The sequence below is a fragment of the Balaenoptera physalus genome (assembly GCF_965194825.1).
Source record: "Balaenoptera physalus genome assembly, chromosome: 12".
Taxonomy (NCBI): domain Eukaryota; kingdom Metazoa; phylum Chordata; class Mammalia; order Artiodactyla; family Balaenopteridae; genus Balaenoptera; species Balaenoptera physalus.
The window spans coordinates 83,712,606-83,784,694 of NC_138897.1; the positions used below are offsets into that span (position 1 = coordinate 83,712,606).

General features: G+C 46.2%; 1 long non-coding RNA gene across 3 annotated transcripts; it reads left to right on the forward strand.

The window, feature by feature from the left end:
• Window positions 1–36,487: 36,487 nt before the first annotated feature.
• On the forward strand, window positions 36,488–49,442 carry LOC309640138. Of its 3 annotated transcripts, none has more exons than XR_014252061.1 (4): window positions 36,488–36,769; window positions 37,439–37,565; window positions 38,247–38,373; window positions 38,862–49,442. It is a non-coding gene; the product is annotated as an uncharacterized lncRNA (long non-coding RNA). The 3 variants fall into 3 exon arrangements; XR_014252062.1 differs by having other exon boundaries at window positions 37,477–37,565; XR_014252063.1 differs by lacking the exon at window positions 36,488–36,769 and having other exon boundaries at window positions 37,201–37,565.
• The last annotated feature ends 22,647 nt before the right edge of the window (window positions 49,443–72,089 follow it).

Consider the following 72,089-nt stretch of genomic DNA (forward strand, 5'->3'; position numbering starts at 1 on the left):
GTAACCCTTTTCTAAAGGGGTATCATCAAGGAACAACGCCAGACAAATGGAAAGCAAAACAGCATTGTGTTATTAACTGGGGCTTTGGTGCCAAATCCCCAGGCAGGGCATGAGAGTCACCTGGGCTGGGTCACACCACATAAAACGCTTCTTTTCTAAGGCTGCTGCAGTCTAAATAGCCTCTGGCCAAAGTCAACCTCAACACTAGCTCTCCTTCACCCCATATTGCCTCCCCTGCAAACTGACACCAGACATTTAGGGGTGGGGAGCAGTCTTTAAGAGAAGAAGCTGTAGGTCTGTGTTAAACAATCAGAAAGCCAGAAAAGAGAGGAGAGAAAAAGACAGACAGACACAGAACCACTATGTCCTGCCGTGGAAACTCCAGCCCTAGAAAATGGAACTTAATCAATATCCCCAAATATCATTGATCAGATCCCAAATTACTCCTGGTGATGTGGGTAGCTTTTCTGGCCGTGGATTTCGATTAGGAGCATGATGGTAAGGAGAAGCCCTGACCTGTACTTAGAAGACTCTAACTGGATAATCCTCCTGGCATGGAGATAACCTAAAGATTCATCTTGTAATGATTCCAGGCTGGCTTTACAAAGTCTCTGGGGAGGGAGGTGGTGAAAGTACAGATTCCTGGGTCCAGGCCTGGAGACCGTGATCAGCCGGTCCAGAGCAGACCCTGAGAAGAATCTATATTGTGCAGGTTGATGTATCATCAGGTGGGAAAGACTCTTGTGACTGTTGGTTTTTTCATCTAGTGTTGGATCGATCTCCTGGTGACTGGTCTACTTCTCAGGCTGTTTCCATTTTCATTTCCCTCCTTCTTTAGTGAATTCAGCTTCTTCCTTGGATCCAAAGCCCCAGCCTCCTCTGAAGAAATCTTTCCCCTCCAACCCACTTGACCTTCAAAGCCACCATTGTGGTCAAAGTGGATTTTAGTTAGGAATGTGTTTTTCCAAGTGACTTTTATTTCTGCCTACATGTCTTTGAGAAGGACTTGCAAAAGTCTGGTAAGAATTTGTCATGGAAAAATCTGCATCTTCCGAGCTCAAAAGTAAGTTGAAGGATCAAAGAATCACAGGTCAAATATGTAGATTCACACACACACACACACACACAGACAAAAATACAACCAAATGTGGAATATTCTGGGCACACATACAAGACCCATAGGAACCATGGAAAAGTCAATACATACATTGACCTACATTCCTCTGGACAAGCTACCCACCCTCCCCCCCGCCCAATGCATCTAGTTCCCTTCCTCGGGGACAGGATAAAACAACAGTCAATCGACATGCAAAGGCCACCCACATAATTTGTCTTAATCCCCATACCTTACTCTCACCCAGTCTTGATCCATCAGCCAATCCTGGCCTTTCATTCTAAATTCCATCTTCAACTACTCTATCTCTGACCACTTCCTCATTCTACTCCCCACCTCCTCAGCCACCTTGATCCTCCTCCAGAGGTGGAGGCCGATTATTAAGTGAATCTCAGGGATGGCATGAGAACATCTACACATCATTCAACTGAAGTCATCTTCAAGGATAGATCTAGGTATAGAAACAGATCATAGGAAACACACACACACACACACCACAGGGACTTCGACCCCCAGTGGGGAACACCATTAGTTCCAGCCACCAACAGAGACTCACTAAAGTCTCTTTGTCATGTGAGAAGGAATCTGATTGGCCCAACTTTTTTCCTGAGCTTATGCCTGATCCAATCAGCTGCAGCCACGGAGGGTCACGTGACATCAACATGGCTGCTAAGGATCATCCAGTGGGTGAGAGGGGTTTTCTCAGAAATAAAGATTTTGGGGATGGGCGGTCACTCCTAAAGATAGCTGTTACTGCACTTTGGCTATTTTCATTTTTAAAACGCTTCTATAGCACTTTTTATGTGCCAGGCGCTGTTCTAAGTGTTTCCTTCACTCATATCAACCCTTTGAGACAGACTCTATTATCAGCCCATTCTAATGATAAGGAAACTGGGGGACAAAAATATTAAGCAATTTTTCCAAGGTCATACAGCTGATAAATGGCAAAGTTGGGATTGGAAGCTGCAATTGGACTCCAGGATTCATGCTTTTAACCACTATGTCTACTATCTCTCAAGTTTAAGTAGAAGGAAACAATGGTCTCCATCTCTCAGCTCCTTAAACCCTTCAGAGATCAAAGTGAAGGAGTTCTCCACAGCCTTAAAAAGTTGTGTGTTGAGCCCAGAGTAAACCACAGGCCTGAAATGGCAAAGGAATCTGTCCCCCCAAACCCATCCCATCTCTTCCCATTCCCCTGTCTTCTAGCAACAGGTTTGGAGAACAGAAATGGAAGTGAGAGATCAAGAAAAATAGAATTCTCGGGCTTCACCTGCAAATTATCAGTAATGGCATCATTCAGAAAACAAAGCACCACAACAAACTACAAATGTAAGAAAATGCCCGAGAGCCATGGAGTTTAATGCTTGACTTCTAACAAGCAGCCAGTCTATAGAGCAACTTGGCATCATGTCCCACTTGCTCCTATTCCAGGGCCCCGAGCCTACACAGGGTACCTCAGGCCTGTCCTCTTCGAGGCAAACCAGCCTTCTCCTTGGGAGACCTCATCCTGTCCTGTGGGTTCAGTTACTTACCAGATGTTGGTGACTCTCCAATCTATCCAGCCCAGATCTCTCTCCTGCCCTGAAGACCAATGAGCCAACTGCCCACTGGCCATCTCCCCTTGGACATGACATAGGCCCTTCAAATACAGCATGCCCAAAACCAACTCTGACTTCTCCTTGCCCAGATCCACCCCTTCTCAATTGGTCCCCACCTCAGGGGGATGGGTACCACCATGTATCCAACAACACAAGTCAGAATCCTAGGAATCATCCTTGACCCCTTCTTCTCCCTCATTGATTCTTCTCACATCCATTCATCAAGTCCTACTTATTTGGCTTCCTAAATATCCCTGGAATCCTTCTACTTCTCTCTATCCTCTTCACTACTTCCCCACTTCAGGCCACCATCTTGCTTGCTTGGATGACCGCTGTGGTCTTCTAGCAACAACAAATGCCTCCCTCCAATCTATATCCCAAGCTGCATTCTTTTAAAATTAAAATCAGATCGTATTTCATCTTTCCTTAAATCTCTTCAAATTTTCCCCATTACTCTTGGAAAAGAAATCTCAAATCCTTAACATGGCCAATAAAGCCTATAAGGTGCCCACCTGCCTCTCCAGACTTATCTTACACTACCCTTCCTTTCACAAGCTATGCTCCATGTGGACTGAATTCTCAATCCTTGAATATGCTCCTGGTAGGCAGCCTCTAAAATGACCCCAATGACCCTTCCTCCAGTGTTCAAGCACATGTATAATCCCTCTCCCTTGAGTATAAGCTGGACCCAGTGACTCCCTTCTAATGAAAAGAATATGACAAAAGTGATAGGACATCACTTCCAAGATTAGGTTACAAAAAGATTCTGACATCCATTATATCCTTTCTCTCTCTCTCTCTTTCTGTGTCTCTCTCTTTCTCTCTCTCTCTCCAAGCTATTGTAAGTAGCTCTACGGAAAGCCTCAAGTGGCAAGAAATTGATACCTCCACTCAACAGTCAGTGGGAACCTCAGGCAAAGCCATACCAGATTCCTAAGCCAGAGATACTGACATAATAAATGCTTGTTGTTTTGAGCCATTATATTTTGGAGTAATCTGTTATGCAGCAATGGATGACTAATAAACCTCTAGAGACTCTCTTATTTCTGAACAACCGCACATGCTGTTCCCAACTGCTGGGTGGCTCCTCCCAGTGCAGACCCATTTCACCTAAATCCAATGCATTCTCAGGTCTCAGGTGAGATGACGCTTCCTCCAGGAAGCCTTCTCTGACTTCCCTCATTATAGCATTGATCACACCAGACAGAAAGCTCTAGGAGGACAGGCACCATGGCTGTCACATGATTCACTTTGGATCCCCTGTATCCAAAAAAGGACTGGCCATAGAAGATGGGTTGTAAATATCTCCTGAATGAATGAAGGGCCTAGAAAGGCCTCCCCTCTCCATGCTGAGCTGAGTCTTCTCCTTGTGCCCAGCATATGACTCTAAATCACATAGACATTGACTACGTCCTGGGTTTCTAGAAGCCATGCTTTTAATTTACACGGTTATAATATTGAACTCAAATCTGATATTTCCGCTGAGTTTTAACATTTCCTCTTCTCATTCTTTCTCTTTTTTCACCTTCACAATAACCATCAGGGGCATCACTATCCTCATTCTACACATAGGAAAAATGAGACAGAAGGACCTGAGTAAGTTTCCTGGACAACCAAGTGCAAAACTTAAGCCTCGAAACTGGTCTCCAAAGTCTCAGCCTAGGACTTCTCTCGGAAGGAAGGTATCAGATGAACATACACTCTAATTACTAAATAATTTTGCTTTAAAAATGCAAATTGCCTTTCACATATGACTGATGCTTTCACTTCGTCACCCAGGCATCTCGGTAAGCAAATAAACTACAATATGAAATGCTCGGTCTCAAAGGGAAAAAGACTGCAGAATCAAGGAAATAAAGCAAAATCTAATGAAATCAGATCTGGAAAAAAGGAAGTTATAAAAAAAAATCCATAACAAGCAGAACATTTGGAAAGAAATCCACTTCGATGCTTTCAGACACACATTGGTAAGCTTATCAATTGTTAGAAAAAAAATAATAAAGTAGGCATAAGCAAAATAGGCTAATGAAAAAAGGAACCATTCACAACAGGCTACTTTACAGACCAGTACATCAAATATGAGATTCCAGGCTGGGCTTTATGTCTCTAAGTAGTCACAAGGCACTCATTTTGTGTTTTGGGTTGTTTTTTTTTTTAACTCCATAAGGATCCTATTTACCATGTGTGAGTAACATTTCTAAAACTACAAAGTTCTGAATTAAAAACAATTCAATGGAAAAAATCACAATAAAACCAGTTGCAGTCTGTACAGTGGAGAAAATGCTTTATAATCGATGACTTTTTCTTCTTCAGTAATTAAACGCCTATGGGTAGCTCACAGACACACCCACCATATGCTGAACTGCACTTTACTGTAGAGAAGATTCTAGAAAAGTTTGCAAAGAGTGAGCTATGACTGTACGTGTGCTTGGTTGGCCCTCACCATAGCTTTTAATTAGTTATCAATTTTTAATTATTAGAGAGTTGACATAAATTCCAGATTTCCAGCATCTGGCCTCACATCCTCACATGGCAAATATCGGCTGGAACTCAGTAAGGGTTTGCCTCTTATCCAGGGCATGTGGTCTTCATATCTTTAGTCTTCATCACCCCCTGTTTCTTCTATGACCAGCCCATTTCTGGCATTTACAGTATTTTCCTGGCCCCTAGAAGCATGATGTTGAGATCCCTATGCTTAAAAAAAAAATGATGGTTGCCATTTTTCTTAAAATTCCGCTGGTTAAAACAGAGATTTAGGCAAGTGACCTCTAGAAAAAGGGAATTTTTTGAAGAAAAAAAAAATGCGTTACCAGGAACCCATCAGGCAGCTTTTCTTCTTTCCCTCTCTTCCTAGCCTCTCAATCATGGCACCTCTGCTTCTCTCTGTGTCTCTTTGCCATTTTTCTCCTGTCCTGAGGTCACTTTCTTCATAACATCAGTTGTAAATGATCTAAAAGAGCCAGCCTGGTCTGGCATCTATTTCGTGGTCTTTCAACTCAGCTTTCCCAGCTCCCCTGGCCCAGTGTCTCATTTTCTCAAATCCAATTTGCCCGAACAGGAATCAAATTGGTGGAGTTATCTATTCAAGTCAGACCAATCAATTACCGGTCACAGTTGTCAGTCACTCTATGAATCAGGGTGCCCGGGACCCTGCCCTGGTAGCAAGCACAAAATATGGCTTCCCAGAGCATCGGGGATTCTAGGCAAGACACCTTCCCTTCAAGGGCAGGCAGGCTGTGACCCCCACCATCACTAGAGCCACCACTTCCCCAAACACAATCCGAAGTCTGAAGCAATCTGCCTCTCCGTTCCCATGAGCTGTGGCCCGGCCAGGGCCTGGCGTCCAGAGGGCAGAGCTTTGCACAAAGGGATAACGCGCTTCCCTGGGCGGCCGAGCCCTCATCCACATGCACAAGTGGAAGCAGTTAGTTGCTGTAATGAATTTGTAACGCTGCTTCGCTTGTTTCCTCTCGGTGCCGGTTGGCCCTTCGCAGCGGTGTGAATCCACCGGCGGACAGTAATTGGGCTGCTTCTAGCCAATGTGGGCGGTCATGCCCGCTGCATGCCACACCCAGACAAACCGCTGCACCTCCTCTGAAGCGGCCGTAACAAATTCGCCCGTACCGGCCCGACACTGGGAACTCCACGTTACTTGCCTCTGAGACGGAACAAAGAGAGTCTCTGTTTTCTCTGACTCCTCCCAGCCCCGAGATAGCCAAGAACAGAGTATGATTCTCAGGCTGCAGTTCAGCCTGCAGAAACAAGGAAATCCTCGCAGCATGAGAGGCAGAGGGCTGAGTGGCTAAGTACAGAGGACCTGGCTCTCATCCCAGCTCTGCCAGGAAAGTGCTATGTGATCTCCCGCAAGTTGCTTCACCTCTCTGAGCCTCATGTTCTCCATTTGTTACAGATAATAACACCTCCCTGGTTTGTGGAGAAGACAAAGTGAAAAATGTAAGCAACCCCCAGGGCTTGGGTCAACATACAATAAATAGCATTTCACTTTCTCTCCTCTCAAATCCCCTCTTCTGGTATTTGAAAGTGACCATCAGGAGTTGAACTCACACTTGGGCGTCTTCTCCTGCAAATGTGTGCCATGAGAGATTCAATCCCTGCCCTCTCGCTGGCCCATTAGGCTGTGTCCAGTTTCTGCTCTAACACACAATGCTTCATGCACGTCTCATACGTGTCACTTTTCCTCCACGTGTATTTTTGTTGGATAAATTTCCAGTAGTGCCATCGCTGGGTCCAAGGATTTTCGCTCCTATCTGCCAGATGTCACCAGGCTCATTTTAACCCTTTTGGCAGCTGGAGGCCTCCCCTTGGCTCCACCAGTCACCCCGTCATGCTCAGCCTCCCCATCCTCAGAGGGAGGCAGAGGGAAGCCCTGGCTGGCTTCAGGCAGCTGTCACACTTCCTGTCTTTCTGCAGCTGGCAGAAGGCACTTGATGTTTCCACCAGAGACTGCGCCCAAGTGGAGTTCCCATTTTCAGAAGAGAAGAAGACGTAAAGTTGGACAACTTCAGTTCAAATACTTGTTGTGCCTCTTGCTGGCTGTGTGACTCTGGGTGAGTTGCTCAACATCTCTGAGTTTTTGTTTCCCCGTTATATAAACAGAGCATCAAAATATGTACATGCAGTCTTGTTGAAAGGCTTGGAAATAATGAATATAAAGCCCTGAATGCAGTGCCTGACACCCAGGCTATTATCATTTTATCTCTGGTGCCCAGTACTTACTTGAGAATGCTATATTTCTCCCCGCAGGCTTCTCTGCTCCTTTCTTTGACATTTGACCAAGAATGCTGAAACAGAGCACTGAGACATGCAAGGCCTGGTCCTGCCTTCCAGCTGCAGGCCTCAGGGTCCATTCAAAACCCTTTCAAATAAGACCTTCCACTTGAAGATTCAATAGCTGAGAAGGTTAACTCACTGAGAATCAGAGACAAAGGGGACATTTGTTTGGTTTGGCCTCAGCACAGCTGTCAGGGAGTTTGAGGGCTCTTTTTCTAAAAGCAGGCCTATTATTGTTATTGTTATTGTTGTTGTTGTTTTGATAGTTGTGATGGCATGGGGGAACCATCCTCACTCACACAGATAAGGGCACAGGGGACCCAGTCTCAACTCAGAAGACCAGTGTCCCCTCTGAGACACTACCATCGGATTGGAACCTGCAGTAGAAATCTGCATCTGACAGTTAGTCCACAACATCAGCAGCTATTTAGTGAGCACCTACTATGGGCCAGGTCTTGTACAAGGTTCTAAGCATGCAGTGAGCATAACAGGCAAGACCCTCCCCTGGTGGAGCTTAGAGTCTGGTGTGGGAGCCAGATACTACATCAGGGGTGGGTTTGGTTTTGATATGAAGCACATAATGGCAAATTGTGATTCCTACTATGAAGAGAACAGACTGTAGTGCTTGAGACCAATAAGAGATGGAGATAGAAAGATTTGGGGGTGCCCAAGGGACTGAAGGAGGTCTTAGAAAGCTGTGTGGCACTGGGCTAAGCCCTCACCTCTCTGAGCCCGTTCCCAGCAATTTAAACAAGGAGGTACATTACCTGTCCCTGCGTTGCTGGGGCATGAAATGTGATCTCCCATGGGAGGGGCCCAGCACAGGTCCCGCCCCACAGTAGCCTCTAAGTGGGGCTAGTTCCTCTGCATTCGTTGATCCCAGGCATAAGCCTCCAGACTATTTAGCCCTTGGAACATTCCAGCCCATGCTGGACACCTGGGAATAGCAAAAAGAGCCCCAGTTGCCGGCAAGCTCAGGAAGAGGCCTTAGGAATTTAGGAACTTCCCAAGTAGCCTTTCCAGGGCACACCCTGATTTTGGGAAGAGATGCTATCTGCCTCTTCTTCCTAAAATGTTACATCCTAGTGACACGAACATAGCAGCTCTGTCTTCATTATTGTATTGTCATTGTCGAGTTTATTGTTGCTATTACTACTACTAATGATAATAATGATGGTGGTGTTTATATTGCAGCCTGTCTGCCCAGTCAGTCTGTTAAGGGCTTCCATGATTTTCTCTACATGCCCAATATCCACCCAATTATCTACCAGAAAGAAAGGGGTTGTCTAAAATCTAATGCAAGAGTCAGCAAGCACTTTATGGAAAGGGCCAGAGTGTAAATATTTTTAGGGTCTGTGGGTCTCTGTCGTGACTGTGTGAAAGCAGCCATTAGGAAATATGTAAACAAGTAGATAGGGCCGTGTTCCAATAAAACTTTATTTATAAAAATCGGCAGTGGGGGCTGGAGTGAGTTGATGTGCAGGCCATCGTTTGTACCCTCCAGGCCTTAAAAAGTTTCTCATATTACATGCAGGATGTGTAGAGGGTGATGCACTCACAATTACCTTATTTTGAACAACATATTAGTCTGAAATGACTTAGTGTTGTTGTAGAAACTTTCATGTCGCTTGTTGGAATCATTTAACAATCTTTGTAGTTGGTGGGTTTCATTCTTTGTTACTATGTATTTTCCAAGTTACCTTAAGATGTTTATAGATTTAGCTTCTTAACTAAAGATATGTCTGTCTTTCTGAAGGGGTGGTTGTAGAACCGTAGCAAACCATACGGGTATTATGGTGCAACCCATAATGAAAATGAATATTTATTCAATACTAAACCTGCATAGATTTAGTAGATATTCACAAAAATATGACCTCCCAATTACAAGTGTTAGAAATTCTTAATAAACCTTTGTAGATCAGACATAGTAAAGGTAAATCTATAGGACAAATGAAAATCGATTGTCATGGGAAGTAAATGAGTGGGTGGGTACATATGACTTAGAATAAAATTTCCAGTGATGACATAAGATCAGCATTTGGAAAAAGGCTGTGTCTCAAACAACATAGATGAAAATGAAGGTGATCTGCTCTGAGCCTCCCTTGTGATGCCTGAAAAAGTTATGTCGAGTGAATAGAAAGACACAGGTGGGGTTTGAAGAAAACAGTTTTTTAAATGGGAAGGTTGGGGAGGGAAAGCATCAATTTCTAAATCAATGTATTATTTTAACACAGGAAGTGATTTAAAATGTTGTTTCTATAACTAAATTAATACAGCAAACGGTAGGAGACATTTGATTATTTCATCTCCATGTCCTTAAAGGCCAGTACATCTGAGCTGTTTAAAAAATGGTAATTTCTCCTTGGGAAAATAGGAGTACACATTATGGGCAGGCAGAACTGGTACCATCTGCTTTGTTTCCAGAGCCTCTGCAGGGCTGGGCTTGGCGCACAGTGGGTAGTAATGAATAAAATGAATGAATGAGAGAGTGAGTGAGAGAATGAATGAATGAACAAATCATTTGAGCACTTCCTGTTAAGCACACCACCTCAAACTCTAGCCACTGAGGAGGTCCACAGCCATTTGGCCAGAAATGGGAAATTCACTTAATCCCCGCCTATGACTCTTCCCTCTCCCAGAATTTAGCATCTTCATCTCTTTCTCAAACAGGAAAGGCCAGGAGAAAGCCAGAGGGTTCCCTCAGCCTTAGAGCTCCTGGATCTCAACTCCCCCAAAGCAGGACAAACCAAGCCAGACACAACCCTGCCCCAAAAGAGGGGGGCAGGGCTCGGGCTAGGCAGGAGCAAAAATGGTAGGGGTGGGATTCTGGAAACACTTTCTCCCTGGGAGAAAGAAATCAATGCAACTCAAGGCTTGGACTGTCCTTTCTGCTGCCCGTGGTAACTCTGCATGGAGGCCTGAGAGTCTTGTAGGGAAAGAATGATGGGGCGAAGAGAGAGATGGGAGGGGAGGACAAAGGGAGATCTTTGATGGGAAGGCAGCTGGTCCTGGTCAAAGCTACCGCTATTGATTGAAGGCCCGCCTGTGCCAGGCACAGTGCCTGGGCTTTACCTGCCTCACCTCACCTGCATCATTAGCCCCATCTGATGGCAGAGGCAAGCTACTGGGCAGCACTGCTCAAGACCACAGGGTCAGTAACTCAGGGGGGAGCAGGAGTGCACCTTCTCTGTCCATCTGCAAAGACTGAGCTTTTAACAACAGAGTTCAAACTGCCTCTACATTCTTGAACTGGTAACCATGACAATGATAAGAAAATCAATAAAAATAACTAACACATAGACTTCCTATAGTCCAGGTTTTACGCACAGAACGAGTCACCATGATTATCCCCATTTTATAGATGAGGAGACTGAGGTACAGAGAGGTTAAGTAACTTGCCCAAGTTAGCTACGGAGTGGCAGAGTCAAGAGCTGGGTGACTAGCTGTCCTGGTTTGCTCGGGACTTATTCCCATTTTAGTACTGAAAGCTGTGTGTCCTAGAAAATCCCTCTGACCAGGGCAAACCAGGTCAGTTGGTCACCCTAACCAGGGACAGGCAGCAAAGGACATGTGCCTAACCAGCTCCTGACCCTGCTCTGGGGAGCAGCATGGTATAACTGTTACAGGCGTGGGCTTAGAAGTCAGGACTAAGATTCAGGTTCAAGTCCAGCCTTTGCTTAGTATAAGCCACAGGGTCTGTACACCTTAGTTTTCCTTATCTGTAAAATGGGAATCGTAGAATCTACTTCATTTTCTGGTTTCAAAGCCCGGGGCTGCACACAGGATGAATGCCCAGCCGTGGATAGATTGTATGGTCACCCCCATCACTGTAAGACAGTAATAGGTTAGTCCAGAGGGAGTGAGGAGGGAACTGCTCAGGCAGGAAGGTGTGTTAAGAAAGGATTAAACCAAGCATCTGCTGAGGCCGGGTGAGGGGAGCCTGCGTCACCCTCGGGTCACACCAGCTGCTGTCATCTCCCGTCCCAGGCGCCCAGATATCCTGGTGGGGTGAGGAGGCATCTGTGCCGCCCACCCAATCCTGTCTCGGCTTCAGGGTCCAGAGAGAGCTCCTCTGGCTTCCTCCCTCCTCCCTCGGCTATTTGTGGCCCTTGTACTGTGACAGGGGACGGGGAGGTGATGCTGGTCTCTTCCGTCCCACGTTCTATTCCTGAACAGTGGGAATCAGGATGTTCAGCCCATCAAGCCCCCTAATTTTCTCACCACCCTCTCTGAATCGCAGACTGAAAGCCCTGCCTGGCCTTGGCGCTGCATGAATAACGAGGCCAGGGCTGAACAATGAATGATGTGTTTCTCCACCTCCCATGCTAATTCGGATTCCAGCCCCAGTGAAGGTCATCATTCAGTCATTCAACAAACACTGAGGGAGGCCCAGTACCCTAGTGACCCTGTGCTCTGGAGCCAGACTGCTCAAGGTTTGACTGCAGCTCACCAGCTGCCTGACCTGGTTGTCAAGTTCGTTAGCCTCTCTGTAACCCAGTGTCCCCAACTGGAAATGGGTTCATAATAATCCTCACCACATAGTGTTTTGTCACACCCTTAGAACAACGTCTGGCAAATGGTAGGTGGTCAATAAGTGTTACTTACCATTATTCACAGTATTATTAATGTTAATATTAATATGTCTTACACTTTCATTATATCCTTATTTCTGGGCCATTTTGAAAGTACAGTTGACCCTTGAACAACACAGGGGTTAGGGGCACCAAAGCCCGGGGCAGTCGAAAATTCACGTATAACTTTGATTCCCCCCGAACTTAACTACTAACAGCCGACTACTGAACAGAAGCCTTACTGATGACATAAACAATGGATTAACACATATTTTGTATGTTATATGTATTATATACTGTATTCTTACAATAAAGTAAGCTAGAGAAAAGAAACTGTTATTAAGAAAATCATAAGGAAGAGAAAATATATTTACAGTACTGTACTGTATTAATACTCTAAGTTTACATCATCTATTTACAAGATGACTCATTTGTCCATACCTACATCAATATTGTCTTATAGGATGCAAAACACTGTAGGTACTGTATGTATTACTAACACTAGACATCAAAAAATGAAAAGATAATGTGAAAAATAAATTTATATTTACTTACAGCTATAACGATTCATGCATTGATAACAAAGCAGCAGCAGTATGATTGCTTTGCGGTCACCTAGTGTAAGTCTGTGTTTGTGTGCCTAAGTTTTGATAAATTTTAACTTCATAATAGATTTATATTTTATGGTAGTAAATGATAAAATAGACTGGTATCTGCATATATTTTATGCATTCATGACATACCTAATATTTTCTGAATTTTTCGTTATTTTTAGGCTATGCAGTTCGCCTGCGAGTTTTTTCAAATTGTCGCAAATCTCCAAAGTTTTATCCAATATATTTATGGAAAAAAATGTATGTATAAGTGGACGCGCACAGCTCAAACCTGTGTTGTTCAAGGGTCAGCTCTACAGAGCAGCAACTGAAGAGAAAAGTCTTACAAGGGGCTGAACACTAAGAAACACAACTTTTTCTTGTTAAGGGCCAGCTTCATGGGCGTGTGGGCAATGCAGCCACACAGGGCCCCACACTGAGAAGGACCCCTTGCTTGAGTTTCACTGTCCTGTGGTCTATGTTGAATTGAGTGGTGTACGTGAACTTCAGGAGACAGTGGCGCATGTGCTGAGTTGAATCCTGGGCTCCTGGGTCCCCCACCTGCCGCCATCTCCTGCTACAGATAATGCAGCTGGTACCACGTGCCCACCTCCAACTGAGTCACTTTGACGTGCAATTTTGCTAACAGAACCTCTGTCTCTTTTCTCTGTCTTCACAAATACTCCCTTCCATGTAGGAGCAAAGTGGGAAGAGAAAAGAAAAATAAGAGAAGGCAATGAGGAAGGAAGGAAGGAAATCTCACCCTGCCACCCACCTCATCCCACAGCAGCCAAGGTTGGGAAACTGACTCCAAGATGGGGGCACCTCACTTCGCTACTCTGAGGCTCGGTTTCCACATCTGTAAAGTGGGTATAATGAGAAAGTCTCCCTTCTGGGCTCCTCAAAGGATTAAGTGAGACAGTGCTGGACTTGATTCTGTGCCTGGCATTGAGGGAGTACTCAGTAAATGGTGTTTCTATAGTAGTAGTAGTAGCAGTAGTAGTGGTAGTAGTTAGCAGTAGTAATAAGGAGGAGGAGGAGGAGAATGGTAGTTAGGTGGTAACTAGACTTATCGTGGTGATCATTTTGAAATGTACAGACATACCGAATCACTGTGCTGTGCACCAGAAACTAACCTAATGTTGTACATCAATTACACTGCAAAAACAAACAAACAAAAGAACTCATAGAAAAAGAGATGGGATCAGTGGTTACCAGAGGCAGGGGTAGGGGGGGCAGGAATTGGATGAAGGCCGTCAAAACGTACGAACTTCCTAGTGTAAGATAAGTACTAGGGATGTCATGGACAACATGATTACTATAAGTGACACTTCTGTATGGTACACGTGAAAGCTGTTAAAGAGAGTCAGTCCTAAGAGTTTTCATCACAATGAAAAAGAATTTTTTCTAATTTCTTTTATATTGTATCTATATGAGATGATGGAGGTTTACTAAACTTATTGTGGTCATCACTTTGTGGTACATGTAAGTCAAATCATTATGCTGTATACCTTAAACTTACACAGTGCTGTATGTCAGTTATATCTCAATAAAACCAGACAGAAAGAAGGAGGAGGAGGGGGAGAAGGCGGAAGAAGGGGGAAAGGAGAAGAGTCAGCAGCAGCAAATCTGGTCTCACCAACTGCATAGACAAGTCCTAGGACCAGATCAAAATTGTCTTCTCTCCAGGCTCCACTTGCAAATTGGTTCTTCTGCCCATGAAGACAAAAAACAACCTTTTTTTGTTGTTATTCTCTAGGTCACTTCCTCTCCTGGGCAGCAGGTCCTGACCCAGAACTTCCTGCCCCAGTTAGTCTGGGTACTTCCATCCCAAGCTATGCCAATCAAATCCTGGCTTATTATAACACAGACATTCACCAAACCTACATTTGCATCAAATGTCCAGATTGGCTGGTGGCTGTGTTTTACAGTATTGTTTTAATTACTATAAGCAAAAAAGAGATAATGAAAATATACCTGAACGTATGAATTAAGGAAGGAGATACCCACCCGAGTCAGGCACTGATCTTTTGTTTACGTAAGAGATTCACTCAGCAAATCCTTTTTTATGGCTGTAGTAAAAGAGGGAAGCTGTACCTCAGCTTCAATGACAGTAAATTCTCAACTAGGAATAAATTTTCATGATCAGTTGACATCTGTCTGGTCAGAGGACCAGAGATCTTTCTCCCGCTCTGATTCTTCTTCTTCCCTCCACAACTCAGAATGAGCTACACTCATATAACCAATTAAAAAAAAAAAATACATCACTTCTCACTGGAGTGTAAATTGGTTCAACTTCTGGGGAGAGGAATTAGGTAGAGTCGTTCCTGTGAGCGCCAACAATGTCTAAACTTCTCGATCCAATAAATCTGCCTGCAAAGACCTCACCTAAACAAATAATCTGAAATGGGGGCAAAAGTGACTAATTTCACAACATTTATTGTAGTTTTGAGTGTAAAAGGAAACAATGGGATCACTACCAACAAGGTCTTGCTAAGTCAATGTTCTGATTATCTCTTGTTATGCAACCCAAAGCTTAGTGACAACCACAGTTCTTTATTTTGCTGATGAATCTGCCACGTGGGCAGGGCTGGATGGGAATCCCCCCCTTCTGTTCTATTTGCCTGTTCTAACTGGGGTTGACTCAAAAGTGAAGGGCTGGACAGTGTCTCTTGACATGGAATTTCCAATATGGTAAACTCATCTTAAATGATGGCTCAGGACCCCAAGGGACAGAAGGTGGAAACTGCCAGTTTCTTAAGGTTTGGGCCAGGAAGTAGGCACAGCACGACTTCTGTTCTCTTCTATGGACCGAAGCCACAGAGCACCATGCCTCTATTCAGGGCATGGGCCACAGACCCACCTCTTCATGGGAGGTGCGTCTAAGAATTTGCAGCCATCTTTCAGCTCCCCAAATCAGTTATGCTACAGTCATGCATGCTGCAATGTTATTGGCGTCACTAAAAACGATGTTAAGGAAGAAATTTAAATGTTTGTGCTAGATTGAGGTTAAAAAAAAAAACCCGGACAAAAAACTTTATAGACAACTTGATCCAAACACCAAAATGCTATATCTGGTGGCTAGGAAGCTGAGTTGTCTTCTTCTTTACATTTTTTTCTGTTTTCTAAGATTTTCACAGGCCGGGCCCAGCCCATAGACCTGCTCTGTCTGGCTCTCACAGTGATTGTAAGCTTAAGAAAATTCATGTTCAAATCAGAATTCTTCAGCTCTAATGAGGAATTCTGGCCATCTGCAGCCCCAGCTGGCTGGTGGGTTACTGACGACCCCTTAGGCGGGGTGTAGATTTCCTGGTTTACCACGGCCCCTCGCTGGCCTGCTTCCTGAACTTATGATTTCTGCCCGCCTTCTCTGGGCATTTGAGTCTGCAATCCCCCAAACCGTATTTCTAACTGAAAATCAACAATAACAGCTTCATAAAACAAATCTAAGGCACAGCACGTTGAGATGATTTGTCTGGAGAGAGGAGAATGGTGCCTGGGATGCAAGACACCATGATTTCCCTACACCTTGTGCAAACTGGTCCTTATTCCAGACCTCCTGGACAGGAGCTTCCCTCACGGCTCCCACGTCACGCTTGCTCCCCAAGGGCACATCGTAGGTAAGGCGTGGTGGTCCACCGGCCACTGAGGGTCCTCAGCAATGAGGCGAAGCGTCAAGAAAGGAGTGGGCAGGAGAGTCTGGGCAGCTGAGGGAAGGGCTAGAGACGTGAGATCGAGAGCAGTATAGACACCGGCATCGGCACTGGAGTAGGTGCCTTGGGTTTGGGAAGAAAGAGACAAAGAACGAAGTCAGTGGTAAAAGGAAAGAGCGTGAAATGGCCATTTCATGCTTCCTAGCAAACAAGATAGAGGGCAGCAAACCCTGGCCGCCCCGACTGCTCCCACAATCGCTAGCAAATTGTCCCTCGGACAGCTGGAAGGAAACTACCCCTCTTTCCGAATTACAATCATGTGAGTATCAACTTCATGATTTTTGCTATATGTGTAAATCACCTGGTCCATTATTCATTTAACATTTTTCTTTAAGTTGATCTAAATGGAATCTTTTTTTTAAAAAAAAGAAAACTCAGTTTTATCTTATGCAATTCCCTCTGAGATATCATGGGAATCATGGGTGATGTGCTACACACACACAATGGTGTGCTACAGCTGGCCCGGAAGGTTCATGGAAGCCAGTGTTCAATTTTCAGGGGTTTTGCAAGCCAGCCATGAAACACACCCATGGTGAAAAATTAAATTATATAAGCTTGCAGTTAAATTCTTTTCAAGATAAGGGTAACAAGTAATCAGAACTCATCCCTTCCTAATTATTTTACTACATTTTACTGTGATCTCCGTTCTTGAGGTTATTTTCACCTGTTGCATCTGTGTGATGGAAATACTGTATTCATTGTATACTCTTGTACATCTTTTTCCAGCTCTGTGTTCAGTGACACAATGGCAGCTTGAAGGTAGGAGTATTTACACCCTGGAAACTGGCAAATACTCCAGATCAGGGCTCTCTTCCCCTGCAGAGCTGATGGCTGAAGATTCACCGACATACCGCATCTTTGTGTAATTATTCAATACGTATTACGTGTCTAGTGTAATATGTGATGTAAATATTTCCCCTAACGCACACTGAATCAAACTCAGCTGTAAATTTAGAACTATATATATTCCTATACTTCCTAAAAGGTCTTGGTGTCCCTCAGTGAGGATGTGGAGTATTTTGACACTCACTGGCCCAACCCAACAGTCATCCATTAGGTAAACTGAGGCCCTCATTGAGTTTGCTGAGACTGCACAGTGAGTTCAAGGCCAACTCCAGCTTCTGCCCTACCCCCCACCAGTGCCCCGTCTCTCTGTTCCTCCCTCCATGGATAGCAGCGAGTCACATCCCCAGCGTACACTGTTCAGAAGCAGCTCGAACAAGAGGGGGCAGCCCGAATGAAGGCGGAAGGGAGGGAGGGAGCTGGGGGGCTAAAAGGGTCATTAGAAATTCACACAATTAATTAGACAATGCTGAGGACACACCCATCTCTAACCCATTGATAAGGACGGCAGGGGGCCTATTCCCCCCCCCCCCGGGGCCCCTTGCGGGTTACCGCAAGCAAAGCTCAATGGTCCGCCTCCCCCTCAACCCACCCCCTCCCCAAATCCGCTTAAATATTTGATGCAAAATTAAAGCCCGTTCCAACTTTTATGAGCAGCGTAGCAGTGTCTGCTGCCGCTGGGCGCTCACCGCTCCCACCATTTCCCAAGGAGCCCCCCACCCCCACCCCCCATCCTGGGCGGGCTCGTCCTCCATCAAGCCAAGTGCATTAGGACAATTAGCACCAGCCCACTGGCGCCAATTAGCAACCAATAGTGTCTATATTACGGAGAGGGAGCAGCGGGGGCGCCTGTGTCTCCAGCCGGCCTTCACACTCAATTACATTAAGTGGAGGCTCCGAGCTGCGGTCGGTGGGAGGGACAGTTGCTGGAGTAACTGTGTCTCCTCTGTGCTGCAGGTGATCTTCTCCCAGCTCCCTGATCCGGAACTGACTGCTTTTCCTGTCCGCTTACATCAATACCCACTCCTTCAAAAGGCAGGCGTAGGGCAGGCGCGCGGTGGAGGCTGCAGTGTCCAGAGAAGCAGGTCATGGGGTAAGTCATAGTATGGAACATGCATTCATTCATTCCACAAATATTCGCGGAGGGTCTGCTGTGCACCTGGCGTGCTTCTACAGCTAGGACCAGCTACAGAATTGGCACTGCTCAATGCAAAACGAGAACATGAGATTCACTGTTCAAAAACTATTAGGAACTTTACAGTGATGGCACAGAGCATTAAACCAACTGCGGGGACCTTCCAAGCAGGAGACCTTCTGAGCCCGGGGGCCGTATGCAACAGCACAGTTGCGCGTCCGTGGAGCCAGCCCTATCTGGGTTTGGGGTTATGGTAGTGAACAAACCTGAACAAAAATGCCTGCCTGCCGGGGACCTCACATTCTGAGGGAGGGAGACGGTCCTTAAATGGTAAACGAAATGGATTAGTAAATTGGCTAGTTCGTAAGAAGGGAATGAGTGTGGTAGGAAAAAGGAAAAAAAAAAATAGAGCATGGTAAGAGGGGTCAGGAGGGCCAAGAGGAGTGGGCAGGGTGCGGGACTAAATGAACACCGGAAGAGGTCTCACGATGGTGAGATTCGAGCAGAGTCGAAGGAGGTGGGAGAGTGAGCCTTCCAGGCGAGGAAACAGCCAGTAGAAAGGCCCTGTGGCAGAGGTGTATTTGTCATTTTCAAACAGAGGCAAAGAGGTCAGGGTGGCTAGAGTGAAGTTAAGGGGGAGAGGAGGAGACGGAGGCCCAAGAATTAAGAGGGAAGAAGGGCCGTTGGGTGAATCAGGTAGGGCCTTGTTGGCCATTATGAAGACCATGGATTTTACTCAGTGTCTCAGGGAGCCACACTTAAAAGGCTATGAGCAGAGGAGAGAATGCATTAAAAGGATCACTCAGAAAGCTGTGTTGGGACTAGACAGTAGGGAGGAAAACATGGATGCAGGGAGGCCCATGAAAAGTCTACCCCTAGGCTCTGTGGGCTCTGTGGTCTCTGTCACATCTACCCAACTCTGCTGCTACAGCACAAAATCAGCCGTATTTGATGCAGAAACAAATGGGCCTGGCTGTGTTCCAATCAAACTTTATGGACACTGAAATTTGAGTCTCTTATAATCCTTACATGTCGCGAAATATTTTTCTTTTGCTTTCTTCCGCAACCATTGCAAAATGTAAAAACCAACCTTAGTTTATAGCGTACCAAAAAAAAAGTAAAAATAAAAAAGGCAGCAAGCCAGATTTGGCCCAGGGACTGTAGTTTATCAACCCCAGATTTCTGAAGTAATCCAGGGGGGACCAGAGTGGGAACGCGACATGAGGGCATTGGGGAGATTCTGGATATATTTCACGGTACAGCCAATGGGAATTCCTAGAGGTCAACTGCAGCGTGTAAGAAAGAGAGGAAAACCAAAGATGACTCCAAGGTTTGGGGCCTGAGCAACCAGAAGGATAAGATTCAAGATGTACGTAAATGGAGACCTTGGAAGGTGATGGTTTGAGAGGGGGGCGGGAGAGGATGGTAATCCTCATAATGCTATTTATTAGTTATTTAATTGGGTGTTTAATATGTGCTCAGCTCTTTAAGAACACCCCTTCACTCCATCCTTCCATTATTCAGTGAATTTGACTCCAGTTATCTCAACCCATTTCACAGACGTGGAAACTGAGTCTCGGAGGAGTGAAAAGTCTTTCTCTAAGATCACCAGCAGGTACGTTGCAGACACAGGTCTTTCCCACTCAGGAGCCTGCATTCAGCAGCATAACATGACTCTGCCCATACTGCTTTTGAAATCTTACTTGAAGCAAGAAACTTTAAAACAGAAAGGAGAAGGCTTCCCAAGCCCACGTGTTGGTTTAAGCTTTAACTTGTTATTGGTTTAGAGGTGTATGTTTCAACAAGCATCTCCCCATCTCTGGGCCTCAATCTCCCCTATCTTTTCATGAAGCTCCAGAACCAGAGACTTTCCCAGGTTCCTTTCTAATATTTGCTGACACCCTGATTACTCAGCTTCTGAGCAAAGCAACCTGGGCAGGGATGGTCCAACAGCCTAAGGAAAGAATTAATTCCCTGTGAAATTACTGGGTATTATTTACGTCTTTACATGGTGTTTTATATCTGTAAGTGTTTTCTGATCACTTAGAAGCTAATCCCAGGTGGAGGCTAGAGGGCTACAGGAAAGCCTTTGTCAAGTTGAAGCTGGAATCCGAAGGAGCTGGCAGATCTGGGGCAGGGGATGACATTTGCTGCAAATGCAGTCCTCCCTGCTGCCCGCCTCCAGCAGGCTCCCTCTCACAAGAACTGCCACTGGGTCACCCCCCCACCCCCCGCCGGCGTGCACCTGATCAGGTGGAAAGATGGGTGAATATGAGCAAAACAGCCCCTGCCCTTGGGAAGCGTGCAGTCTGATTAGGAGACGTGATTTACATGCAAGGCCCGAACCAGCCTCTGGGAGCTTATCGATGGCCCAATGCAAAAGGCTGTCACTGAGTCATTCAGTGTGTAACACCCACTCTGTGCCAGGCACTGGAGAGCACGTGGTGGCCAGACCCAAGGTTCCTGCTGGCATGAAACTTTCCACCTAGTAAACTTTCCACCTAGTGCAGTGGGCCGGGGAAGGACACTGGCCTTTCTACCCCGGCCTCCAGCCTGGAAGACTTTGTCCCGGACATAATGTTTTGGACTGTATCCCGTTTGCTGACAGTGAATTTTCTGTGCAATTATTAAAGACTCGAGTGGTGAAGATCTGGGCCTCTGGTCTCCTCCTGCATGAGTTGGTACATGAGCTGTATCACTTCATCTCTCTGTGCCTCAGTTTCTTCATCTGTCAAATGAGGATAATAATAGCATCTGCCTCATAGGGCTATGGTGAGGGTTAAGTGCGACCATGGGAAGTGCAGAGAACCAATGCCTTGTAATATACAATGTAAATAACCAGGAGCTGTGAGCTTTTAAAAATGGTTGCTATTCTACACTAAGAGATGGGACGCCTGAAAGATCACAGAGACTAAGTGAATACCGTGACGTCAAAAAGGCGGTGAGGGTGGAAACCTGGATAAGAATTTCAGGCTGGAGCCCATGCACACTTGTGCTTCTCAGAATGTGGCTCCAGATGGGCCCTGGGGGCATGCGTGCTACCCTGCTGATGCCCACTGTACTCTCTCCTGCCCGGGTCCTCTACATTCTCCAACTATGGGATCTGATCTCAGAGCCCTGGACCAACCAGGGACAGGGCAGGCTGAACAGGCACCTCTTCTTCCTTGGAAAACAGCCCCAGATGCCTCTGCCTTTGGCCCAACCCAGGGTGGGAACTTTTCAGCACCTGCCCCAGCCAGAGCCCCAGAGGCTCCAGGCTCATCCCAGCTCCCACTTTCCTATTAATTCTTGGTCGAATTTATCTCCTCCGCACTATATTTTAATTATTCCAAGTCCAGGCTTTTTGCCTGCCTTTCCCTCCTTCCCTTAATGCTCAGCCTGACCTCTCTCCTCCAGTCCTCTCCTCCCTCAGCTGAGCTTCCTGTCTAAATGCAGACCTTTCACTCTGTCTTCAAGCTGAACTCCCACATTCATTCAGCGCACAACAAGCACACACATACATCCCATGTGTGTATCTTCTCTGCACCCATGGGTTTTGCTTGGTCACATGTCTAACTCCCCACAACCCTGGGAAGCTCCATCATCACCCATTTTGCACAAGAGAAAACTGTCACTATAGATTAAGCAACTGAACGTATATTCAAACCCAGGTCTTTCCAACTAATGGTGTTGTAATAATTATGAGAAGAAGGAAGAAGAGAATCCCTGTTTTTATTTATGCTTATTAGGTTCCAGGCACTGTTGTACACAGATGCTTTAAAATCATGTCTCAGTTGAATTTTAGAGCAAGCCAATGTGGAGGAGAAAACTGAGGCTCAGAGAAGTTAAGTAACTTGGCCAAGGTCACATTTCCACTTCTGGACAAGTGGTCAGGCACTATCCCCAAGGGCCTCCCACAAAAGGCTATTGGGCCAAGTTGCCCCAGTTGGACAAGGTCTTGGCTAAATATCTATCCCCAAGGGCCCAGGAGAAGGAGCTGAGGGGCAGAGGTGTCCCAATTCAATCCAGTTGAACTTCCATCCTGCCTTCGCAAGGACTCAAGGCTCTAGGGCAAAACGCTGGCCAACTCCTAAAGCCGGGCAAGGACAAAAGAGAACTAATTAAGAATGAAAGCAAGACAGGGTCCCCGAGCGCTGCCCAATAGCGCTACACTCCACTTGTTTCTTTGCAGACATCCCCAGTGGCATCTTCAAGAGACCTGGATGCACCAAAGTAAGACCTTCTTGTCTGCATTGAAGAGGGACCCACCCCGAGGAGGAGCTTATTCAATAGGAATGAACAAATGCACATATTAAAATCAAACATCACCCAACGCTCATCTTCTCAGTTGCTAATGCCCAGTGATCTTAGTTGCTCTGGGATTATTTTCGTGGGCATCAGGAAGACACATTATTGTGGCAAACTGCTGAGCTGAGAAGATGGACTGTGGGCTCGTTCAGTCACCAAATGGCTCATTCATTCATCCTCAAGATAACGGCCAATTCCTTCCTTCTTTCATCCATTCTCAAGACCTATCTTCAAGCCCCCATTCCATTGGGATTTCCATACAAGTCTAATTTTGTTTTTAAAAAAGAAGAAGACATTTTATTTCCCAGTCTTCCCTGTTCTGGCCAATGAGTGGGTGTAGCTAGTTGAGGCTTTTTTGTCCCTTCATTCTCCGGTCAGCTTAGAAAGCAGATGTAATGTCTGGGGGCACAGCAGCTATTTTGTGATCATGAGGTATTAAGCATGAAGAGAATCAAGCTAAGAATATCACAGATATTGGAGCTACTAAACTAATTCCAGCATCCATCTTTCTCTGGACTTCTTGTTATGTAAGGAAAATAAGTGATTGTTTAAGTCACAAAAGAGTTGAGTTTTCTCATAATTGTAGCCAAATATATTCCTGATATAAGTTCATAAGATATATGAACAAGATGGGCACACCCCTCAGGGAGCTCCTAATCTAGTAAGATGGGATAAGAAAGAAAATAAGAAAGTAACGATAAAAGAAGGTGCCATGTACCTACAGTTCTGCTGTCACCATCCAGAGAAACAGAGTCAAGGACATTTCCTACCCAAACGCTGCTCCTAAGATTCTTCTCATTTCCTTATGCAAAAGCCCCTGCCTCTAATGGAGCTCCCTGCAGCTGAAGCCACACACTGTCCCTGGTCTCATGTACACAGGCACGCCTCTCCTATAGGTACAAACCCCAGAGTTTAGACCACATGCCAGGAAAGAATTTCTAGATTATCACCCATCTTAGGTGGGCTCACACTTTTGATCCATAAGTGCACTTCTCCTGTCACCAGTCCCAATCTAGCCATTTTTTCCCTCCTCTAATGTAATGCCAGAGCAATTTCTCCCATCTATACTGGCCAGCAAGGATAAGACTTCTTTCCATCTGAACCCCAGGTCTATCCCTCAGTTCCAAGCTACAGTGACCCTCCTTAAAGTCACAGAAAGGAAAAATAATCCCTGTTGCTGATTTGGTGCCCAATAATGAGAAGGAAAATGGTGGGGACTATTTCTATTCCTAAAAATAGTAACCACAAACATTCATTGATCATTGATCACATGACTCAGTCCAGAAGAGCCCTCACACTCCTGATCTCCTCACACTCAGGGAGCCTGGAAGCTCCTGACACGGAGGGGCAATGCTTTTTCTCTCCATACTGTGGACCCAGTGGCTGGCACATACTAAGTACTCAGTAAATATTTATCGAGGGAGTAAATCCTCACCACAACCTAATGAGGTAAGTATGATGTCAATCCCATGTGATGGTGAGGAAACTGAGGCTCAGAGAGGGAAAGGGACTTGCCTAAGGTCACACAGCTGACAGTGGCAGGGCTAAGATTTAAACTGAGATGGCCTGTGCTCTAAATACCACCTCCAGGACTCAGGGCTGTGTTTTGGTCTATTTGGCTGCACTTGGACACGTCCAGTGAAATTTAGGTATGAAAAAGTACAAAGACGGTGACATTAGTTAAGGGCTTTTCTTTTCACTCTGTTGAAACAAAAAAGGCTCATTGCTGATTCTCTGCTGCTTTTCGTAAGACAACATCCCAAGCTGCATAGGGAGGGAGCGTGCCACAAAGAAAGAGTGATGCTAAAAAAATCGCTTTTTCAGAGCATGAATTGAAAGCAATTATTCAGATTATCAAACCACCCTTCACAATGGATTCTAAGCAGACTTCCTTTAAACAGCAGCCCCCCATCCCTTTGACATATAAATGCATTCACTGATTCATTCATTCAACAAACACTTATCAAGCCTCTATGTATGCCAGGAACTCTTATAGACACTGAAGCCATAACTTTGAACAAAACAGACAAAATTCCTGCCTTCATGGGGCTTATATCCTTCAAGGGGGGAGACTGATAATGTGATAACCTGGGAAATAAGCCCCCTCCAAAGAGATCCACCTCTTAATCCCTGGAAACTGCAACCTTACCTTATATGGAAACGGGGGAAGGGTTTTACAGATATAATTAAGAATCTTGAGATGGGGAGAGTTTCCTGGACTATCTAGGTGGGCTCTGAACACATCAGTTACAAGAGGGAGGCACAGGGATATTTTACACACAGAGATGAGAAAGTGATGTGAAGACAGAGAAGAGAGCTTTGAAAGTGCTGGTTTTGAAGGTTGAGAGCGATGCTGACACAAGCCAAGGAACATCAGAAGCTGAAGAGGCAAGGAAAAAAAATCTCCCCTAGATCCTCCAGAGGATGCCCTGCTGACACCTGGATTTTGACCGAGCGATACTGATTTCCCATTTCTGACCTCCAGAACCGTGAAAGAATAAATATCTGCTGTTTTAAGCCCCCAGGTTAATGGTAATTTGTTCCAGCAGTTGTAGGAAACTAACACAGATAATTTTTTAAAAATCTGATAGATTAACAGTACAGTGGCAGTTGCTGTTCAAAGAGGATTCAAAGCACACACACATCTTTCCAGAAGAATCCGCCACGTACAGTGTAGCCTCCTGTGATGGAAAGCCCAGGGGCAGCTTCTCAGCCCTAAGGAAAGCCTGGACTTCCTGACTCCACTTTCCTTTACTCCCTGTCAGCATAATCCCAAGGCCACGGTGGAGCCTGGATGGGGCCTTCTGCCTGCATCCTGTTTAAGCCGAGTGACTTCCCTCGCCAATTAGAGGTTTCCCCTTCAGCTGGCCCTGCTTTCCCCACACCTGCCGAGGGAAGCACGTGTCGGCCATCAGACGCCATTTCTGCCACTGTCTCATGTCACCTCATTGTTCCCGAGTTGGCAACCACTCTCCAGAAATCACCCCTTTTGGGAATGTTTGGGAGAGACTGAGCAAAAGATCTACACAGCCCTCTTCTGGGGAAAAAAAATAGCGGTGATCACAGCTACCCTTTATCAGGTGCCAATTTCGTACCCTCGCTGCTCCGGGCGTGGTCCAGGTATCCACGGCATCCACACCCTCTGTCCCCGCTCAGACCTGCCCATTCAAGACCTGTATTTTAACAAGATTCCCAGGTGATTCATATGCTGGGAGGAGTAAGAGCTTACCCAAACCTCTGCCGGAAATAAGGCCAGAGACGGGGGGCGCGCCGCCCGGGTTTCACTGCTCTAGGCGATCGGTAGTTCCCATTTGTCTGGCTGTGGGGAGCCAAGGCCGAGGATGTCTGGGTGTAGCTCATGCTCGATGTCCTAGATCACTGGGGGTCTCTGAGGACCCTCCAGGATCCACTTCCCCCTTTTTCCAGTAACGGCCCCTTATTTGAGGATCAAGGCAGGTGTGCCTGTAACACTTGGGGTCTCGGGGTGAAGAGGCCATAAGAATGTGTCTTGCATAGAAAACAATCTTATGGTTACCAAAGGGGGAAGGGGGGTGGATAAATTAGGAATTGGGGATTAAAATACACACACTACTATATATAAAATAGCTAAACAACAAGGATCTACTGTATAGCACAGGGAACTATATTCAATATCTTGTGATAACCTGTAATGGAAAAGAATCTGAAAAAGAGTACATATATCTGAATCACTTTGCTGTACACCTGAAACATTGTAAATCAACTATACTTCAATTAAAACAAATTTTTTTAATTAAAAAAAAGAAAGAATGCGTCTTGAAGACCTCTCCTCACAAGGAATGGGGTCCCAGCGTTGCGCTCTGACGCCATCTCTGCGTTTGCTTGGAGGTCACATTTCCCAGGGGCTGCCCCCAACCAATGACCGGAAGTGGGTGGGACACTAAGGCAGGTTCATTCTGGAAGCCGTGGGACTCCACTGATGGCTCGCTGACTTTGGCTGAGGACTTTCCCGTGGCCTTGTCAAACGTCCTTAGACTGCGCAATGGTCCAGGATTCCTCCACCCAGCCTTCCCTCCCCCCCCAACACCCCACGGCCTCAAGTGCACACACGTGGACTTCCTAGTCTATACATCACAAGCCCTACCCTCACCACCCCCTGAACAACTGCCCCTCGGGTCGACACCAGGAGAATCAGCGTCCTCTGGGAAAATGGATGCAGGAGGAAATCTACACAGACCCTGGAAGACCTGGAACGATTACAGCATGACATTTAGTTTCTGGAACAAAGGCTTCCCCTTGGCCCCATGGACCTTCCCTCCTATGGGAAGGGGCACAACCCAAAGAGGGACAGAGCAGAGCCCTCTAAAGCATGACGGGGCCCCCATGCCCATTGACATGGGTGTCTCCCACCTTCAGTGCGTGAAGCCAGCGTGGGCCTCCATCACCAGCCCTAGGGATGGGCGTGGAACCTAGGTCCTAGCCAGTCAGTCTCCATGTCCACCCCCTGGCCACAGTGATTGGCTCTCAGTGACCCAATACCTAATCAGCTACAGAAACTCCTGGCTGGGAAAGCTAGAAGAGAAGTCAGTGTTCCTTCCCACTGGGCTTGGGCTTCCTGGGGCACTGACACCATCATTCTTCAATGAGAAGAGGTCTTGGAGCTGCCAGGCGGGGCCTCGTGGAGAATGAAACCAACACAGAGATGGAAAGAAACGGAAGCCACAGAAGCCAGTGCCAACCTGGACCCTTCAGTTATGCAGCTTCATCAGTCTCTCAGAACAGAGTGATTCCAAACACACATAAATGTCATGGAGGACAGAGAAGTAGGTGGCTGTTTTCACTCCTTAAAGAAAGAAAACCAAAGCTCCCCAGAGAAGACAGATGTTTGCCAAAGAAGCACATGAAAAGATGCTCATCATTACTATTCCTGGGGAAAGTCAAATTAAAACCCCAGTGAAATGCCCCTGCACACCTACCAGAAAGACCAAATTAGAAAAAAAAAAGGAGAAGCTGGTAATATCAAGCCGTGGTGAGGATGTGGGACAGTTGGAATTCTCCTACACTGGTGATCAGAATGCAAAATGACACAGCCACTTGGGAAAACAATTGGGCAGTAACTTAGGCAGTTACACATACTTTTATCATGTAACCTAGTAATGTAACTCTTAGGTACTAACTGAGGAGAAATAAAACAGATGTCCACACAAAGACCACGAACGCGTGTACGTGAATGTTCATAGCAGTATCATTCATAATCACCCAGAACCGGAACCAGCCCAAATGTCCCCCAGCTGATGAATGAATACACAAAAAGTGGAATTTCTATACAATGGAATATTACTCAACCATAAACAGGAAGAAACCACTGATACACACAACAACATGGGTAAACCTCAAAAGCCTTATGGAAAGTGAAAGAAACAGGGAACAAAAGGCTACATGCTGAATAATTTCCTCTCTATGGCATTCTGGAAGAAGTGAAACTATAGAGTCAGAAATCAGATCAGTGATTGTCAGGGGCTTGGAGCCTGAGGTGGAGGTAGAAGCACAAAGGAGCTTTGGGGGTGATGGGTGCTTCCTATATCTTGACTGCAGTGGTTACATGATCATAAATATTTGTTAGGACTCATCAAACTAATCAGTGAACTTATGGATGAAAAGGTGTATTTTACTGGATGTAAATTAAACCTCAATAAGCCTGACTTTTTTTTTTTTTTTAAATATTCCTGCATTTTATTTATTTATTTATTTTTGGCTGTGTTGGGTCTTTGTTTCTGTACGAGGGCTTCCTCTAGTTGTGGCGAGCGGGGGCCACTCTTCATTGCAGTGCGCGGGCCTCTCACTGTCGCGGCCTCTCTTGTTGCGGAGCACAGGCTGCAGTCGCGCAGGCTCAGTAGTTGTGGCTCACGGGCCCAGTTGCTCCGCGGCATGTGGGATCTTCCCAGACCAGGGCTCGAACCCGTGTCCCCTGCATTGGCAGGCAGATTCTCAACCACTGTGCCACCAGGGAAGCCCAAGCCTGACTTTTAAAAAAAAAGATAAATCAAATGAATCCCATGGTGCTCATCATGTGTTCTAAGCCCTTTTCCAGGACTAACACTTTGAACCCTCACAAGAACCTTATAAGGCATGTAACTAGTATTATCACCATTTTACAGATGAAGAAAATGAGACACAGAGAGGTTGAGTAACCTGGCCAAAGTCCCCCAGCGAGTAACTGGCAGGGCTGAAACTCAATCCCAAGAAGTACAGACTCAACCTCATGCTCTTAAGCACTGTGCCATCTTTGTAAACGGGGGACATGGCTGCCGAATCATTTGCTACGTGCATCGAGAAGGCTGGGGGCTGGGGGGGAAATGAGCATAAATGGGATAGGACCTTGTTCCAGCCCCAGAGATGATTTCCCCACAGTTGCTGCTCCAATTCTTCTGGCTCATTCCTCAAGGCCAACCAACTCCCTCTGGGCCCCTAACTAGAAAGCCAGCACGATTCTGTGAGAGAAAATGACTCCTTCCTGAAAGCACTTGGTGGATTTCCCCCGACACACCTTGTCGGCACTCAGGACGCCCGTGACAGCTTCTCCTGAAATATTTCCCAGGTGAACTCGCTGGCAGCCCCAGCCGGCGGGGCCGCTCATGATCCCCCTTCCCACGCAGTGGAAATACCTGTTGACAAGGCTTTCACTCTTCCAAGGCTCAGAACCAACCTCTCCCCACCTCGTGAGATCAAATGTAGAAGGTGCTTACGGAAGCATCGGATGGTGTTAAAAGCCCATTTTTCCTCCTCTCACCAATGTGAGTTGCAAGGTGGCGACGGGAGGGGAAACATGAAGAGCGACGTTCTCCCAGGTGCTGTCTCCATTCGGTGGGCCAGAAGCAGAGGGCGTTCCAAACAGCAGGACAAAGTCACGGGGTGCTGCCTCACCCAGGCTCTGGGCCTGATGCGTGGGAGCAGGGAATATATTGTCCGGGTCTGGCTTCCAACTCTGGAGCTTTGTGAAGGGGTTGCAAATGTTTGTGCTGAAATGTTCCTCCCAGCTCAGCTGGAAAGACATGCCAGACTCCACACAAAGTCTCCCCCAGGAAGCAGCGGGGACCCAGCTTCCAGGGGCCCTAGAATGACAAGGGTGAGAACACCTGCTGAGACAGGGAAAATGCTGGACAGCTTGGCAAGGAGATTTGTTGACTCTGCCCTGGGTTTTGTCTATTGTAAGGCTGTTAAAGCAGGATTTGAGCCCAGGGGTATGGAGGAGTTGGGAGTCATAGTCTTAATGCCGTTTTGGACTTTGTTCACAAACTTTGTTTTTAGCATTCCTTTGTTTCCACTCTTTTCTTACTATCATAGCAAACGGGTTTCATGTTGAGGGCCACATCTAAGTGGTTGGTTGTGACTGCTTTATGTTAAGAAGGATTCTGGGCTAGTCACGGACTCAGTGAAAAAAAACAGTATTGTGATCCATTAGTGATGTCTGCCATGGGTGAGGCAAGGGGGAATACTGCAGGCACGCCACATATTTTCCATCCCTGTTATATACAAGAAGGACACAGCAATAGGAGGGAGACTCCAGGGAAAAAATTGTCAAAGATAAATGCAATTTGGTTCACTGGAAACCACCAGATATCTTTTAGAAACTGCACATGAGAAGCAGAGCTGCAGCTACTGTCTTTAGCTCAAGCCCAGAGAGTTCAGGAAACACTTAACATCTGCAAAGCACACGGTTTTCTTCTGAGATGGACACAGTTTCTTCTGCATAAAGATATCATTATTGTGCTCTGTGGTCCTGCTACCCTGGCCACCACTGATTCATCGAAGGCACCAGTTTTCGTAAATAAAATTGTATCGAAACACAAGGGGACTCATTTGTTGATGTGGTGTCTCTGAATGCTTTTGCACTCCAACAATGGAGCGCAATAGCTGTGACAGAGGCCGCATGTCCCACAAAGCTTAAAATATTTACTATCTTGTACTTTACAGAAAGTCTGCTGGCCCCCGGATTAAAGAATTGCCACTCAAGCCAAAAGCAATTGAGAAAAGTCTGTTCCTAATAGGAGTCTGCCGTTTATAAGTCATCTTTGAGACAGATTCTGCCCTATAAAGGTGCGCCATATTGGCTGATGACAATTATCCCAACTGGATTCTCTCTGTCTCTGTCTCTCTCTTCCCCTTTCTGTCTCTCTGTCTCTCTCACACACACACACACACACACACGCATACATACAGTATGAATGGGAGATGCAGAGGAAATAGAGGTTACTGGGACTACTGGTAGGTCCAGAATGGAAATGAATCATTGGTTGATGAGTTCTCCAGGAGGCCTACTCCCTATCCTGGTCCTGGAAGTACTGAGATACCAGTGTGTTCATGGCTACTCAATTCTCTGTGTTTTCACACTTCCCTGCGTTTCTCTAAAAGAAACCCTCATCACCTAAGGGGAGGAGGGTCATGAGATTTCACCTCGTACCACCTCTGGTAGCATCTGACTAATTCATTGTCTTAAGAAACTGGACTCTGAAGGAAAGAGTAGCATGATAGATTAGTGATGTCTGCCACGGCAACGGAAGGAGAGATAACAGCGTGCGTTATGTATTTGACAACTAGGGCTTCAGTTTCTTCATATCAAAGAAGGATATGTTTCTTCTTTGCCAACAGTCGACCCACCTTCTCACCACCTTCTCTCACCTTTGGAAGTTACAGTTTGTAACACATCATTCTTTTTTTTTTTTTTTTTAACATCTTTATTGGAGTATAATTGTTTTACAGTGGTGTGTTACTTTCTGCTTTATAACAAAGTGAATCAACTATACGTATACATATATCCCCATATCCCCTCCCTCTTGCATCTCCCTCCCACCCTCCCTATCCCACCCCTCCAGGTGGTCACAAAGCACCGAGCTGATCTCCCTGTGCTATGTGTAACACATCATTCTGTTCTTGATTATACACTCTTGTGCAATTTTCTCCCAGTCATTTCATGTGCCATTTTTATTTCCTCCACCAAATGACAGACAGCTCAAAAACATGATACTGCTCTTATTTTGAAAAGACTCTTAGCAGCAGGCACCCTACTAGGCATGTAGAACTCACTTCATGGCTCCATGGAGCCTATAATTGGAGCACTGGGGTCCCACCCTTCCACTTAGAAGTCTAATTCTCCACATACTCATATCAACTTAGAGGAAGACTTCCCTTCTAGCTGGTCTAACTGTTTCCTTTAACTCCTCAAGCCCCTTTTCTTGCTCAGCCCACCGTGGAGGTGCAATGGAGGATCTCTGCCCCATGAGTCCGGCTGGCTTGGCTGGGGGCCACATGACCGCAGAGTCCCTGTTTTTACAGGGCCCAGTGACCATCCACGAGAAGCTGAAATTACACTTTGTTTCCAAGTTCTAATCCAGAGGTGTGTCTGCTTCCTTCCTGGCCTCTCCTCACCTCTAAGCTTGCCTCACTAGCCAGCCCTTCCCCCACCTGGTCAGTGACCTTTCCCTCTAAAACACGACTTGCAGGGGACCCCGTAGAACAAAGGAGGGCCATACTGGCTGGTGAAAAGAACTCCAAGCCCCCTCACACCTCTTGGTCTCCAGATCCCAATAAGGTTACGTTAATTTAAATACCCACACGTTTCTGGCTCACGGCCCCTGCCTGTGAGATTGCTGACCCTCAGAATCAGCCCCCAAGCCACTGTCTTCCCCAGTCACTGCTCCGAGACCCCAGGAGGAGGCCTCATCTGCCAAGTTGATTCACCGTCTTCTCTGTCCCTGCCCTTTGTCGCCTGGGACCCAGAGCAGAAAGTCCGGGTCCCCAGCATCACGGAAACCTTCTCCGCCTTCAGATTTTGCTTCCAAACTCCCTCTCCACAGAGCACAGGCAGTAACTTCTCTGAGGAAGGAATGTTTAAGGGAAGGATTTTGAGCCACCCAGAGCTGGATTTCAATCCAGACTGTACTCTCCACCAGCTGCTTAGACATGGGAATGAAACTCTCTGAACTTCGGTTTTCACGTGTTCGAAGTGGACTATTTATATGGGAATAACTAATAGAACGCGTAGGGGTACTAGTCTCCTAGGGCTATTGCAACAAACTGCCACAAAGGTGGTGGCTTCAAGCAACAGGAATTTATCCTCTCACAGTTCTGGAGGCCGGACGTCAAGGTGTCGGCAGGGTTGGTTCCTCCTGAGGGCTGTGAGGGAGATGGATGAGTCTCTCCTACATTCTGGTGGCTGCCGGAAATCCTTGGCATTCCTTGGTCTTTATACACATCGCTCCAATCTCTACCTCCACCACCTTCTCTCCTGCGTGTGTCTCTCCTCTCTGTGTCCCTTCTAAGGGCACCTGTCATTCATCGGATTTGGGACGCATCCACATAAAACAATATGGTCTCATCTCCAGATCCTTAGCCTAATTGCACCTGCAAAGACCCTTTTCCAATTAAGATCACATTTATAGATTCCAGAGGTCAGAATGTGGACATTATCTTTTTTTGGGGGGGGGGCCACAATTTTACCCACTGCGGTAGGATTAAAAGAGATGATGCATGTATTATGCTTAGCACACATGGAAAATGGTTTTATTATCATCATTCTTCAAGGGATCAGAGCTAGACCCTAGATCAGGAAACCAATAATCCTGGTCCTCTCCATTTCCCATGTCTTTCTGTCTTAATCTGGAACCCACCAGAAGCTGAGCCTGAGACAAGGACGTGGAAACAGGTAGTTTTATTGGCAGTGGGCGTGGGATGGGAACTAAGCGGTGGTGGAGGAGGCCAAGGTGATCCCAGGACTCAGATACAAGGGAGTGGAAAGAATAAGACAAGGAAGAAGAAAAAGCCAAGACAAAGTGTATCACTGAGGTCACTGCTGTAGGCAAGGGGGTTTCAGAGGCAGTGGAACCTCTGAGAAGTGTATACAATGCATTCCAGAGATGTCCCTCCAGAGATCAAGGTAGGACATTTATCCCTAGCCCCCACCGAACCCTCCCATTGGTTGACGGTCACCCTCAGGGTCATTCACTCTCCTTTGCTTTTGGGCTACTCCTGGTCCTGGCTTAAGCAGCACCTGCAGTTTCACAGAGGGTGCTTGGGAGGGATGATGTCACTTTGAGTCTGAGCTTGCGGGGAACTGTCCCTTGCAGCTCCGGCTGAATTCAGAGGTAGGCCACTGGGATGTGATGTGGGTCACCTTAAATGGGCTTCACTCCTCAGCAGGAGCCAATACCTACACCCCTTCCATGATGGACTTACTCCTTCCATGCTTTTATGGGTTGAATTGTGTCCTCCCAAAAAAACAAAGTCCTAACCCCCATGAATATGACCTTATTTAGAAATAAGGTCTTTGCAGATGTCATCAACTTAAGATGAGGTCATTAGGGTGGGCCCCTAATCTAATATGACTGGTGTCCTTTTAAGAAGAGGAGAAAAAACACAGAGACAGACTTGCATGGAGGGAAGATAATTGAAGATACATAGGGAGAAGGCCATGTGATAAAAGAGGCAGAGATTGGAGTGAAGCTTCTACAAGCCAAGGGACGCCAAGGATTGGTGGCAACCAGCAAACACTAAGGGAAAGGCATGGAACAGAGTTTCCCCTAAGGCTCTGCAGAGAGACCATGGCCCTGCCGACACCTTGATTTGGGACTCTGACCCTCCAGAACTGTAAGAGAATAAACTTCTGCTGTTTTAAGCCACCCAGTTTGTGGTACTTTGCTACCGCAGCCCTAGGACACCGATATACGTGCTCATTAATCCACCTCTACAATGCCTGAGTGTTTCACGGGATGGAAACTGTTCACAAGTTCTTTCCTTAAACCAGTCTCTGGGTCCCACTTTGGTTCAAATAGAACCGCACTGCCGTTGGGAGGGGTACAGGGGGAGCCGGGTTGGAGACACTGGTGCGCAGCTCACCCAAGCCCTCCACCAGTATTCTCCCCTCCCCATCCCTGTTCGTGAAACAGTTCTGCTCCACCTGGACCAACTCAGGCAAGAATGATTCCACCTTATGGAAAAGTGAGGACTTCACCGACCAGGTGCCATGCACACCCATTTCCACTTCTTCAGCTCACACGCTAATCAGCTTCCCCTCCTGTCCTCACAGTGACCGGGACGCCGAACCCTCCCACTCGATGACCAGCCCATTGTAATGATGGACTGTTGAGCACATGGGCCCTTGGGATTACCAAAGCCTATCCTTCCCACTTCCCTCTTGGAGAAAGGGCATTATTACCGCATCACCTACCGCCCCAGACCTGCTCTTCTTCCTCCCATTCTACCTCCTGCTCACCTCTCCATTCTGACCTTGGTCACATTCTCTTTTTCTGGAGGCTGAGCCCCTAGGGTCTTCATACCATCCCTTCAGCTTGTGGCTGGATTCTAGACTTAAAGATTTTATCCGATGTAAGCAAGAGGTTCCACCAATGCCGACGGCTAATGGAAGCCATCGTACTTGTGAGAAGCAGGGTATCAGCACCTCGAGCTGGGGATTATAAGCCTGCTTCAGTCCTTTCCCACAGTTCCTCCTACTGTGCTGGGTGTCCCAAAGACAGCTGATGCCTTACCCCAAACTCCGCGCAGAAACGCATGGAAGCATGAGAACGTGAAATTGGAGATAAGGACAGAGCGAATGGGGGGAGGATATGGGAGAAGAGGAGGAAAGAAATCTTTAAGAACTACACTACTATGTATAAAATAGATAACTTATGAGAACCTACTGTATAGCACAGGGAACTCTACTCAATGCTCTGTGGTGACCTAAATGGGAAGGAAATGTAAAAAAAGAGTGGATATAGGTACACATATGATTGATTCACTTTGCTGTACAGCAAGAAACTAACACAACATTGTAAAGCAACTCCAATAATACTTAATAATAAAAGTATTTATACTCCAATAAAAATTAATAATAACAAGAAAAGAACGCATAGAAAACTCCATGTATCTGCCAGTTCAATTCTAGGCTTTGAAGTGTAAAGAATTGCCTGTTCCTATAGTTTTTTACAGACCCATAGTCTACAATGTTCTAAACAAGCACAGCAGACACCTAATTTCACTGTTACATCCTGATTTGGTTATTGATGCTAATGACATTAACAGATACCCTCAACAGTGAAATCCGCAGATAATCCCCAAAGCCTCCAATTGCTTTGGCTTGGTCCTTCCTCTAAAATGTATGATCGCTCTGTGACACAACCAGAAACTGTCATTTCACCTCCTTTTAATGATTCTTCCCACTTTTCTCAAATAGAGAAGTGTTCCCAAAGCCAGAAGGGATAAATCTTAGATTATACCCCATCTCCACCCACCCCCAAAGGAATCCTTGCCCGCATGGTGCATGCCTGGGCCATTTTTACAGGTGGTAGGTGGAGGGATACCCGGTATTTGAAGTGTTAACAGTACTGTCTTTCCCTTCCTACTAAAGTTAGGAAAGTCATAGGGGGGATGGAGAATGGACCAGATAATGAATCAGCAGGACTGGGTTCCAGTTCCCCTCGCTCTTCCAGCTGTTTCCTGTGTAACCCGGACCAAGTCTCATCCCTTCTCTATGCCTCAGTTTCACTATCTGTAAAATGGGGGAAATAACGCCTACCTCATAGGGTTGCTGTGAGAATTCCATGAAACGCCCATAAAGTGCTTAATCACAGTGACTGGTTCCTGACAAGCACTTAGATGCTGGCTAGACAGCATCAACCTCATCGTTATTATTACTGATCAATATTGTCAACTTCATGAACCCTTCTCTCTGTGGAACCCCTGTTCCCCAAATGCTCCAGCCATTAGAGAAGAACCCAGAGCTGGCTCCAGGAAGGACTCACCCCCACCCCACCCCACCCCCACTGTTCGTGGGGAGTTTGTTGAACCTCTCTGGCGTGCCAGACAAGCCACAAGGCCAAGAAAGAAACAGCAGCCTTGAGCAGGACTGGAGACAGGCGGCCGGCGGAGGCTGCAAGTTTCTCGCCCGCAAACAAAAGTTGCCTTTCATCCGATCCACTGCTCCCGAAGAGGGCTCACTTCCTCCTGCCTGCGCGTTGATGAAAGCTGACAGCAGAGGCGAGAAAACAGCCAGCGCTCTCTGCGCGCGATAAAACCATTACAATCAATTTAGGCAGCTCGCAGGCGCGCAGACAGACTCTGTGTCGACTGGATTCTGTTACGAGGAGTGGGGTGAGGGAGTCTGGGGACGGGGCTGGGGCAGGTGGGGGGGGTGGGAGGGGGGGCCTTCTGGGAGGCTGGAGCATTTGGCCTTCCTCGGATGGGCCCCATTATGGCTGCAGGCTGGCGCCACTGCTGCGGGAGCTCGCTACCAAATGAAACTGTCATCCCCCTGCTCTGGGGGAGGAAGGGAAGATGGGGAGGGGGGCGACCGGTGTTAGCTTAACTCCTGTGGTCTCGCAGACTAATTGCTCACTGTGGAAACACGCCTCAAAGTGCTTTGGCCTCGTCAGTAATAGGGTATTAGATGCCACCCATTCCGCAGCGCATCGATCTGTTTCCTCCCCAGGCCTGCTCCTGGCTCCGCTCCCTGACATCCCCCCCCCCCCCCCCCGCCCCCGTGCTTCTCTCGCTTCTGCTCCTGATGACTCTTCTTTTTTTTTTTTTAAGTGTTTTCTAAGCGTGTGTTTAGCAGGAGTGGTGCCTAAGTGCTAATTGTTACACCACAGATTGATTGGCGACGAGATGGCTTGCCAAGTTCCTCCATCTCCTGGGGGAGGGGGGCAGGGGAGGAGGGAGGAAGGACACGGAGGAACCAAGGGGCGGGGAGCGGCTGTTGGAGGGAGGAGGGGGAGGAGAGGGGAATCCTGGATGCTTCTGAGTTGGAAACTGTGCCCACAGCTGCGGAGGCAGCGGGGCAATCTCTATTGATATTTTAGCATCATGTTCTGCCTTGGAAAAGTGGCAAAGATTTAGCCACAAGTGCTGACCCTGACCAGGATCCAGCTGATGGAGAGGAGCAAGGGGGGTAAGTGGGAGGAACAAACATCCCGTAGCCCTGGGCGGGGAGAGCATTGCTTATCCATGAGACCCTCCCAGCAACCCCACCCTGGGTCTAGGTTAGGGGTCCCCAGTACGTGCTCTAGAGCAGGGGTCCCCAACCCCCGGGGGCCGCAGGCCTGCTAGGAACCGGCCGCACAGCAGGAGGTGAGTGGCGGGCAGGCGAGCGAAGCTTCATCTGCGGCTCCCCCATCGCTCGCGTTACCGCCTGGACAGCCCCGATGCCCCGCCCCAATCCGTGGAAAAATTGTCTTCCACGGAGCCGGTCCCTGGTGCCCAAAAGTTGGGGACCGCTGGTCTAGAGGACCTTGTACTTACCCCACTACCTTTTATCACAGTTATTTCTCTAATTACCTGGCTCTTTTCACGGGCCAGTGTGCCCCTTGATGGTCAGAACCATCACTGGGCCAACCATGGCTGGATCAACAGAACTTAACACAAAACCTGACACATTCCTCCAAAAGCACTTGGGTTTGATGTGTCTGGAAGACCCGGTTAGCTGAGAACTTCAAGATTCCCAAAAGACACAGACAGCGGGTGCCCCCTTGGGCCCCCAAAATTCCTTTAAAAGATAATACTGAGTACTTCCTTACAAGGAGTAGAATCTTAATCTTGGCAACTAATGCCCCCAAACATTCCCACCCGACAGGTGAGCCTGAAGATTCTGAGTGAGCATCTGCTTAAAGTGAGACACTACGGAGACTATTACTGCAATTGTGAAATCCAACCAGTTTAAGAGAGCAGCTTCGGACCCACTTCCCAACTCCATCTTCCAGGTGAAAGGGAGGGGGGAATAGGAGATGTACGTGGTGAGGGGCATTTTGAAGTTACACAGCCCGGGTCCCACCTCTGATTAGCTCACTGCCACTGGCAAGACACCTGCCTTCCTGGTGCCTCAGTTTCCTCATCTGTAAAACAGGGATGGTGACAACGCCTGTGCCTGTGTGAGCCTCAGTTTCCTCATCATGAAATGTGGGGTAATAATATCTATTTCACGGAGCATGGTGAGGATAAAGAGATGGAATGCATGGAAAGCAGCTGGCTGGGCTATAGCAACCCCTTACCAAATGCTGCCTTTTCTAATTTTACCCTCTCTCCAGCTTCTGTGATTGAGCCATACTTGGAAGTATTTGCCTCATTTTACAGGCAAGGAAATGATGCTCGGAGAAGTTTGAGAGTTTGTCCAAGTCCCCTCTCTCTCTCATACACACACTCTTCTCAATCAGGTAAGCAAGGATAAAAACCCCACCGTTTCTGCTTCCAGATCATCCCTGCAAGGAACAGCACCAAGACTCCAACCCAGTTCCAACCTTCAGCTCTGAAATTTTGTACATCTACCTACAGCGATGTCGGTCAGCACTAGGGAGACTCTCATAAGTCATTTTAAGACCTATAAACAGGGCTTCCCTGGTGGCGCAGTGGTTGAGAATCCGCCTGCCGATGCAGGGGACACGGGTTCGAGCCCTGGTCTGGGAAGATCCCACATGCCGCGGAGCAACTGGGCCCGTGAGCCACAACTACTGAGCCCGCACGTCTGGAGCCTGTGCTCCGCAACAAGAGAGGCCGCGACAGTGAGAGGCCCGCGCACCACGATGAAGAGTGGCCCCCGCTCGCCACAACTAGAGAAAGCCCTCGCACAGAAACTAAGACCCAACACAGCTAAAAATAAATAAATAAATAAATAAAAATTTATTAAAAAAAAAAAAAGACCTATAAACAAATTGTGGAAAAATAATCTTTGTCTGGGACTGTTGATCACCTTCTTTCTTCAACCCAAGCTAAGGATTCTTACACAGTTTTTCTTAGGTCTTTGTTTTACGAACTATTCCTTCAGCCTTAGTGCTATTTGTCATGTAGACTCTCATACGGAGCCACAGATAAGGATGATGACGATGGTGGTGATGGTGAGGTTGCTGATGATGATGGTAGCTAATATTTTGGAGTGGTCCCTATATATGCTGGCAACTCTACCTAACATTCTAGACGCACTTTCCTCTTTAACTCTCGGAATAACCTCATGACTTAGGTGTTTCCCTCTTACAGATGAGGAAGCAGAGTCTCCAAGAAGGAAAATCGCTTCCACAGGGCCATACAATTAGTGTCTGGTCAGGCCTGGACGTGAAGCCAGATCTGTTTAACCTCCAAGTTGAAATGGTGACCTCTGATCATGTCCAGTGGAAGCCTCAGAAAAATCTCAGGGAATCCTTGGGCTCTGGGGGACTCCATTTGAAAAGCACTAGCCTCAGTTTCTTCTAAATCCAAGAATCTGTAATTTTAGGTTGTTGGATGTTTGAGCTCCATAATCCCCTCTGCTGCTCATTGTAAAAATTTGGAAATAAAGAACTGACTGAGGGAGAGACCAGAACACAAGCCTGGTTGGTATTTCTTCTCCGATAGCCCTTTGGCCACCACTTGCCAGGTAAGTAGCCTCCTACTGGCAGGCAGGGTGCATTTTGGTGATAATTCCTGGGTTCAGATCTGAGCTCCACTGCTCCAGTTGCTGTGTGACCTTGGGCAAGTACCTTGATGTCTCTGAGCCTCAGCTTATGTACTTATTATGAAGATAATAATAGTACTAACCCCATAGAGTTGTTATTGGATTAAATGAAATCCTCCATTTAATTGTTAGCACACTGCCTGGCTTATGATACGAACTCCACAAAATCTGTATGTGTAGCTACACAAGGGCTTTAAAAAACTGTGCTTAGCAGCTGAACACTGTTTTTTCTTAAACACTTTAAATTCAATCTTAAACAGAGACCAACATAAAAGGCAGATAAGATGGGGAGCTGCTCTATTTGAAGTGGCAGCGCCTCCATCAGAAACCCCGTTGGCACAAGCACAGAATCTTTGGAAGCCAGTTGCAAAACCACTGAGCTACCCAACTACATGTTTTCTGTCCTTGAGGTCAAAGTCCCTTTCCTCCTCCCCACCTGCTCCACGAGAGGACTAAAAGGAAGAACCTTATGGCTCCAAAATCATGTTGTTGTTATTGTTTTTATTTCTTCCTTCTACTTCTCGGGCTATCAAATAGAATTTTATGATAAGGCATGATTTAGGACATTATTACTTACTATGCAACCATTCTGAATAAATGAACGAATGAATGGGTGGATGGATGGATGATGCATGGATGGATGGGTGGATGATTGATGGTTGGATAGATGGATAGGTGGATGGATGGATGGATGGATGCATGGATACATGAGTGGAAGGCTGGACGATTGATGGATGAGTCTATGGATGGATGGATGGATGAAAAATGGCTCAGGAGAGAGATTGGTACTAACAAGTAACCTGTCCACATGATCAGTGATGATCAATGATGAAACTCTCTGGCTAGAGAGGGAGTTAAGTGGCAGGAGAGAGACTAAGTAACAGGCCACCAGGCTCTATGGCAGGCGATTATCTCTCATCATCTTGTTTAATCCTCACCACTGCCCTTGGAGGAAGAACTCTTATCCCCATTCTGCAGAGGAGGAAAGGGAAGATTAGAGAACTTCAGTTGCCCAAGGCAACACAGCTATCAAGTGGCAGGCCCAGGTCCTTGTCATCATGTCACCATGCTTTCTGCACAGAGGTTTTCCACCTACAGTGAATCTTCCAGAAATGTAATAGAAAGGTATTAAAAGAAACTCAGCTAAGAGAAGAAAAGGAACAAAAGAGAGGAAAAGAAAAAGGTTTAAGGATGTGGTAAAACTAACATTTATTGGGCACCCACTGTACACCAGACCCTGGATTTTACACTCATTTTCAGGTTAACTCTCAACAATAAGCTGTAAAGCTGCGATTATTAACTTGGTTTTGGTAATGAAGAAACGGAGGCTCAGAGAGGTTAAAGAACTCTCCCAGAATCACGGTCTTACTTGTCCAGGTCAAGAGCTCCTATCGGAAGCTGATCGGAAGTCTAATTCCATGAGACAGAATTTTCAAAAATAAAGGAAGAAGAGGCGCAAGAGAGAGGGAAGGAAAGAATATACGCAGACACCCAACTAAGGGAGCCAAGAAGGAAAAGCCAGAGGAGAACGGGAAGAAGGAAGGGAGAGGAAGCACACTTGAGACAAAAAGAAAAAAAAGGGAAGATAAAGAAGGGAAGACAAAGGACCCTATTCTGGATCTGTTCCTGCCCAGAGAAACCACAGCACAAATTGCAACGGACGGTTTCCCCTCACACAAAGTGCCTTTTAGCTCGCACGCCTCCCTTGGAGGGCCGGGCGAGAGACGGCTGGCGAGAGACGGCTGGCGTCGGCTACAACGCATCTGAGGGCGCTGGCAGGAAACTCCCAAGGAAAGCTCAGTGTCCGGGGTCATCTGGTTAAAGGAATCAGTGAGGCTGCAAATGGAGGGGTCGGGGGAGGGGAGAGGAGGGAGTGGCCAGGGGCGCGGCTGACCCCCATGACCTCCTGCCTGCTCTAACCCGATATCACAAATAGTCCTGGAAAACAAAATAGTATTAACCCTTCCAGCCAGGTCAACCTCTTCTGCGTTTGCCTGGGACTGTGGGACTCTGCCTGTCAGAGGGTTTAACTCTTTCTTGGGACCCTCCGATCACCACTTTTCAGCCCTCTTCTCAAATGCCTCTGGATTCAACAGATTAGATGCCCGTGGGAGGGGCAGAGGCAGTGGCATATGGTCAGGCAGACAGAAAGTACCTGCTGCCCATCAAAAACTGAACAAGGGCTTCTAGAGTGAAAAGTGACCTCTAGATTCTTTATCAAGTCTGAGATTGTATTCTGTCTAGTCATATTTGCTATTTCCCCTCCCTGACTTGGTACACCAAGCGTGGTGGTCCAGGGGCTGGCAAGCTCAGCATCACCTGGAGACTTGTTAGAAACGCAGAATCTTAGGTCCCACCCCAGACCTGCTGCATCCGAATCTGCATTTTAACAAGACCCCTCTAGATAAGTGGTGTGCGCATAAGAGTTTCAGAAGCCATCACCCAGCTTAAGAAATCATTTTCCACAAGAAAAAAAAATTTGTAACTATATATGGTGACGACCGATGTTACCTAGTGTAGTGATTATTTTGCAATATATACAAATATCAGATCATTCTATGGTATCCCTGAAACTCATATAATGCTATATGTCAATTATATCTCAGTAAAAAAGAAAGAAAAGAAAGAATTTTGCCATTTAGGACGTCTGTCTTAAGCAGAAATGGAACGTATACACACTTCAAACACAACAATGACATTTTAACTCAATCAAATCATCAGGGCTTTTGATATTTCAGAGATGGTCAAAGTAATCATGTTCCTTGGCCAAGTATTATTACTGGAGTGAGTGTTAAGCATGGTGGTTTCAGGAAGAGTAGAGAGTTGTTTTTATCAGTTTAGCTTCAGTCCAGCACCCCTTCCCCGCTTACTGGGGCAAAAATGCCCCATTTCTTGGGAGCTACTCCTGTTCACTCAGTCCAAGTGGTTCTGATGGCGCTGCCACCCTGGCCAGGGGTTGGAAGATGACGCAAGTCAGGCCAGTGAGGCTCCTTCCCTGGCATTCCGCGTGCCCTTTGGCCAGGTAGTCTGGGACTGCCTGCAGCCATTCTCCACTCTTCCTGGCTGCATGGATGGGCAAGATGCCCATCTTCTGATGGAGAGACTAGGGCAAACACAGAAAAAGCCAAGCCCGGAGACAGGGAGAGAGTGAGAACGCATGTCGTCATTTAAACTTCTGAGGTCAGCCCCACCTCTGGACTCTCAGATACTTGTGTCAATAAATCCGCATTGGAACCCTGGCCAATTTGAGGGGATGTGTGTCTTTTGCATCGAAATTAGTCCAGGCACTCACTGAGCCAACAGCTCACTCTGTGACCTTGAATTTCTTGGGAACTATGGCACGTCACCCACATACTTTCATAGGTGCCATGATGCTCTCTTGCCCTGAATCATAAAGCACTTCCCTGGAGGAAGCTGAGCTTGGTACGTAGACTTTCCTCCAAATGCCAGAGCTTGGATCTTCCATATCTCCTCCCCTAGAAGACTTTCCCTGACCCCCAACCTTCAGATCCCCTGATGGCCACTCCCATGACGTCACCATTTACGACACTCATGATACCTAAAAACCCTTGCCTGCAAAACTTCAGGCTTCATGAGACCACTGGTTGTGCCTATCCTGGTCACCATTAAATTCCCAGGGTCCAGCACCGAGTAATCACTCAACAACCATTTTTCGAGTCAATGAATTCTAAATATGTAGAACTGGCTGCATCAGCAAGGGATGTAGAAGCAGAGAGCAGTGGAGGGAAGAGAAAATCTCTACTAAACTTTCCCTTCTTGGCAGAAAGGATAAGCAAGATCCTTAATGATCAGTAGAGCATGGGAACTCAGGAACTGCAACGGAATCTAGCTATATGCAACAAGCATGGCCAACAAAATGTTTCTAGGAGACTATGTCTCCCTGCCTGGCTTCCAATATGGGGGTCTCTAGAACACTAGTAGGGACTTCAGACCATGAGGGCCACACAGACATGGTGTTGAGACCTTCCTCTGCCTATTTGCTCTCTCACTTCACCTACCCAAGCAAAGCCCCTTCATCAGGCCCCCACAGGAATGCCATGTGCAGAAACCAGGTCACCATTGCACACCAGAGCTGGAAGCACCCTCCGTACTCATCTAATCCAAATCTTTTATTTCACTCTATGCTAAATAGGTTCCCAGGGGGAGGTGACTTGCCTAAACCAAGTAAGGGCAAAGTCAGACCCAGAAGCAGACTCTCCTAACTTTTCTTTCTACTACTCCACCCCAGGAGGATGGGCAGGGGACAGCAGGTCCATTTAACGATGATGAAGCTGAAGTTCAGAGAGACAACGTCCCTTGCTCCTGACTCACCACAGTTAGGGCACAGTCAGCACATGGGTTCGGGTTCTACCACTCCAAGGACCATCTGCAGGCACTACTCTTCTAGTTTCCTCTCTTCTTTATCAGTCTTTCTCACTCTTTCTCTCTCATCTACCCTCCCATTCTCATTTTCTGCTTCTCCCTTTATTTTTCCTCCTCAGATATTGCTCTTTGGGAGTCCCATACCCAAAGACCCCGCCCACCTCTCACCCTAAGCCAACGTGGACTAATAATATTGGTAACGATGAATCTGATGAAGATGACGATGATGTCAGTGGTAGTTATTTACTGAGCTCTTTCGCTGTGCCAGGCACTATGCTAAGAACTCCTGTGGATTATCTCTTTAATCGGCAAAGCAACCTTATGAAGTAGTACCATGTCTCCATTCACCAACAGCTATTTATTAGATGTCCACCACGTGACAGACATCGGGCTAAGAGCTAATAACATGCTGGTGAATGAGTTATCTACGGGTGCGCAACAGATAACCCCAAGTGGTTTAAAACAGCAATAGTCATTTATTATCATACAATTTCTGTGGACCAGGAACCCAGGAGTGAATTAGCTGGATAGTTCTGGCTTAGGATCTTTTCATGACGTTGCAGTTAAGATGTCAGCTGGGGCTACAGTCATCAGAGGATTTGACTGGAGCTGAAGGACTGGCTTGTCACCCAGGCCCCTGGTTGGCAACTTGATCCTGGCTGGCGGCATAAGGCCTCAGCACCTCACAAGTGGACATCTCCATAGGCCTGCTTGAGTGTCCTCCCAATGGGGCAGCCAACTCCCCCCGATATTGGAGCAAATGATCCAAGAGAGGGCAAGGTGGAATCCACAGTGTTTTTCATGACCCAGCCTCAGCCACCAACATCATTTCCACAACATCCCACTGGTGATCCAGGTCAGCCCTATTCTGTATGGGAGGGAACTACACAAGGGCACAAATGCCAAAGATGGGGTCAATGCAGAACATCTTGGAGGTTGGCCACCACAGTTGGTGAATACAAAGATATGAAAACTATATTTATGATGCTTACTATCTATTAGACCATTACGCCACTTTAAAGTTAGGGAAAAGGAAGGCCACAGAGAGTAAGGAATCGATTCAAGGTCCACGTTTAGGAGTGCAAGAGTGGAGAAGTGAAATTGCCACCACCTCATACCCCAGCAGGCTTCTTCCATCTTTCCTACCGCTGGGCAGCCAGGATTCCAGGGTGGATCAAGCCACTAAGATTTCAGCTTGGCAAGAACCAGCACCCCAGGCTTGGCCAACCTCCAGCAACCTCACCCCTCCTGCCCTCTCCATGGATCACTTCTTCCAAGAGCCCAGCTATAAATATCCACTTAGCGAAATGCCTTCCTCCTCAGGCACCCTCTCCCCCCGCCCTCCGGCTGCCTGTACTTGGCTCAGGCGATGCCAACTTGCAATCAGTCTGCCATCTGAGTCCACTTTGCACACCCAGCACCAACTGGCTGCCTAAGCTAGTCTGCAGGAGTGCACTGGCAAGTCCCCAAGATTGCCGTTGTAAGTTAATGGCACAGCAATTTTTGTTAAAAACACTAATGAACATTAAATAGGTGATGTTATCCCCATAATGGACAGGTTTCCCCAATTCTTTATTTTCTTCTTCCTTTTCCTTCTTCCCTATTTTTTCATGCTTGAGAGCTTCCCCCAATGTCCAGAGTCACCTGACCACAGGCAACTGCTTAGGGCCAGAGGACAAGCACACACAAACGGCCACTGGCTCCCATCGGCAACCCAGAGAATGGTCTGGCAAGACTGAGGCTGGACCCTGCTTTCTCCTTTTGTGCCTCCTTAAGAAAGACTTTCCAACTTGAAGAATCAGGAGATTCTGAGAGGGTCAGGGATGCAAAAGATGGGAGTTCTCTCCTCTCGATGCAGTTTGGGATATTTGCTTTCGACACGCCAGACATCATTGGAAAGAAACCCTGGCACTTCTTTAGCACTGAGGGCAGTTTAGAGTCATTTTTTCCTTTTTATGCTCCCTCTGGTCAATGGCTAATAATAAGAAAATTCATTGCTGGCTAAGAATCATAAAAGTACTCATGTATAATTATTGAACATAAATGATGGAGACCAGACCCTGAGCTAAGCCCTTACGTTCATTATCCCAGGGAATCTTCACTACCCACTGCAACCAGGAAACTCAGGATCAGAGAGGGGATGTTAGTTGCCCAAGGACACACAGAACCAAAGGAGTCTAGAGCAGAGATTTGCATACAGGCAGCCAGCCTCTCAGTCCAAGGCCATTCCCCTGAACCACCTTGAGGTAAGTTGCAGGAGGACCATGGTGCTCATTTCCATTCATGTCCCTCCTCCCCCCTCTGACTGCTGAAGTCAAGACCTGCTCCTCAAGGAAGATGAGTCCTCTTCTCTCCAGGCCTGTCTTTTTTTTTGGTCCCACATTCATGGGTGTGGGCGTGTGGCATCCATTGTGCCATGGCCAGAAGCTAGGGTGGTTTATGGAGGTGGCAGGCTTTAAGGGACATTAAAACAAACTCAGGTGGAGTTTGGGAGGAAAAACCCAGATATCTATTTCCCTGCACTCAGCACACAGAGCACCTATTCGTTCCAGGCTAGAGCAAAACTCACAAAGGGCAGAATTAGTATGAGAGCAGAGGATCAGAATCCTAAAAAAAGCACCAGTGGTGCCCACACCCTGGCATTATGTGCTTACTCTCTGCCAGGCAGCCTCTACAAGGTTCCCCAAAAAATCCTGCAAGGGAGTCTATATCTTACCCATTTATAGGTGAGAATGTTGAACCTCAGAAAATTCTCTCCTCTCTAGATCTGTGGTTTCAAATTGCCACTGAAGGCTAGGGGTGGGCATGGAAGTGGGGAAGGGGGCAGTCTCAGGCCACCAGGTCCCCTATCTGCCCTTCAGCCTGAGCAACTCTACTGACCTTTATGGCTGAAATTTAAAAATTAGAAAGCTCACTTAATCTGACTATAAACCAGCACCTCCACGCCAGAGCAGAGAGCACGTGCCTCAATCCACTTGAGTTGCCAATGCTCACCAAATAATAAATATTCATTGAGTGACAAGCCACTTACAGATGCCAGACCCTTCGTATGTATTGTTTCATCTGCCAGTGATCCGAAGAGCCTCCGGTTGGCAGAGGAAGATGAACCTCAGAGAAATGAAGTTCTTGTTCAAGGTCATAGTTGGCAGTAACAGAGTCAGGTACCTAGAAGTTTTGTCCATAGGCACAACCATGGCACCCCTCAAATATCTGCACCTTCATCCCTGCAACCTGTCAGTAGGTTAGGTTATATGGCAAGAAGGACTTTACAGATGCTATTAAATGAAGGACCTGGAGATGGGGAGATGATCCTGGATTATCCTGATATAATCACAAGGGTCCTTAAGAGTCAGAGAAGCAGGTGTGAGGATGGAAGCAGAGTCAGAGAGAGATTATAGATGCTATGCTGCCAGCCTTGAGGATGGAGCAAGGTGCCACCAGCCAAGGAATGCAGGCAGCCTCTCGAAGCAGGACAAGTCAAGGAAGGGATTCTCCCCTGGAGCCTCCAAAAGGAACTCAGCCCAGCCGACACCTTGAGGTTAGTCCAGTGAAATCCATTTTGGACTTCTATTCCTCCAGAACTAGAATAAACATGTGTTTTTTTAAGCCACCAAGTTTGGAGTCATTGTAACAGCAGCAATAGGAAACTATTACACCAAGTCACACTCTTAACCACCAAACTATGATGTTTCTGCTTGCTGTTTATTGTTGCTGAAAGCATTTTTAAGTCTTGGGGTACCGAAAAAGTGTTTCTCTTCTCGCTAGAGTGAGGCTCTGGAAGGCATTCTCAATACCAGTCATCTCTGTTAAAGAGAAGTGGGCTTAAGTGGCCTGAGCAGCTCTGGATGTAGGAACGGCTGGGTAAGATGGGCAAGAAATTCCCATTTCAGCCTGGCCAGTAGAACTGTTTCCACCCACAGTCTCGTCATCCAAGGAGCAGACGGAAGGGAGAATGCCACAGTGTGACAGTCAGCTCTAGGGGGTCAGTCTGAGGGAGTCTGGGGTCTTCACCCACCCTTTAGAGACCCCAGGATGACAGGCGCCTCGCCACCCCGTCGTCTGGGTCCCCTGGCGGAGGGAGCTTGGCGTCAGGCTTTAATGGGGTGATGAATCGTAGGCGTCAGAAACACTGAGTTCAGCCGTTAGGAAGACGACTGGGCCGGCACCGCGAGGACAGAGGGGGCCACAGCTGGAGACGGGGAAATGGGTCCTCGGGGGCCTGGTGGAGCCTCTGCAGGCCCCAAAGGGGCTGGGTGACCAGGCTGCCACTGGTCCCTGTGCCTCTTAAAGCCCATTACTTGCTGCCTTTGCCTCTGGAGCTGGGAACAGAGCGTTTCATCCGTGCAGATTGGGCCCAGCGGATCAATGGCTCGGCTACGGCCTCTTCCTCCCCTCCCCTCCGCCTGCCCCCCTTCCTTAACTAGATGTGGGCGCCAGACCCACAACAGGTCCTCGGCAGCTGTCAGTCGAGGGCCATGAAATATTCATCTCGTTTAATCTTCTTCGGGGACCAGCCCAGAGCCCTGGTGGGGGCAGGACAGTCTTCATCAACTTGTAAAGGCTGGATGGAGGGGAGGGGAGGCCAGGGGGCCAAGGGCAGATACTGCAGGAGACAGCAGAAAAGCAGCCAGAGACCCTTGGCTGGCGCTTTCTCCAAAGACATCCATCCACTGGCATTTAGCACCCACTGTGCACCCAAAGCTGCTGGACACATTTGCATCCACTTTCTGGGGGCTTCCCAAACCTCAGCTGCTGTGGACCCATCTTCCCATCTTCCCAATATTCATGTACCACCCGGATTATTAGTCATATCATTTTTTTTCTTAATCTCACTTTAAGCAATGGTTTCTGGGAAATCACAATGCTAGTTTTACTTTTACTTTTTTTCCAAAAAATACACTAGCATAAATACATATATATATCAGTATAAATATATTTGTATAAATTTTTATTACTGTATATATAGTAATACAGTAAATTTGTATTACTGTATATATTACTGTATATATAGTAATAAAACTAAAAACATATATATATATATATATATATATATATATATATATATATGCTTTTAAATCGCCTAATGTTCCATTCTTTGGAGATTCCTGGGACATACATCTTAATTACTTCTCACTTCACTTCTGGGAAGAAGGCATTATTGCCTCCAATTACAGATGAGGAAACTGAGGCTCAGAGAGGTGACGTGACTTGTCTAAGGTCACACAGCAAGTAGGGGACAAGTCCTGCTTTCAATCCCAGGCATGTGAACTACAAATATAATACACAAACTAGCTTTTTTTAATCACTAGTTTTCAGGATATTTTGGGAAAACTCGTTGACTAGGACTTTCACCTGCTTTGCCCTCTTTAGTAAATTGAGACTCTTTCTTAATTTCTATGTAAAACTATGTAACATTTGAAAGAAACATCCTTTCTATCTCATCATCCCACAGAGTCCCAGAAATAGTAGGACTTTTAGTCCTACTATTAGGACTAAACAACTAGGACTAAACTAGTTTAGTCCTAAACTATTAGGACTAAACAACCGCTAATAGTAGTGGTTGTTTATCGGATGAAAACACAAGCAGCTGAGAAACCCAGGCTACCCGAATTCCTTGTTTTTCCTCGCCTTCCCCACGCTGGATCTATGATCAAGTCCTGCACAGTGTAATTCCTACACAGCACTCACTCTGCTTGTTTTGCTTTATCTCACCTCACTTTCCCCAGCCAAAAGCAATGCCCTATCTCACCTGGATGCCTACAGCAGCCTCCTGACACTGACTTGCTTCCCTAACTAGACATGGGTACCAGACCCATAACAGACCCTGCATTCTCTCTGTGCACACTACCCACAATGGCCAGAGTGACTCTGCCTCCACCTGCTCATCTGTAAGATGGGGAGAGGAGGGATGTCCGAGTCTTGAATGAGATGACACCACGAGCACTTAGCATCATTCCCGGCATCGGTGTGCCACCGATAAACATGCTCCATCAGGAGGGATGGAGAACTGTGAGGACCAGCCCCAGGTGTCCAGGTGGACTGCAGATGCCCTGTAACCTTCCCCGCCCAAATAACAGGCAGCTACAGGGACCCTGCTGAATCCTTTCCTCCAGCTGCACAGACTGGAGTTCCTAGCAAGTAGAGATTTCCCAACTGCTAGAGCAATTCCTTCCCCAGAACTCCAAGAAAACAAGGTCTGGCCTGGCCCACACGTGGCACGTCTGCCCCCGAGGGTGGGCCGAGAGGTCAGCCTGACCCCCATGTGATTGCTCCCTGACACTTCCTCCCTGTTGCTCGGCCCCCCACCCACTAACCCTTTGCAGATCCCTGGAATAAGTGGGGCTCTGTTAGGCCAGGACCTTCAGGTGCCACCACCCCAGCTGCCGAGCCCGCCAGCCCTCCAGGCAGGTGGGCCTGAGTGCCGGAAAGCTCCAGCACTTCCTCCAGCCCTGATGGGGTCAAGGATGGCAGCTAATTGGAGGATGCTGGGCTGATGCCTGTCTCCGGCTTCCTGCCGCCTTGCTTGGGGAGGTCACTGTGGGGGGCGATGGACTTCCTCCACCCAACCCCAGCCTCTGCAACACCAACAGAATTCATTCCCAACTGCAGGTGTTTTACTCACCAATTGCAAATGCAGCAATGTCCCCATTACATTGTTCCATCATTGCCTGGTCCCTCAACGCTCCCCCAAAACTCCTAGGCTAAACCCTTGAGAAAGGATGGAAGAGCTATGATAACAGGATCCAATTTTTCAGTGGCAGGTCTATGACAATTACTATAAAAACAATATTAATCAGGGCAGGCCAGCTGCTGTAACAAGCAATCCCCAAAACTCAGTGGTTTAACTGTGGACCAGCAGGGCTGTGCTCTGCTTCATCAGGGCCCCAGGCTTTTTCTCACTTGTGTCTTTGCCATCTTCTAGGGCAGAAGTCCTCAAATGTGCGTGTGCATCAGAATCCCCCGGAGGGCTTTTAAAAACACAGATCACTGTGTTCAGCTCCAAAGTATTTGATTCAATAGGTCTGGAGTGGGACCCCAAAATATGCATTTCCAGGAGATGTTGATGCTGCTGGTCCAGGGATCACACTTGAAGTCATGGTTCCAGGTCATCAGAATCCCTTGATTTTTGCGTCTAGCTGACAGGTGAGGGAAGAAAGGGTGTGGAGGACTATGTAGTTTTCAAGAGGCTAAGCCCATCTTCCATTGGCCAGAACTCTATCACATGACCCCCTTTTAACTGCAAGGGAGGCTGGGAAATGTAGTCCAGATGTATGTCCTATCATTGTGAGCACTAAAGCATTCTCTGTCACAGACACTATCTGTCTGTGATAATCCTCATGACACCTAATAAGAGAAGTGGCATTTTACCCACATTTGAAAGAGGAGAAAACAAGTTCAGAAAGATTATATTGCTTGCCCAAAACCACAGAGCTAGTAGAAAACACAGGTGGGGTTCAAATCTAGGTCTGTTTGACTCCAAGGCTTAAAGAGAAGGTGCCTGCGTCTGGGTACGAGTCTCTGCTCTGAGCCAGGGATGATGCTTGCTCCATGCTTTTGCATCTGTTTCCAGTTTTTACACAAACCCCCTGAGCAAAGCACTGCTATGCACACTTTGCAGATGGGCAAACAGATCTCTGGACATGGTCACACAGCCAGCCAGTATATGTCAGAGCCAGGATCCACATCCCTAATTACAGAGATGCTCAGTCGGTAGGGCCTGTCCGTGGGGAGAGTGGAACTGCATGGTGGAGGAATTGCGGGACTCTGGGACTTGACATTCAGGAGGTGATGGGTGATAGCATAGTTACCAGGGAATATGGGAGTCTTTCCCCACCTGGGGCCTGTGAGCCAGAGGCAGATGGGCCTTAGGTAGGACGCAGAGTAAGGCTGTCCATGACCCTGAGGGGCCAGGACTGGGGCTCATGAGGAAGGGAAAAGTCAGTCTTAGGAGACAGAGGACCAGAATGTGCCTTTGAGGAAGGCGGCTGGTTTTAGCAGATTGAGTCAAAGTGGAAATTTGTGAATTAGGTGTGATGATCATTGTTTGGATGGGGAATCTGAGGGTTAGCAAAGCAAGTATGCGGCCAAGGTCACACAGCTGTGAGCCGCAGCATTTGACTGTGGCCCCAGCTCTCAGCTGCTTCATCCCAGCTGGGAGGGCTCCCGCTTTCCACCGCTTCCAGCAGGCAGGCCAGGATGACAGTGTGGGATGAATAGCGTAGTTCAGCCGAGACAGGCAACTGTCAGACAGATCTGAGTCCACATCCTGCTCTGCCACCTCCTCACTCTGCAGATTTGGACACAAGACTGTAATGTATCTGAGCCTGTTTCCTCATCTGTAAAATGGGAGTTAATAATAGTGCCCACCTCCGTCCTACATTGTTGGTGGGAAGGTAAACTGGTGCAGCCACTGTGGAAAACAGTATGGAGGTTTTTAAAAAACTAAAAATAGAGATACCATATGATCCAGCAATCCCACTCCTGGGCATATACCCAGAAAAGATGAAAACTCTAATTCAAAAAGATACATACACCCCAATGTTCATAGTGGCACTATTTACAATAGCCAGGACATGGAAGCAATCTAAATGTCCATCAACGGAGGAATGGATAAAGAAGATGTGGTACATATATACAATGGAATATTACTCAGCCATAAAAAAGAATGAAATATTGACATTTGCAGCAACATGGATGGACATTGAATTGAGCACAGGTGAGCCACCACCTTCTGACACAAAGGGGAGGGACCACGGATGGTAGACGGTGGCAACCAGAAGGAATGCAAAAGAGTCTCGTGGTGTAGGCTTCAAAGGGATGAGATTTCAGGAGGAGGCAGGGACAATGGGCACCCAGTCTGTTCCAGACTCAGTAATAAGCAGGGAAGGGAGAGAGAAAGCCCGCATCATTTGAAAGCCCTAGGAGTGGGGGCAGCAAGACTCAAGGGAGAGAAACAGACTTCAGCTAAAGCAAGAGAGCAAAGGAGAATTTACTGATGACAGATCAGGTGTCGCGGTGAGGGGGGTGGGTATTAGGAATTGGGAAGGTGTGATATTGGATCCTACCAGAGGAAGGACAGAGCCATGAGTGGCCGGGAGATTAAAGACAGGCCTGGGATTCCCACACTTCTCATGAATGAAGATGTAGCACGATGCCTGGAATGTAGTAGTTGCTTGATAAATGGTGTCTAACTGCCATGTGCCCCGTTTCCCAAGCAGGCAGTATAGCAAGGGTATTAGTGCAGGCCTTGGGTCCGGCTTAAAGCTTCCTCCTGCCGCTTAACCAGCTGGGGGCGAGTCTCCCCACCTCTCTGAGCTTCAGTCCTTTATCCTGTAATGTGAAGCCAGCCCATCATCCTGTGCACTCCCAGAACTGCTGGGAGATTCACGCAGCCCCTGGCTCCTAGTAGGTCCTTCACTGGCTGGTCTTCTCTTATCTCTGCCTATCAGGGACCCCTGACCCCTGAGAAGTCACAGCAAGTACTTTGTGCCACCTGCCCTGCTGTGTGACCTCAGACAAGCCACTTGAGGTCTCTGGGCCTCAGTTTCTCCTTTCTGTGAAATGGGAAGACGGCCAAGCCTTATATGACAATAGACAGAAACCATGTTATCTGAAGCAAAGAGGTGCAGTATGGGGTCCACTAGCTCACGTGGCTATTAAATGCTTGGAATGTGCTATCCAGATTGAGATGTGCTGGACGTGTAAAATACACACCAGACTTGGCAAAAAAAAAAAAAAAGGAAAATATCTCATTAATCCTTCTATATTGATTCTATATTAAAATGAGTATTTTGTATATACTAGGTGAAATAAAATACACTATAAATATAATTTCATCCTTTTTTTTTTTTTTTTGCTTTGTTTTAAATGTGGATGCTAGAAAATTTTCAATTACCCAGGTGGCTCACATTCTATATCTAAGCAATAGTGCTGTTCCAGAACTGTTGGCAAACTGCGGCCCTCGGGCCAAACCTGGTACATTGCCTATTTTTATATGAGCTGTGAGTTAAGAATGATTTTGATGTTTTAAATGGTCGAGAAGCAAATTAAAAAAGAAAAATATTTCATGACGTGAAAATGATACAAAATTTAAAATTCAGCATCCATAAATAAAGTTTTATTGAAATACAGCCTGGCCCATTCAATTGCATATGGTCTGTGGCTGCTTTCTCATTGGAACAGCAGCTTGAGAAGTTGGGAGCTGGTGACCAGCAAAGCTGAAAATATTGACTCTCTGGACTTTTAGAGACAACGTGTGCTGACTTCTCTTCAAGAGCATTCTTTGTCCACCTTTATTGTGTACCCAGTCCAGCCATAGAACCTATAAATGCAGATTCCTTGGCTCTAGTCCCAATTCTGTAGATGTGGAACTGAGCCCAGGAATCTGCATTTTAACCAGCAGCTGCTAGCATTGGTGAGGCCCTTACTCTGCCAGGAGAGAAGCTAAACCCTTTATGTGCATCATTTCATTTCATGCTGGCCGGTCAGATACTGGAAACATCCCCATTGTACGGAGGAGGAAACTGAGACTCAGAGAGGTGAGAGGCTTGACCTGCACGCAACACAGGAGGTGCTCCTGATCCCCTTTGTTGTTGAGCAGAGGAATGTGCCCACCCGTCCAGCCGCTGACGCCCAGGCCTTTGTGCTGGCCCGGAATGTCTTCCTGTCTTTCTCTGCTTGTGTTTTCCCCGGATGCTGTGGGCTGAGCTGAGTTGCATCCCAGGGGGCCACCTCACACTGGGCTGTGTGTGATGTCCCGGGGGGAGGAGGGGGGCAGAGCCGGCTCCAGGCAGAGCTGTGATTTAATAACCAGACACTTAGGGCCCTGATGGAGGGCCCAGCCCAAGCGGGACAGCCCTCTCCGCTAATTGTCCATTGGCTGCCGCCCGCCGTCCTGCCGGCGTCTCCGGGCTGATTAGGAAAGGGAAAGGGGGAGGGTCTGGGAAGAGCCTTCTGCAGCTCCAGAGGCTTCCAAGATTTTTATCACACTGGACAGCACAATTACATTCACTCTTCTGAAGGAGGATCAAAACAAGGCCAGCTCTGTCCTGGGCGTGGCCCTCCAGGCTTGGCTTAGAAAAGACAAAGGATCTGGGTTCAAATCCAGACTCTGGCCGTGAGATCACAAGCAAGAAATTCAAACTCTCTGGGTTTCAGCTTCCCCATCTGCAAAATGGCAATGACGCAATGTCTCCCCTTCAGAAGCAGTATAAGGTTGTGGGAGAAAGCATGGTCTCTGGAGCTGGGTAGCCTGGGTTCAAATCCCAGCTCCACCACTGAGGAGCTGTGTGACTTGAGCAAGTGACCGCACCTCTCTGTGCCTCGGTCTCCTCATCTCCATAACGCAGGTAATAATACTACCCCCTAACAGAGGCGCTGCGAGGTCTAAGTAAGTTACTAGAATGACCTTAACCAGCACCATATGCATTTATTTGCTCCTGTTACTGTCTCCAAATGTTCTAAGGCTAAAATAAGGCAGAACGTGGAAAAGCGCTTCGATAAAAGTTGTTTTTAGTTATTGCCATTTCTTTTGGGAGGCGGTTAAAAGATGCAGCTGAGAGTGGCTGGCTGATCTCCTCCTCCCGGGATCCCCACTAGAGCACACTTCCCAGCCTCCTTTGCAGTTAGGTTGGACCACGTGATTGAATTCTGGCCCAAGAACCGGAGCAGCTGTGTGGCATGCCACTTCTACGCCGGGCTGCCCTCTTCAAAACCTCTCTGTCATGACCCTCACACTCTTCCCCCATGTCCCCTTTGCCTTCTGGGTGGAGAGGAAGCTAAGGCATAGAAGGAGGTGGGGTCCAAGAAGGAAGGCACCTGGGGCCCTGAACGACAGCCGGGAGCGGGGTCCTCCCCACCCACCCCTGCCTCCAGCGGCACTGAAATGAGCAAGAAACAAACTTGTTCTGAGTCAAGCCATGTTGGGGTGCTGGTTGTTGCTTTAGCAACTAGTCTACCATGACTAATACAGAGGACAAAACTGTCCCGGGCTGGGAGGAAAGACAAATGGTTAGTTTCTCTGGACAGCTGTTGTCATATTCTAATAAGAGCATCAGGCCACAGAGCACAAAAGGCAGATGCTTTGGAGTCAGTTAACTTATCTCCTGTGTGACCTTGATCAAGTGGCATAAGCTCTCTGAGCTGCTATTTCTTCCCGTGGAAAGGGAAGAGAGTAGTTACAAGGATTACCCAGGGTGTGCATTTGTGACAGTGCCTAGAACACCTGAGACACAATTAGTGCTGTGAACTTGCTAGTCCATCCCTACCCATAGACGGAGCAGCTCTTCACTCCTCCACGGAAGCTTCCACCCTCAGAGTGTCTCATGGTCCAACCACAAACTGTCTTCTCCATCAAAGATTTCACCCTCGACTGTGGGATATGTCCCCTTGGCCCCGATGCCAGGTCAGGTGATGAGGTGTAGGAAGGACCATCTCAGGTCAGCCTCAGAGACTCCTCTGAGCTTTCAGCTTCTCCTAGGGATCCTCTGCGACCTGTTGGGCCAGATGGGAGGCTGCAGAGTCTGGATTTAAGGAAACATGTGGTTCGTTCTTCCTAGAACGATTTTCCTGCCACTCTTCAACTATGGGTTCCTTGTTGTCCTGCAGGCATCAGAATAATTGTCACTATCTCCAGGAAGCCCTCCTGGACCTCCTAGCTACAGTAGATCTGCTGGTTAGTTAGCCTCTCTTACAGACTTGGTCCTTTTCTTTCACAATAGCACTTGTTGCAGTTTGTAATGTTATATTTATTTGTTTGATGACTTATTTATTACTTCTCCCTCCAGACTGTAAGTGGTTGAAGAGCAGAAATAATATTTATATAAAGTATTTTATCTGCTGCAGTGATTCACTATTTTATCTATAATACCCAGAACTGTGACTGACTGTTGGTTGAATATTTGAATAGTTTGACATTTGCTAGCTGAACGTCTTGAGTAATAAGTTATTTAATCTTTGTGAGTTTGATTTATAAAACAAAGATAAAAATATCTTATTATTGTGAAAAATAAAGGTTGGTTTTTTTCTTTAATGGTTTATTCAGTGCCCGGCACATAGTAAGGACTCAATAAGTAGTAGTTTCTGTTGTTACTATTGCTGTTGGTGGTTGGTGCTGTTAGCTGTCTTGGGTTAGGCTTCCCCAGAGCAAACCCTGAGATAAGGTTAGTTTATCTGGGAGGTGATTCCAGGAAGCACCAGTAGAGAAGTGTAGAAGTGACAGCAAAGGGAAAGAAATCAATTTAAGGAGCATGTAATGAAACCTAATCCTCTTCCCCTTGAGACTGGGCAGGATGTAGTGACTCGCTTCTAATGAAGAGAATTAAGTGAAAGTGATCGTGGGTCACTTCTGAGACTAGTTCATCAAAGGCCCCTCAGCTTCCATCTTGGTCTCTGTCCCTCTTGGATCACTCACTCTAGGGGAATCCAGCAACCACATCAGGAGACACTCAAGCTGTCCTATGGGAAGGCCCAAGTGGTGAGCAACTGAGGCCCCCTGCCCATAGCCATGGGAGTAAGCTTGGAAGCAGACCCACCAGCTCCAGTAAAGCTACAGATGACTGCAGCCCTGGCCCACATCTTGATTGCATCCTCCTAAGAGAACCTAAGCCAGATCCACCCAACTAAGCACCTCTGACATCTTGCCCCACAGAAACAATGAAAGAATAGACATTTGTTTCTTTAAGCCACTAAGATTGGGGATAACTTGTTATGCAGCAATGGATAACTGATACACTGCATTATGGAGAGATCCTTATGGGGGCCAACTAGGAACTAAATCCTATGAGGAGGTCTGGGAGACTGTACAGAGAGTGCTTCAGAGTTATGCTCCCTGAGAGGTGCAGCTGGGGTATTTCTTCAACACCCACCTATCATTGGTAGAAGGCTGCTCCTGGGGCATTAATTCCCCAAGATTTCTAACCTGATCCTCACTGGGTGCTTGAAGTTGGCACTAGAGGAATGTTCTAGAATAGTGAATGTTGAGGGTATATTAGTGGGGTACTGATAGGGTCTGTTATGGTGGTATATGTCCTAGATTTTTCATAGGTTCTCAAATCCCCAAATTTCTTCTCTTTCCATGAAATGCAGCCATTGAAAGTGTTTAAAGCGGCTTCATTTGTATACCTTTGAAGATGCTTCATAAAAACAAATCCGCAAATCAGAAGAATTTGTGGCTGAGGAAAGTAGAAGGTATTTTTGTCTGTGTGTTTGCTTCTTTAATAACCTTACTGATTACTGGCATAACGGCCAAATACAACATAGCGCCTTATTCTGACATTGAATGTAACACAGCACAATTAGGCAATGGGGGTCTTAGAAAATGGTATTTTTATATTGCCTCATAAAATATCTAATACCGGACTTTGTAAATTACATCAATGCCTTTGAACAAACATTGAGTTCTTTTTAATAAATAAAATGTTCAAAACGATTTCCTGGAAGTGCATTTTAGACATTAATAACTGGCTTCAAATGAAATTCCGTTTCATAGCGATAAGCAAATGTAATTGCTGCAAACTGAAACAGTCTGCAAAGTTTACCTGCTCCAGAAAGGAGAGGAAATATTGAGCTAATGTAGCCATCAAGATATATAACCTGCTACTTCTTGAATAAACCAAATTCCATCCCTAAACACAGAGAGCTCAGAAACTCAGACCCAAGGACATAAATATAAAGTATTTCCCGGAATTAGTTTCATATGTTTTATGCATTGCAGTTATCAATTGATCTGACACAACATCTTAGCCAGTTTTAAAATTACATGTCGTGCATCAGAGAGATAGATAATTCCACGGCATCTGGTACTCTGCATTATCAAAAGCATCGTTATTTAAGTAAAAAAAAAAATCAAGATTGCCACATCATTAAAAATAATAGTAATTCCAAAAATATAAATCTCCATTTTATTCCCGGGTCCATGGACTCAGCCCAGTCCACCACTGACTTTCATATAGCCCACTAGCTGAGAATGGTTTTCTATTTTAAATGGTTGAAAAAAAAATCAGAAGAATACTTTGTGACACATGAAAACGATACGAAATTCAAATTTCAGTGTTCGTAGATAAAATCAGATTGGAACTCATTCACACCCATCATGACATGCTGTCTATGGCTGCTTTCATGCTATAACAAAGCCAAATCATTATGACAGAGACCTTATGACCTGCAAAATCGAAAATATTTACCGTCTGGCCCTTTACAGAAAGTGTTTTCTGATCCCCGTTCTTCACCATCGTCTTGTCCACTCTAAGGAGTTAAAAAGGAGTTACTGTAGGACTTGGAATACTTGAAAGGCTTTATCCACCTACTATTCCAGAGTATCCTTGAATCCTAAACCTGCCTAGTGAACACAGGAGTGGCCGTGAGGTGAACAATATCCATGGAAACCTCCAACCTGAGTCATTTATGGTCAGGTGTGTTTTTTTTCTTCCCCACCAAGAGTGGATTTGTCTGAGTGAGTGAACTACATAAACTGCCTTCGCTCTCTACTTCATTTTAACTTCTGGGGACACATATACGAGCAAGCAGGAAGAACAAACATTGGGTTAGTAGGAGGATGGGAAGCTAGTAAAATGCAAATCCTTTGGCCTTCAGTGTCTATTATGATCACTTTTCTAAGCTTGGTAGATCTAGTTTGGCCCTCGTCCACGTGAGGTCACTTTGAAAAAGGATTCTTTGGTTTGAACTTTCTTTTTGAAAACTTTATTTTGAAAATTACAAAACCTATATGAGTTTCTTATAGAAAAAGTATAAAACAATGCAAATAGATTAAAATTACACACATTCTAAATTGGTGCAGCCACTATGAGGACAGTATGGAGGTTCCTTGAAAAACTAAAAAGTAGAGCTACTATATGATCCAGGATCCCACTCCTAGGAGTATATCCAGAAAAGACAAAAACTCTAATTTGAAAAGATACATGCACCCCAGTGTTCATAGCAGCACTATTTACAATAACCAAGACATGCAAGCAACCTAAATGTCCATCGACAGATGAATGGATAAAGAAGATGTGGGGTGTGTGTGTGTGTGTGTATGTATATGTAAAATGGAATATTACTTGGCCATAAAAAAGAATGAAATAATGCCATTTGCAGCAGCATGGATGGACCTAGAGATTATCATACTAAGTAAAGTAAGTCAGAAAGAGAAAGACAAATATCGTATGATATCACTTATCTGTGGAATCTAAAAAAAGATACAAATGAACTTATTTATATGACAGAAATAGACCCACAGACATAGAAAACAAACTTATGGTTACCAAAGGGGAAGCGGTGGCAGATGATAAATTAGGAGTTAGGGATTAGCAGACACAAACCATTATATATAAAATAGATAAACAACAAGGCCCTACTGTGTAGCACAGGGAACTATATTCGCTATCCTGTAATAAACCATAATGGAAAAGAGTATGAAAAAGAATATATATATATACATATATATATAACTAAATCACTTTGCTGTACACCAGGAACTAACACAACATTGTAAATCAACCATACTTCAATTTTAAAAAATTACACACATTCCCCAAGACAGGTTACTGTTGATATTCGATTGCCTTGTCTTCTAGGTATCTTTCTTGCATTTGTGTACTTTTTAGTGTGGCCAGGACATTCTTTGTCAATCAGCAGACTTCTACAGCATTGCATTAATGGCTACATATAGAATCCTTTACTGTATTTAACCATTCTCCAATTGCTGGACATTTCAGTTGTTTTCCAATTCTTTTTTGTCTATTTATTTTACCATTGTAAACAATGCATGAACATCTTTAGAGCTAAATTGTTAGACACTCTATGAAAATTTTCTTTGAATATATTTAAAAAACTAGTATTGTGTCCCGATGTGGATACACATTGTAAAAACTTTTCATACATATTATAAAACTGCCCTTGGGAAAGGTCATTTCCTCCAGTATTGTGTAATAGTGACTGTTACACACACACACACACACACACACAGACATGTCCATTCAACATTTTTTGAGGACCAACTATATGCTAAACACTTTTGAGGTGCTCGAACTGTAAACAAAGGAATGTGGCAAAGAACAAAACAGCAAAAATCCCATTTATATACCTTTGAAGATGTTCACCCATTGATCCATCCTCCATCCATCTATCCATCCATCCATCTATCATCCGTCCATTCACCCAGTAACTCCTGCCCTCACAGAGTTTATATTCTAGTTGAGGAGACAGACAGTAAACAAAATATGTGGTATGTTAGATGGTAATAAGTGTTAATGAGAAAATAAAGAGGATAAGGAAGGGACATGAAATATTGGGGTCAGAAAGGGGTGACAATATTAAATAGGGCAATCAGAGAAGCTCTCCCTGAGAAGGGGACTTCTGAGCAAAGACCTGAAGGGAGTGAGGAATCTCTAAGGACTTTTGACAGGAGAGCATTCCAGACAAAGGAAGAGCAAGTGCGAAGTCCTCGAGGCATGAGTGTGCCTGGAAGGTTCGAAGAGCAACAAGGAGGCCAGTGTGGCTGGAACAGAGAGAGAAGAATGAGATGAGGTCTGAGGTATTGGGTCATTGGGTCATTGGGTCCTAATAAAAGCTTGACATTTACTGTGGGTGAGTTGGGAACCTCTGGAAGGTTTGGGGCAGAAACTGACATGATTTTATGTTTTAACAGAACAAATCTAGCTTCCATATTGAGAATAGAACTGAAGGGGAACACAGATGCAAGCACAAAGGTCTGTGTGGAGGCCACTGAAATAATCCAAGGGGAAAATGGTGGTGACTTACGCAGGTGATAGCAGTGAAAGGGGTAAGTTGTATATTTTGGACATATATCAGCTAGATAGATATGCAGATGCATAGATGGGTGGATGGGTGGCTGGATAGATGGATGGATGGATGGATGATGGTTGGATGATTGATGGATGGATGGATGGATTGATGGATGATGGTTGGATGATGGATGAATGGAGAATGGATGGATGGATGGATAGAATAAAATAGGATAAGATAGGATAATATATCCATAATATATATTAACATATGAAAACCTGAGGGAGGACCAATGAGATTCTTAGTTAACCTAGAGAAGGTAGACAAAGCACATTCCCTTTTCTCATCAAATTCAGCATTCTAGAGTGACCAGTTCTCTCACCTCAGCAATCCTGGAGGTAGATATTATTATCCCCAACTTATAGAGGAGGAAACTGAGATTCAGAGAAGTTGCTGCTGGCCTGAAGTCAAACAGCTAGCTAGTGGCAGCACTAGTATTCCAAAGTTCTATCGTATTCCAAATCTTTAGCACAAATACTGTAACCTGAGAACTGGGAAGAATATTCTCCAATTCCAAAGAAAATATAGGGAAGAGGAAGTAAACATTAACTGTAAAGGAGGGCTGAAAAACAAAGAGAAAGAGGGAGAGAGAGAGAGGGAAAGAAAGAAAGAAAGAGAGAGAGAGGGAGAGAGAGAGGGAAAGAAAGAAAGAAAGGAAGAAAGGAAGAAAAGAAAGAAAGAAAAAGAAAGAAAGAAAGAAAGAAAGAAAGAAAGAAAGAAAGAAAGAAAGAAAGAAAGAAAGAAAGAAAGAAAAAAGAAAGAAAGAAAAAAGAAAGGAAGGAAGGAGGGAAGGGAGGAAGGAAGAAAGAAAGAAAGGAAGAAAAGAAAAACTAGCCAGTTTCTTTGTAAGTAAAAGAAATGGAAATAGGGGAAAGGAGTTAATAAGTCACTTGAAAGGAGACAAATAAAGGTCTTTCCATGTAAGATGACTCGAAATGCCGGAGTGGAGACTGTGCGCCCACAGGCGTCATGCCCTTTCTCCAAGGCTGCCGTTATTTATCAGCTTGAGCTCTTGTTTTTTCCCTTGCTTTAAAGTGAAGTACGCAAACACTCTCACTTCAAAGGGAAAAATTCTCATAAATGTCATTTTACTGCCGGCCCAGATGAATAGCATCAACAGACCCTGAAAGTAGGGTGGGGTGTAGGGACCCCAGGCACGTCTGGTGACTAAGAGGGAAAACTGTCACTGGCTGCTTCTTATAGAAAGGAGGCCAACCTCGAATGAACCCAGCTGAGCACATACTTGTAGCAGCTAAGAGCATGGCAATGTCTACATTCAAATCCCAAATATGTCTCTTTTTATTTAGACAAAGTTCAACAACTCCAAGCCTTGGTTCCTTCATCTGTACAATGGAAATGACTTAATAGTAACCACTGCAAGGGGTCATTGTAAGGATTTTTTAAATGAACAAATAGAAAGTGCCTAGCACTGTGCCTGGTACCTGAGTCCTTAGCAGACATGAGGGCATCTCTTGTACAGATGGAGCTGGGGCTTACTGTCATGCCACTGCCTGTGATCAAAAGTGGGAAGGTGTCTTCTCACATATGTGGACATTCCAGATGTAAGTTATCAGACAAGATGCAGGGCCCCAGATAAGAAATGGGGATATGCAAGGTGGGCTGTAGAAAGTGAGCAGACACTGTTGATTGGAGACCCAAGAGTTACTGCCACTCCCTCGCTCCCTCCCACTATAGAGGCTGAAAAGCTATACATGCACGTTGCCAGCCTCCCTTGCAGCTACGGGACTAGTCCTGTTCAGAAACACAAATAAAAAGTCTGCTGGGGCAGAATTTTGGAGACTTTATAGTTTAGTAAAAAGAGATGGCTGTACCTAGTGAAGCCTTTCCCCAAGCACCCTTTCTTCTTACCGTTCTGGGAATGCCAGAAGTGACCATGAGACCCACTGCAGCTCCCAAAAGAACTGGCTTATTGAATCAATGCCAACAACAACCTACTAACAGACTTCTTAGGATTCAATGGGGTGATTCAAGCCGCTGTTGTCAGCGTTTCTATGATTGGCAGTCATTTACGTTCCTACAAATACCAACTCATAGGAACACGAATGCAAGAGAGAGAAAGTCCCTCCTCTCCTTGGGTCCAGCTCCCTGGAACCTCAACTTCACAGAGAGCCTGGAGGAATTTGAGAGGACGTCCAGCTGTGGGAAAATGCTAGTCTCTGCTAGCAACAGCCAGAAAATAGGCGGAAAGTCACCCTAAAGATGCTTAAACCAAGATGAACAGAGAGATGGGCGACTCACCTATCTGCCCCCTGCACCCTCTCAGTTTATCTCACTCCTGTCGTCCCAGAGACATTAGTGAAGTGGTTTTTAGTGGCCTGGTCTGGTCCCAGACTTGCTACAGGGGAATTAGAAGGAGAGTCGTGAATCTGCTTAGACAAGATCATTGAACGGATAGTGCGGACTGGCCAAGGGAAATTGGCATCTTGGGGAAAGGAAATCATGGCTTCAAGACCTTCTCCATTCCCTGACACCATGGTGAAGTAGAGAGTGATTTTATTCAAGGGCCTGGCAAGACCCCAACAGCATCAGCAAACTTTTCAAAACTATTTCCTTCCTCAACTGGCTCGGCTGTAACAGAACGTCCACAGGTCTTTGGGTACCTCAACCTCATTTACATTGCTTGTTAAACCCTGTGCAATTTTCTCAAAAGCTAAAGGGCACGTCTGTTTCAGATGAGTTTCTTTATACACATCCTATAGAGAAAAAATGCATTCTGCCGTTACTGTTTTTAATTATTCACTCATGCATGCATGCATGGGTTGATTGATTGATTAACTGAGTCCATTCACATTTATTGAGCATCTACTATAAGCCAGATTCTGCATGGAATGGAATTTCAAGAATGACAAGTGACATGTTCCTGCCTCAGTAAGGACCCAATATTCTGGATTCCATCCATCTTCTACACAGAACCTTCCTCAAAACTCATCTGGGGAAACTTCCTCCCAATCTTCTCATTCCACAATTTATCACTTGGTGGAGATTTTTATTGCTTTTTCTCCAAGAGAGCCTGGTTGCAGTTGCTCAGTTTTGCTAAGTCACTCTGCAAATGCATTTTTAAAAATATCTTGGCAAGTATACAAAATTCACTGGAGAATTCTACATGACTTCATTATGTTTTTTCAGAGAGCAGGAGAGTATGGAATGGGATATATCACAAAACCTTTATAGTAGCTTTGGAATATGGGGGACAAATTGCCTTGCTTAGGACATATGACCACACTACCACCTGGTGGTAATGTTGCACCTGAAGCCATGGAAAAAAGATGGCTGAGTTACCCCAAATCTAATTTTTTGGTGAAACCTATGAATTAGAATGAGATCCTTCATGGATGAATCTTAAAGTGCCAAAGAGTCCATGTAGACCATATCTCAGGGAGCCAATAAAAATTCAGATTAATCTGTATTCTCCAATGATGATCTCTGACTGCCGTATTTATGGTGACTAATAACTCTTCACACTTGTGAAGTGCTTTTCATATGCCTGACTTGGGATAGGCGTTACTATTGCCTCCATTTTGCAGCTGAGAAAACTGAGGTTCAGAGAGGGTATGGAACGGTCCAGGTGTAGAGTTAGTCATGTAGGGAAACCAGGATTCAAATCCATATTTTCTAAAGCTTACACACATACTTTCTACCTTTAGGACGGTCATCATTCTAGTTGTGGGTGCCACGTAAAGTCAGAAATCAGTGGCCTGGGTCAATGTTATATCAGAGCACACTGGTCTCAAGGCAAGTACATAGAATAAAGAAACAAATAAGTGGCATGTCACCATCATTGTGAACACATAGACTCCATGCTAGTTGAATGTACATAGGACAAGGTGGCCTCACTTTAGGTCAGTTCAGATTCCCCAGAAGCAGAGCCTGAGACAAGGATTCAGGAGCAAGTGATTTATCAAGCGTGCTCTCCAGAGAAATCTGTACCAGTGTTGGAGAAGCAAGACAGGGAAGTGGAGAAAGCCAAGCAAGGATATAGTTTCAGATGAAGTCTAGCTTCAGCCTGCTCCCACAGGGGGCTCTTAAGTGTTAACTGAATTGAAGAGTTGTTCCACCTTGAGACAAGGAGGCTTGGTTTTCATACCTCAGGACAAACCAGTCACTGGCTATGGGAACATATAACTCTGGGAGGGAACATAAACTCTTAGGCACCTTCAGACAAGATGGCTTCAGTTGCCCAAAAGTTAATTCTCTGAAGGATTGGAAGTATGAACCATTAACAGCAATGTACACAGCAGCTGGCAGATGGACATACTCAACTGGCAAGAGGGACCCTCGGGGATCTGGTAGGGTCCAACAGCATCCCTGCGTTCACCCTCCTCCTGCCATGACAGCTTCCACAAGGTTCTCCAAATACACCCACACATATCCACCCCAGGGCCTTTGCACATGTGGTTCCCTCTGTCTGGATGTTCTTTTGCTCACTTCCTTCAGTTCTTGGCCCAGATGTCATTTTATCAGTAAGTCCTTCCCCAACCCTCCTATTTAAAACTGAAACAAAACACACACACACACACACACACACACACACACACACACTCCTCTTTCCAGCTTTTTTTTTCCTCTGTAGCGTTTCCTACCGTCTCACATGTGTACATTTCATGTATCTGTTTAGTGTAATTTCCCAGAACTAGAAGGTAAGATTTGAGAGGGTCCTCGTTGTCCTGTGTTATGTCCCCAGCACCTGGCACAATTATCGACACCCAGTACATGCTCCAAAAATACCTGTTCATTGAGTGAATGAAAACATAAAGATTTAATGGAAGCACTGCACTCTTTTAATAGGAAAACATGCTTGTTATAAAAGCAGAATACATAAATCTAAACTCAGTATGAGTCCAATTACACAAAATAAGTATATATCTGAGTATAAGAAAGAGACTGGAAGGAAATCCAGCAACATGCAAGCAGTGGCTAAATTGAGTGGCAGTAGTATTCATGATTATTAGACTCTTCTCAGAACTTTTCTGCATGGTCTAGTTTTCCATTGGGAACATGCATAATCTATTTTAGCACAGGAGAAATGTTTCATTTTACCTTTTTTTTTTAACATCTTTATTGGAGTATAATTGCTTTACAATGGTGTGTTAGTTTCTGCTTTATAACAAAGTGAATCAGTTATACATATACATAAGTTCCCATGTCTCTTCCCTCTTGCATCTCCCTCCCTCCCACCCTCCCTATCCCACCCCTCTAGGTGGTCACAAAGCACCGAGCTGATCTCCCTGTGCTATGCGGTTGCTTCCCACTAGCTATCTGTTTTACGTTTGGTAATGTACATATGTCCATGCCACTCTCTCACTTTGTCACAGCTTACCCTTCCCCCTCCCCATATTCTCAAGTCCATTCTGTAGTAGGACTGTGTCTTTATTCCCATCTTGCCACTAGGTTCTTCATGGCCTTTTTTTTTTTTTTTTTCCCTTAGATTCCATATATATGTGTTAGCATACTGTATTTGTTTTTCTCTTTCTGACTTACTTCACTCTGTATGACAGACTCTAACTCCATCCACCTCACTGCAAATAACTCAATTTCATTTCTTTTTATGGCTGAGTGATATTCCATTGTATATATGTGCCACATCTTCTTTATCCATTCATCTTTTGATGGACATTTTAAAAAAATAAGAGTTGAAACATGAAAGACCTTCGGTGGATTAATCAGTTCAATGATCACTGATTGCTATAGCAGTAAAGACAGACAAAGTACTAAATGCCTACTACATATGTCAAACTGTGGGGTGACACCAAGAAAGATACAGTCTTATGTTATACTGTGTTCAGGCATGATGCCTGGCTTGTACCAGGTGCTCATTATAAGTCTGAGTATAGAAAGAGGAAAGGAAGGGAGGGAGAAAGAGATAGAGGGAGGAAGAGAAGGATGGAGGGAGGAAACCTATCAATCAAAATCCTACCATCCATGCCCTCCATGATAGGGTCTGGAGGTTTCTGCCCCAGTACCTGAATGAGGTGGGGCTGCCGAGGGAGGCCAGTTCTTGGTCTGGGACAATAGCCACACTCATCTGTTCAACAGTGACTGTATGTCAAGAGCCCAGACGAAGCAGCCTGGGTCCTGACCACACACAAGGGGCTTCAGCTCTGGGGTCTTTGGGCTCCTCCGCACAAAGGGATATTCACGTCAGCCTCACTCTTAACGTCTCTTAATCCACACAATAAACTGATGAGACAGACATCACTCACCCCAATTTAAAGATGAAAACACTGAGGCAACAAGAGGATAAATCACCTGTCCGAAGTCACACACTTTGGGCAAAGACGAATTTCACCCGATTCTCCATCTTTACTTTCACCTACTCTAGGCGCTCCCTCTGAAAGGGCATTTGGGTGTAAAAGCGAGCCTTGGAAAGAGGGGAGATGCTAAGGCTGACACACAGGCACCCTGGGCCTGAGGCTACTCTGGATCTGGTTCTCTGTGCTCTGATGGTGAGCAGACATCTTTGTAACTCCGGACCCCCGGGAGTGAAGTCTTCCGTGTTCAAGAGACTGTAGTTCACCCAAGGTCAGAGTAATTGTGCATGATTAATGGTTGATCTCTTTGTGAAAGCCCTACACAAAAGCTCCAAACCGACTCGTCGTAATTTCATACTCCTCCCAGTTCATTTAGAAGAGCAGGGTTTTATTTTCTCTCTGCACAGCCAAGAAATCAGAATCTTCAGCTCTGGAAAAGAGCTTCTGAACCCAGGACTTACGCACTGTGGTTTCCCAAGGCTGGTACCAGACATCACGGATGTGTCTGGCCCCTTTGGGTGAAAATGAAAAGAGAGGTTATATAATAGAAAGAGGGAGTGTTTGCTGAGCACTCATCATGCACCAAGCGCCAATCTGTGCCCATTACAGGAACGAACTCCCTCAGTCCTCAAATCCAATATGTGATGATTATCTCCATTTTACAGATGAGGAGACTGAGGCACAGAGAGGCTACGTAGTTTAGGACACAGAGCTCGTAAGTAGGGCAGCCAGGATTTGAACCCTGGCGGTCAGGTTCCAGAGCTTGATCTTCAGGAAGTGCCCCCATCCCGCTTCCTGTTTCAGAATAAGCTCCAAATCTTCCCTGCTCATTGATCAAAGCAACCTGATCTTAACCCGGTTAATACCTGAGTACACATGGTTCCTTCGCAAGCAATGACACCCCCCCCATGCCACCACCATAGTTGTCACCCCTCTCATGGCTCACATCACACCACCCACCTACCCCCAACCTTCAGACACGCACGCACTGCTCCCTAGGTGTCGGTCTGCCCACTTACTTCCCACTTTCCCAAGCGCATCATAATTCCCCACCACTCCCTGCCTTTGCGTTGATTGTGCCCTCCGCCTGGTGCCTGTTTTGCTCTGCCTTTGCCCGCTTCCCAAGTCCTGCTTGCCCTTCGTCACCCAGGCTGAGTATGGCCCCCAACAAACGCCCCAAGCTCACTCATTGACATCCCGAGGTCCCGAGGCAGCCCTCGAAGGGGTCCTTTTAAATTTGTGAATTAGTTGCCTGTATTTTTAAAAGTAGGAGATTTCACTTTGTTTAAATGTGGCATTCTGGTAACTCTTGAAAAGCCAGAATACCTGAAAACAGTGACCTGAAATCCTGCACGGCAACAGTTAGAGCAGCTGGGCAGTGGATGTCCCCTTGGAAGGGGACACGGGCTCACCAGATCACCAGAGTCCCCTCCATCCTCTGTCTCTACCCACCTTGCTCATGGATCACGTGGCTGGCCCCTATAGATTGAGAGTTTCAAGCCCTGCACTAAAAGATATTCTGCAAAATGGGGGTTTGGGAGCAGAGAAGGTGCAGTCTTTGGGGTGTGTTCCGAATTGTCCTTTCCTTTCTGATGCCTGCCTGCCTTGCCTACCACAGGATACATTATATCACCAACCGGACCATCAGTTTCAGAAATGCATTGCTAGGGAAAGTCATCTTCCATTCATTCATCTATTTCACGAGTATCTGTGGAGCCCCAACGAGGTACAAGGAATTTTGTCTAATCGGCATGCATTTCAGGGAAGCTGCCGGAAGGCGGTCACTTCTAATCCTTTAACTCTTTATCTCTTCTCCTGAAGCCTTTGCACTGTGACTTCTCCACACTGCATCCAAGCTCCGACTGCTGAGGAATTTCACCTCCTGTAAATGGCCACTAAAGACTCCTCTGTGTGGCTCCATGGCTGTTCCTTGTGGCTCCTCGAGCCCGCCTTTCAGATGCTCTGGGTCTCAGCTAACACATCCCTCACCTTCCTGGGTATAGTTACAGCTGGGAGTCCAGCCAGACTAGGGTCTGCGCTTCCTAGTGAGGCCTCATTACAGCGTCCTCAGACTGTGCAGAAGGTGTGGGTCTCATGCCCCAAACCCAGCCTGGCAAATTTTATGGGGGCTCAGGCTTTAACTGGGGATTTTAAAGAGCTGGGGGTTTTATGTGAGACAGCTGGAATGCCAGTCCCCGTAGGTAGCTGCAGCCAAAGTCTCCAGGAGGAAAACAGTGGGTTCCTCAGACAGACCTGCTCAGGCTCCCAGCGCCCAGGAGATGGAGGGAAGGAGAGGCTGCCACCCAGCTGGCCCCTGGTCTTTGAACCCAGGCCTCTTGGCTTCACAAGGGAGCAATAGAGAATTCATCAGGCCAAGATGACCCTGTCCACACCAACACAAATCCCCACCCAGCCAAATCCCCAGAGCCCTGTGATGACCCTTTGCCCTTGCCTGTCTGTTCTCACAGGTGGACTAAGGCTGTTTGTGATCATAGAACAGCAGGAATCTCTTCTCACCGGGAATAGGGCACTTCCTCCAATAGGGTCAAAATACATCTTCTTGATTCTTTCCTGGCTGGTGACTCTAGTAATTTAGACCATAGCTCTGGTGATCCAGACCAGGACCAGACCATTGTTTTTGTCTTTGTGTGTGTGTGTGTTTGTGTGTTTTTAGAGGTTGTCATCATTGATCTCTACAACCATCTCCATAACCACTTCTTTTTTTTAATTTTATATTATTTTATTTTATAGGAGATGGAGCAATCTGCTCTCTTTTTTTTTTTTTTAAGTAATTGGTTTATTCATTCATCTCTGGGTGCATTGGGTCCTCGTCCCTGCGTGCGGGCTCTCTCCAGCTGCAGCGAGCAGGGGCCACTCCCCGCCGCGGTGTGTGGGCTCCTCACTGCGGTGGCCCCTCCGGGGGCTCTAGTTGTGGCACACGGGCCTAGTCGCTCCGCGGCATGTGGGATCTTCCCGGACCAGGGCTCGAACCCGTGTCCCCCACATTGGCAGGCGGGTTCTTAACCATTGCTCCACCAGGGAAGTCCCTGTGGTTTTTTTTAAGAAGAAGATATTACCTTTATTTTCTTCTGTTGAAGTATAGTTGATTTACAATATTATATTAGTTTCAGGTGTACAACATCGTGATTCAATACTTTTATAGATTATGCTCCATTTAAAGTTATTATAAGATGTTGGCTCTATTCCCTGTGCTGTACAATATATCCGTGTAGCTTATTTATTTTATACCTAGTAGTTTGTGCCTCTTCATCCCTTTGCCTATCTTGCTCTTCCCACCACCCCTCTCCCCACTGGGAACCGCTTGTTTGTTCTCTACATCTGTGTCTGTTTCTGTTTTGTTATATTCATTCGCTTGTTTGTTTCTTAGACTCCACATATAAGGGACAACATACAGTACTTGTGTTTCTCTGTCTGACTTATTTCACTAAGCATAATACCCTCCAGGTCCATCCATGTTGCTGCAAATGGCAAAATTTCATTCTTTTTTATGGCTGAGTAGTATTCCAGTGTGTTTGTT